The sequence below is a fragment of the Aquila chrysaetos genome, chromosome 7 (genome assembly GCF_900496995.4).
Source record: "Aquila chrysaetos chrysaetos chromosome 7, bAquChr1.4, whole genome shotgun sequence".
NCBI lineage: Eukaryota > Metazoa > Chordata > Aves > Accipitriformes > Accipitridae > Aquila > Aquila chrysaetos.
Genome location: NC_044010.1, coordinates 26,997,818 through 27,069,906, shown reverse-complemented (window position 1 = coordinate 27,069,906; position 72,089 = coordinate 26,997,818). Strand labels below are relative to the sequence as shown.

Genomic DNA, 72,089 nt, shown 5'->3' with positions numbered 1-72,089 from the left:
AGGGTTACGTGCTTAGCTGCTCTCAGGTAGTGTATGTAGATTAGGCCTATTTTCGTTAATAAATCTGTTTACACTAAGTGGGAATTTCAGAAACATGAATTAACTCCACCTATTGATTATGACTTTTTTCACTAAAATGATTGTTTTGAAACTCTAAGTACGTTGGACTAATATTGTCCTCAATATTTCATATATAGCACAAGTTTTGTCAAGATGGCACGAATGTTACTAGAATTAAACTTTTCATATCCTCTCTGTCCTCACCTTTATCAGAAAAGGCCCCATCATTTTTTACTTCTAGACATAGCTGATTATTAGTTTTGTAGCTGCAGGCTTGGATTACATTTGCTAATTTAAATCCACAGACTGGATGAGTCTTTAAGAGTCTCTGTCAGCTCTTGAGCCATCTGATACTGTCACAAAACAGGTATCAGACTTGTTACCTGCTCTAGTAAACATGATGGACAGATAACTTCTTGAAACATGTATATAAATGAAGGTGAACTTATGATATCTTCATTTAGGAAGAACCACATGTAGGTCAGTGCTAACAAATATCCTGAATCTTTTCAGAAAAGTATCTTGATAAGAAATCTCTCTTTTAATCCTTTGTAAGATTGACTATGGAGCAAAGGTGAAAATGTGGAATGCATTATCAAAATAAACAACAGGTGTTCTGGATCCTTTTCCATAAGAAATTTATTTAGAAAATTGGATGATGTAAAGAATGAAAGAATAATGATTGTTGTCCAGTTAGGTACAAATGAAATGACGTAATGTGATTTACTACTTAGTATTTTAAAAACCTTCCTTTTTAAGTAGATGAAGACTTACTAACTTGGCATTTTCTTGAAAAAGTAGTCAGATGGGAACTGTCTTTGAAATTTGCAACATATCTGAAGAGTCAAATGTAACTGGACTCCATTATAACATGTAGCGCCTGCTGTGTGAGTCATTAGCATTCTTGTAGTTCAAGTATATGCACTGATAAAATTATGATGAGCTGGCAAAAGCACCAACTCAATATTAATCCAACCTTTAGACAAACATTGTAATAGGATTTGCACATTTAAGGGGCAAATTATCCTCTCACTGTATGCTCTGTATATCTAGGGTATTAATATTGATGTACATTGAAAGAAAAATAGATCTATAATCACAATTATATTTAAGATTCAAATCCATATAGGACATGAAATTATAAAAATATTCATCATTTTTTCCATAGTTCTCAGAATGTGAAATGAAGATCCATTTTTTCTTCTGTACTTTTTCAGAGGACTGAATAATATTCCAGAAAGTTTTGTGGGGTTTTGTTTGGTTTTATTATTGCCTCTCTCTATCTGCATGGATAAATTCTATTCCTTTAATGTCAGTCCTGTTTTATGTTAATTACAGATCTTAATCTTTATGTAGTGGATAGATGGCTGAAATATACTACTAGTACACACAGCTGCTAAAAATATTTCTGTACTGGCAGTCACTGCGACTGAGCTAGGTATCCTAACAAAATGGTAACCTTAATTGGCCAACAAGCTAGCTCTTCTGCATTGCTAGCTATTCCTCTTTCTCTGTGGACTTTGTCATTTCCACCAAAGCTGGCTACCATGGTAAGAGGGAAAGCTAGTGAGTCTGACCATCTTAATTCTGAAATAATTATCTTACAGAAAGGCACCACTGGGTGAACAGCAGAATGGGCAAACCGTATTCTATTTTCATTTAGTGCTGCTGAGGTCATTCAGTAGGCCTGGCACCCAATCCATCAGGCAGGCTACTGAGCCAATTCAGGACTGCCTGAATATGTGGCCTCTATTTCTTTATCCATGCTAGCGGCTTTGCTATTGATCCCTGTAATAGTGAAGGGATTTAGTATTTGTCTTGCATCTCCTGAGAGAGTGAAAAATTTTAATTCCCTTAGGACCAAAGAAAAGAGAAGCTTAGGTGTCTCTTTCTCTAGATAGAAATCTCTATATCTTAAATCATGTTCTTGCCATTATGTGTGCACCTCTGCAAAAAATCCTCAGTAGCTTGATCACTGGCATAGTTTGTGCCTCAATGTGAAGTTGTCTTGCACAAAAAGAATGAACAGATTTTTATACACAGATATGTATTTAAATTTATAACTGATCTTTTCTGAGACAGAGATTTTTTGTAAATATGCTTCTACCTATGTTTGGAAGTTAAAAGCATCGTTTGATATGTAAGAAAAATTTCTTCTTTCACAAAATTTTCATACACAGATTATTGAAAAAAATTCCTCTGAAATTCAAGCCTTTAATTTGAGTTTTCTATCTCTGAATGAGGTGTCAATATTCTTACAGATGTTGTGAAAATGAAAATTTTATTATCTTTTGCTACTCTATGCTTGCAGAAGGTCTTTAGAGAGAAAAAACATTTCCAGTCACTTGTCTTCTTGAGAAAGCCTTCAGCCTAGATAAGCTGAAGTGGGCAAGTAACCAGAGTTTCTCTCTTCCCAGAAAGTGGAGATTGAAAGATTTAGGGAACATGGAATTTTCGCCCAGCTGTATGAGATCCTGCTGGTTTTGTTGCTAGGAAAATTATCTAATTTTACTTGTGTAAAAGCAGAATTCGTTGCTAAATCTCTAGCGATTTGTATTTGGCTGCTACGAGTATAGATACAGAGATGAGCTTGAGAACCTTGGAACCAGTGGCTTTACTGTAGTTAAACAAATCTGAGGGTTGAGCGACCTGCAGGAAGCTGTGAAGGGAAAAGTTGTGAAGTGGAAAAGGTATAAGAAAGATAGGCTGTGATGTGATTACTAGCTTGAGCAGCAGCTCCTCTTCAGTTAGCACTATTTATAATACAGAGAACTTCCAAAAATACTTTGTACTGTATTTTCTATCTAGAAAAAATTACTCTGCATCTTTTCATTAATGAAAATAGATGAGGAAAAAATGGTAATAAGTACATACTTTAAAATTTCAAACAGTAGAAGAAAAATCCGTAACCATTCCAGGTGCTGGCAGGGGTGGCTGCAGGGCGGCCTCTGTGAGGAGAGGACAGGGCTGCCCTGAGCCAGACACAGATGGTTCCAACTGGCTCCGACCGACCCACCGCAGGGCACGGCTGAGCCCCACAGCCGCACATGCCTGTGTAAGAAAGGGCAAAACGCTGCCCAGCTGTGAAGAGTCATGGAATGGTTGAGGTTGGAAGGAAGCTCTGGAGGTCTTCTAGTACAAGCCCCCTGCTGAAGCAAGACCACCTACAGCCAGTTGCCCAGGACCATGTCTAGATGGCTTTTGAATATATTCAGGGATGGAGACACTGCAAACTCCCTGGGCAACCTGTCCCAGTGCTCAGTCACCCATACAGTAAAAGTGTTTCCTATGTTCAAATGGAAACTCCCATGCTTCAGTTTGTGCTCATTGCCTCTTGTCCTGTCACTGGACACCACTGAAAATGCCTGGTTACATCCTTTTTGCACCCACCCTTCAGGTATTTATATACCTTGGTAAGATCCACACCCCCCCCTCCACTCCCAAGCCTTCTCTACTCAATGCTAAGGAGTCCCAGCTCTCTCAGACTTTCCTCACAAGAGAGATGCTCCAGTCCCTTACTTATTTTCATGGCCCTCCATTGGATTCTCTCCAGTATGCCCATGTCTGTCTTGCAATGAGGAGCCCAGAACTGGACACAGCACTCCAGGTGCGGGCTCAACAGTGCTGAGTAGACGAGGAGGATCACCCGCCTCGACCTGCTGGCAACACTCCTCCTAATGCAACCCAGGATAACCTTAGCCTTCTTTGCAGCAAGGACACATTTCTGGCTCATGTGCAACCTGGTGTCCACCAGGACCCCCAGCGCCTTTTCTGGCAAGCTGCTTTCCAGCTGGATGGCCCCCAGCATATGTTGGTGCATGAGGTTGTTCCTTCCCAGGTGCAGGACATTGACCTTCCCCTTGCTGAATTAATCCTCATTAAAGCTCATTATTCAATGTCCCCTATACCTTCTCATTGGGAGAGGAGATGCAGAAATGCTGCCATTGATTTAAACTTTCTACTTCTCCTGAATTCTGCTTGGAGGCAGCCATAGTATGGATCCAAAGATAGCAGGGTTTAAAGCAGCATATGTTCCTGCTCACACACTGGAAGAGTAACAGGAGGATCACCACTGAAATAGAGCTATTTTCCTTCTCCATACCAAAGTCTGTAACCATCTGCTTTCTGAGCTTCAGTAAATTATTTTCATAGTATCCTGAAGAGAAATTGTCTTACTTGTCACGTTGTCTTACTGTGACCCCCTGCCTGGCTTACCAGTTTGCAGAAGCAGAAGGAGTCTGTCTCCTAGGACTCATGGAAAAATCATTAAGTGGCATGATGAGACACCAACTAAAAACACTATCCTTTTTCTTCCTAAGGAAACAAGGCTTATGTGAACAGTGGAAACTGAGGACTGGCAAAACACAGTCATGGATTATGCTTGGCAGCAGCCAACCTGCAAGCTTGCAGGTGCACAGGTCCATACCCTCCCCAGCACCAACCTTCTGTCACACTGCTGGGGCTCTGGGGTCCCTTCTATTTTAGCAGATGCTCTGTGCTGAACATGCCATCTTCCTTTGCATGGCTTCTGCCACACCTGTGAGATGCGTCTTCTTATCCCACCTGGTCAGGGTAACTGATTTCAGTCAGATTCCCCATAAAAGGGTCCTTCTAGAAAACCAGTATGCCATATTCAGGGTATATAACAAAAATACATTGATCTCTTACTGGAGAGTATTTTTTAATGAGAATTGACTATGCTTCTTTCTACAAATATGCCAAACCCAGATATTTCAAGGAATGATTTATCTCAATATCTTAACAAAGAAGTAACCCTGCTTTATGATCGCTAGGTAATATGAAAAATTTTTGATGTAAAATAAAAGAGTTGATCAAGCTGTGGAGAATGAAAATCAAATTCTAGAAAATTTATCTTTAATTTGTTTTTATTATTCTGTTTGCATTTCAGATTCCTTCAGTGGGATTAGTATTACTTTAAAATAAAGAGGTTTACAAACTTCCTGCAAGTTTGAGGTAATTAATACCTAGAATAAAATGATTTATTTTCCCCTTTGAAAATATTTTTTTTTTAATACAAAACAAGACAATCTTTGTCCATGAGCTGGAATAAAAAAGTCATTCTTGTAAATTTTGCAGATAAAAATGTTTGTTAGTTTTCATTTCATACCTCTAGAGAGCATTTTTAGCTGCTGAGAGAACAAAGATGACAGTAGTAATCTTAAATTAACTGTAGCAATATTAAAAATGAACCTTTCCACCTCTTTAACTCTGTATCCAAACATACTAGATGCTATTTTGAAATAAACTAATAGATGCTTTGAACATTTAATTAACCATTAAAATGTAAGTGTTTAAATTTTATAATATTCCTGAATATTGTCAATATGCTAATCATTTAGTTAAATATATAATTCTTATTTTCAAATGCCTGTTTAAATTATTTTTATGCAAAAAGTTTTCATTAGGTGATTTCATACTATTTTCTGGTATGTTTGGATATGGAGTTAAAGATCTAAAAACGTCTCCTCTAAAATCCCTTCACTATCTAAGTATGCAATAGTTGTAAATTGAAAATATGACAAGTTCTAAGTGAGACTCCCATCAAGTGATATTGTACAGGAGCAAGATATTGTAAACGTAAAAGCTTGTTACCTGTGGGATCACTTGACTCAGTGACCACCTGTGGAAACAATGATATTATTGCTCTGGTTGGCAGAAAGCCATGGGAACAGTGAAGTTCCCAGAGAAATAATCATGCTGGAAGGACACGGAGCAAAGAATAGCGTAGCAATAAGATAGTTGCTGCCGAGTGGAAACTTTTGGAAAGCTTCTGCCCATGATTGCTGGCTGCTGCATCGGACACAGCTAGCAGATATAAGGACTCGTTTTGTTCAATAAAGGGTCGTCTCCGTTTGCAACCAGCTTCAGAGTGTGTTTTTCAATTGCAACAGTTACCCTGTTGGCAAAGTGCAAAAATACAGGTTTAAATCTTTGTGATGTAGACTCCCTGTGCCTCAAGCTATGCATTTCAAAGACAGACTACAATGGGAGAATCAAAAGGACAGAATAAATTTTGTTTGAACTTAATCTAAATGCAGTAATAATTATATCCTTTGGAAAAGGGATGGTTTTAGCTGTTGTTGACCAGAATGGGAAACAAAAGCATCTAAGAAGCATTTAAGCAATTTGATGAATATATGGTTCTAAAGTCATTGTGATTATGTAACAAAGATAAAATAGTGAAAAAAAAAATAGATTAGCATCATACAAACGAAATGTCTCTTCTGAAACTTTTGCCACATTTGGAGACTTATGTTTGTTTCCACCGTGTTCATTGTGTTGAAATGCCATTTATAAGAGCTGAAAATGTAAAAAATTCCCTTAATTCTGGAAGCTTGAGAGCTTCATTTATGGATCAGAACTTCACTTTCTATAACAAAATGGACTTGTGCTGCAACTAGAAATATAACTACCATACACTAGGAGTGAGTTCAGTGGAGTGAAGACAGAGAAAAAGTATTAAATAGTATAAGTCATTCTCTATAACAATTAGAAGAATAAAATATCTTTCTTATATTCTCATTTGTCTAATATAAGGAGTGATACTTCCAGTTTCTGAGGTATTTAGGAGAGAAAACTTATCATAAATAGCACAGTTTTCTTTCTTGTGCTTTGTTTCTGATAAGATAGCCAATTAAATCACACAGGAAATGGAAATGTTACGTAAATAATAGATAAGAGTAGAGCAAAACTAGTAAGAAAAAATAAAATGTTCCAAAATATGATCCATGTAAAAGCACAAAGTTGTGTTGATGGTGAGATATTTTAAATAAGCAGTATGGAGCAACTATTACACTTTCTACAATATTTAGAAAATGCATAACTGCAGAGACACTGTAAACTGTATCATTAACCCAGCATAAGCCTGATAAAATAATTAGAAAAAAAAAGCAGTTGTTATGCAATTCCAATAAATGTATTTATGGTCTAACATGATTTGCATCCTGCTGGAGTTCAGGCTTTCTTTCTAAGTAGGATCACAAAGAAAATCAGCCTGAATTTTCTGTATACTAAAACAGTTTTTTATCCATCACTGTTATCTTTCTGGTTTTGAATAAAGCATTGTCTGTGTTTTGTGGTAAAATACCAGGCTTCAAGAATTGATTGTTCTTTGGTTGCTTTTTATTGCCTTGATACTGCAGGACTTTTTATCTCTGAATCTATTTTAAGTGCTAAAATAATATTGAAACTTTGCTTATTTTTTGAGAAGACTTCTTTACAAAAATAGGATTGATTTGAGGGCATAGCAGTTGAACACATTGGAGTATTTCTACAAAGAGTTTGCCTGACTGAGAGATTAAGGGTATTATATTCTTAGAGTGCTTCCCCCCCCCGCCCCACCCAACACAGCCCCCAGGTCTTCCCCCAAAACTAAAACTCAAAGAAAGTATACAAAAGTGGATATACATAAATACTTTAAAATATGCATGTAAATATTTGAAGAGTTCCTACAGATAAGTATTTATTTCTGTCACTTCAAAGAAGTAACTTTTAAAAGTACTTAGTTTACAGTAAAGGATTAAGACTTTTGTGTTTTAAATGACATTTATATATTATTAGACAAATATAAATAAAATATTCAATAATTTATGTACTAAAAAATATTTTTAATAGAACAAAATATGTCAAGTTCAAATCCAGCTGGTATTGTCTGACAAAAAAAAACCAAAACAAGGAAAAGATTTCTTTTTGAGTTTTACTGTTTCATAGATGAATACGTGGGCTTTTAATTTCAGAATAACATTTGGTCTTTGAAATTCAAATAAAAAAAATGAAAATTAAATGTATTAGAAACAAGACCTAGAAAAATATTCCTTTCCATGTCAAAATATTCCATTTTCACCAATTGAAACTCTTATATCTCTTTTCTGAATCAGACACTGAATCCAAAATTAGGTGTTTATATAGTTCCTTTGCTCATAAGCATTTGATAACATGATCATTTACTTAGATTTTTGACTGGCAGGATTTCTGTCTTAAAGATTGTATGAAAGTGTCTGTCACTGTGGACTATGTCAATGACAAATCTCAATTTTCTGTTTTAAACCATGAAGAAATACTTTAAGTCTCAATGTGGTGTAATAAAGAACGAAAAGATGTTTTAAACCATCTACAATTATCTCATTCCAGTTCAACAATTTGCTTTCAATTGTAACTTCCCCTATGTGTTTTCATGATACTTTTGAAAGAAAGAAGTATATAGCCAACTCTCTGAATGGTGGTAATTTAAAAAAAAACCACAGTGATTTAGATGCCTTTGATGATGTGTACAAAGCTCATGGTTCCAGAAAGGGCTGTCCTGCATTTCCTTAAGTGTTCATTTGGTCTAACTTGGTCAAAGAATTAGGGGCAATAAAGGGGCCTTGGGCCAAGTCATTCCTTTCTCCATGGTGCCCTTAAATCATGGGGATTGCTGGGTGCCTTAAGGTGGAGGGAGCCTTTCCACATCTTTCACAGTGAAAGACCTAAAACTGTTCTAAAAGTGAGCTGGAAATGTTACATTCTTTTTAGAGTTGAAGTTCTAAGAAATATCGTCTGGGAGAACTGCACCTGCAATCTTCCACTTCAAGTTCCTTGCGTTTTTTCAAGGGACAGAGCCCCCTAGGCTATGAAAAGCTTTCTGAGGAAGGTGCACACCAACAGGTTCTCACAAGTAGGTGTGCTGTGCTATATTAAGTAAAAAACTTAACAGTTTTTAGTTGTACCAAACTAATATTGGAAGAAATGCAAAACAGGGTGACTAGATTGCTCTCTTGGCAGCTGGGTAGTTGTGAGACAATCCCAGTGTGTTTTGTTAAAGCTGTACCAGGGGAAAGCACACGAGTTTTATTGGGCCAAGATAGCTGAGAAGTTGATAAGGGAGCCACAATGGTACTGCTCAGGCTGTGACCCCCCAAACCTCGCTGTTCACCCTGGCTCCCATGAGGAGGGGGAACTGGTGAGTGAGGGTGCTGGGATCCTCCTCTGCACTCCTGGGTTCAGTGACAGGGCAGGAGAGCAGCAGTGCCCTCAGGGGATCTGCTCTTCCTTCAATCCCTGCAGGCAGGATAATTTGTACATTTAAGGTGAAGGCCCTGCGCAGGATGGAAACTGTGTAAACCGCTTTTAATAGAGATATCATAAGTGCTCTCCTTCTCTAAATGCATACACTTTCCTCTTTGTTGGTACTTCAAAACGGGAACAACAGTTTAATAGAAAGCGTGAGTCCGTGAGTATGTGTTAGTTATACCACATGGGCAACTATTCTATCCAGGGCTTTCTGTGTGTTTAGGCACACAAATCCCTACACCTTTGATTTGTGGTCACATGAACAAAATGCATTTGGTTTTTGTGGGGTGTTTATTTCCATTTTAGATTATTTTTTTAAGTATTAATCAAGATGTGTATCTATAAAGTTTTATAAAAGATTTGCCTGAATTTTGCTGAAATACTGTGCACTCTATATAAGGTTGGTAACTCATCCTTAACTGGATTAATTAGCTAAAAGAAATGTTTTAAAGATCTGAGAGAATATATACGGAACTTATAACGAAACTTGAGCTTGGCAACCATTTTTAATGTTGCATCATTTTACTTCTTTGAGGGCACTCTGAAACTAAGAATGAATGAGGAAATTATAGCCTGTAACTAAGTTTTCAAACTTCCAGTGCATATATATCTATATAAATCTGGTAAATGTGACACTGTATAAGAAAGCAATTATTTTGGTTTAATATCACACTCTGCATATGTACTAATGAGCACTTGCTGAGGTAAGCAGGTGATTGATTAATATAATTGCTCAACCCTTAGCTCAATTTTAAATAAGTGATAAATTCAGATTTAAATTCCTATTAGTACATTAATGCTTTTAACAAATGGTTCAGACACTTAATTAGAATACATTAAACAAGCAACAGCAATTATTAAGTAATTGTCAGTACACACTCCTAAAGTGTGCAGTTGTTTATCTTGAAACCTTACTAATATGTAGCATACTTTCCTTTTCTTTATGATAATTGTATTACTAAAATCATAATCTCATATATATTCAGAAAAATACAAAAGCGGTGTGTTAATGAGAATGCTATTACATATTTACAGCATCCTAGGTTAGCTATATAAGTGAAAGTCTTTGTTAAAGCATATATCCAAATAATGATTGGTCATTTTGTAATGGAAAAGGTCTCTGTGGGCAATGCTTTTCCTTTCTCATTTTCCTTAATTACTTTTTTGCTTTATAAGCTTTGGTGTTTGAATCATTCAAGGAACTACATTTACAATGCAGATATTTTAGATTTGCTTTTGTTCCCACATGAACGCTGAGCATTTCCTTCAGTATTGGACATTTTCCGTAAGTTTCCTTGAGAGAAGGCATACAAATGAACAAATTATGAGTCATTAAAGTTTGAAGCTGTAACAATGAGCAAGGCTATAGACCTGTTGAATCAGAGAAATGTTGGTTGGAAGGAATTTCTGGAGACCATCCAGTCTTGCCTCCTCCCTGAAGCAGGACTATCATCAATATTACAACAGGGTACCCTCTTCCAGGATTACACTTATCTCTTCCATTATAAATGTTTTTCGTAATTTCCAGTCTGAACCTCTCCAGCCACAACTTGTGGCCATTTCCCCTTGTTGTATTATTTTTCGCTGCTGAGAAGAGTTCGTCTCCATCTTCTTTGTAATACCAGTAGCAGTAGGCTACTACTAAATTGCCCCTTAGTCCAAGCCCAGCTTTCTCAGTAGGATATATACTGAATCCCTCTGGCAATCCCAATAGTCCTCTGAAGGACCCCTGTTAGTTTCTCAACATTCATTTTGAAGTGGTGTTGACCCAAAGCAGTATTCTAGATGCAGATTCACCAGTACCTAGTAGAACACGATAATATTTTCCCTAGATCTGCTGGTGGTGTAGTGTAGCCCAGGATTCAGCCTGCTCTACTTGTGACAGGAGCACACAGCTGGCTCATATTCAGCCTAGCATTCACTGTAATCTCCAGGTCCCTTTTATCAGGGCTGCTGCTCAGCCAGTAAGTTCCCAGGCACTGGGTTATTCTGTCCCAGGTGTAGCCTTTTGCACTTCTCACTACTGAGCTTCATCATATTAGTTCAGCCCTCAAATTTACCAAGGTCCATGTGAATTGAAGTTCTGCTGTTTATTCTCAATCATTCCCCATAACTTAGTGTCTCAGGGTGCACTGCCATCATCCAGGGCATTGATGAAGATATTGAACAAGGTAGGTCCCAGTACCATCCTCTGCTCATTGCCATCTGCAAGATGAACATTAAGGTTTTGGTTAAGACTATTGAGCCCAGGCGTCCAGCTGGATTCCAGTGCAACTGCTAGTCTGTACTTCTTCGTATTCCAAAGGAGAACACTACAGGACATGAAGCCTTACTAAATTCAAGGTATATCATATGCACTATACATTCCTCATCCACAGCTAGTCAGTAACTGCTGCTCTCTCCATGTCCACAGAGGTAGACACAAGTATTTCTGGCCACTCCTGTTTGCAAGGTCATGTGGTAACTCTATCACTGAACTAATCCAGAGTAAAACTGCAAAAAAGTAGGTGTCTTTTAGGCTAGATCAGTTCACTACTCTCTTTCCCATACAGTACTTCAGTTGTGTTACCAAAACTGAAAGACTGGTGGAAGGTCAAGGCTGTGGCCCAGTATTTCATGACTAGAAGAATGAAAAATAAAACTATTCCACAAATTACTCATTTTTCAGATGAATCATAGATGGAATGATCCACTTGCCCAGTTGGCTACTATTTTGACCTATCTTTTCGTGTGGTTTCCTTGCAAATTGCAGATGGGTGGGAATGAGCTCCATATATCCTTTGCACTCATGCAAGAACACAGACTGTCAGCTGAGTAAAAGTCATTAAAATTACTGATTACACTATAAATTATTGTGGAATACCAGAGTTTTGAAATTGTAATTTATCATCATAAAATGCCTGACTATTAGCCAGATCTGACTGAGCTGGGATCTCTGTCCAAACTGCAGCAGGAGTCACATTCCCTTTCCTGAAGGAGCTTATTATTAAAAGGAAAGATCAAAGAAAGAGAAGTCACAGAAAAGGAAGTACATTATTTGGAAGGTAATAGGAAAAGGTCTTATGCCACAGTCTTAATGTCTGAGACAAATGGCATACCCTTTGTCTTGGAATATATGTAGCTTCACAGATGACATTTTGGCTTCTATTGACACACATGCACATGCACAAAGGAAAAAAAGGTGTGGAGGGGAAAGGTTTAATTCACTCAAGCAGGTTTAACCTAAAAGCTTTAAAATAGTTAAGTGTATTTCTGAGTGTTGTGGCTTCCTGCCAAGCCTGTAAAAAAGGTTGTGATATTTTCTTTCTGTCCATAAAAAAAAATGAGGTATTGAATATTTGACCTTGCTTGTTCTCATTTTGTTAGCAATTTTTGATTTTGAAAAAAGAGCTATGACCAAAAAACCCACCCCAATCTCAAAATCACAAGAAGCAGCATTTTAAAGCAGCACACTTGTAAATATTTTTTTATTTACACATGTATTGGTTTTGTGTGGCAAGGTTTTGGTAGCGGGGGGGTTACAGGGGTGGCTTCTGTAAGAAGCTGCTGGAAGCTTCCCCTGTGTTCGAGAGAGAGCCAATACCAGCCAGCTCTAAGACGGACCCGCTGCCGGCCAAGGCCGAGCCAATCAGTGATAGTGGTAACACCTCTGTGATAACATTTTTAAGAAGGAAAAAGTTGGGACAGGGGGAATTCGGCAGCCAGAGAGAGGAGTGAGAACATGTAAGAGAAACAACCCTGCAGACACCAAGGTCAGTGAAGAAGGAGGGGGAGGAGATGCTCCAGGAGCCGGACCAGAGATTCCCCTGCAGCCCGTGGTGAAGACCGTGGTGAATACCATGGTGAGGCAGGCTGTCCCCCTGCAGTCCATGGAGGTCCATGGTGGAGCAGATATCCACCTGTAGCCCGTGGAGGACCCCACGCCGGAGCAGGTGGGTTCCCGAAGGAGGCTGTGACCCCGTGGGAACCCCGCGCTGGAGCGGGCTCCTGGCAGGGCCTGCGGCTCTGTGGAGAGAGGAGCCCACGGAGCGGGTTTTCTGGCAGGACTTGTGACCCCGTGGGGGACCCACGCTGGAGCAGTGTGCTCCTGAAGGACTGCACACCGTGGAAAGGACCCATGCTGGAGCAGTTCGTGGAGAACTGCGGCCCGTGGGAGGGGCCCACGTTGGAGAAGTTTGTGGAGGACTGTCTCCCGTGGGTGGGGCCCCACGCTGGAGCAGGGGAAGAGTGTGATGAGTCCTCCCCCTGAGGAGAATGAAGCGGCAGAAAACAACGTGTGATGAACTGACCGTAAACCCCATCCCCGTCCCCCTGTGCCGCTGGGGGGGTTGGTAGAGAAGCCGGGAGTGAAGTTGTACCTGGGAAGAAGGGAGGGGTGGAGGGAAGGTGTTCTGAGATTTGGTTTTATTTCTCATTACTCTGCTCTGGTTGATTTGTAATAAATTGAGTTAATTTTCCCCAAGTTGAGTCTGTTTTGCCCGTGACGGTAATTGGTGAGTAATCTCTCTCCTGTCCTTATCTCGACCCACAAGCTCTTTGTTATATTTTCTCTCCCCTGTCCAGCTGAGGAGGGGGAGTGATAGAGCAGCTTTGGTGGGCACCTGGCAACCAGCCAGGGTCAACCCATCACAACACATTTCCTCAGTCTAGTGTATAATTCTTACTGTTTTGGAGTGTTAAACATTAAAACCATTTACAGTGAAAGACGAGGGAATAAAAAAATCAAGGGAATTGAAATACTTTTATGCCTTCTGCAAAAGCAAAATTTTAAAGGAAACAGTATTTCACTACCTTCTCCATACACGCATCTTCCTTTCTAGAGATTTTTAAATGAGTGGTCAGGCAGTCAGCTTGACACTTTTCACATGCATTTTACAATATATCGTCAACTGTTCTTAAATACATAATTGATTTCTTTGAGATGTGTTTTAGCTCATATTAATTGCTTTTTATTTTACTATATATAGTCAGTGGCTTTATGATATGTACTGAATTGTTTATTAATCATTCGATAGCTTTGTTTGTCTGATCTTGTATCATTTACATAAGGTTCCTGTAGCTCTGCTCAAAATCCTTGTATCACGAGTTGAAGAGCCTTGACTTGGTCTTCAAAACTGAGATAAATTCTTCTAGGTGCTGAGTGAGCAGTGAGTTCTGAGTGGGAAAATTCAAAATCTATTGTCCTTGGTCTGTATTCACATGACAACTCTCTTTATTGACCATACATTTTTCAAAGACATAAGTGCTCTCCCATTTTTCAAAGTTCCAAGTCCCATGAACCTTAAACCAGGCACAGACATTTAAGTGCTTTGAGAGCTTTTGAAAATTTGAACTTAAGGTCCTCTGTTTTATCCACATACCATACAAATATTAATAACAGATTTACAGATTTCTGTACTCTAACTTACAACCTTCACCTGAAAGTAAGTGTTATAAATGGATCCATCATTGTTCAAATGAATGCTTAGACTTTATAGAAAAGCTGTAGAGAAGTTTTTTTTAAACTATATAATAGGTTAAGGAAATCCTGTTTTGTACAAGGAAGAGCATAAGACTGTTCAGTGGGTGAGTATATGCTCTGTATGCATGTGTGAGAGAGACTCATCAAAGCCATATCTTGAAATCAAGTTTCCTCTATTACAAATGAATTTTAAATCACATTGTGAGCTACCCAATCTGAGGACCAGTTAATATTACATTATTTCAACAAAATAGAACAGTTCAAGAATAAAAGAGAAGCTTACTCACAAGTATTCATCTGATGGCTTACTGGGATATGGGAAATATGACTTAATATTTTAAAAATTATTTTCAAAATATAATTTTAAAAATTATTTTGGTAAGTATAGGTGATTGTCATAACTGTCTAGATAACATAAAGACTTTTTCTATTCTGAAATTTTATATGGCACCTGAAAAATGTTTCTGATTAAAACTACACTTTTGGTCAGGAAAAATGTTAAGTTTTGTGAACCAGAAATTGGAGGGGGTTTATTGTAATGTCTAAACAAAATTTCATAGTTTCAAGCAGCCAATAAAGGTTTTAAAGATTTTTTCCTTATTTTATTTAACAACAACATATCTTTTAAACTATAAGGCAAATTTAAACTGTATACTATTAATCAACTAAAAATTGAATTGTCAATGTAGATTCATTAGCTAGAGTAAATATAAACTCTTTTGTGTAATCAGCTTTTTCAGTTCATCTTTTGCTTATTGTACCATTCTTTTTTAGTTCTCATGGACTAACAAACCTATTTTGTGTTCTAATCTTAACTTGTCATGAGTAATTTAAAAAAAATGTTTTATTTAATAAAAAAAAAATCTTTTGGTATTAGATCCAGCTGAGCTGTTGATGTATATAATCCACATACTGTTAAGAAGATTTTCCTTTGCTATAAACAGAAGTTAATCAGTTACCAAGTTACATCTGTCTGTGGCTCAGTGTAGGGGCAGATGATGCTTTGATGTATTCCCTAGCCTAGAGTTTTTTGATGTTATCGGATATTTGGGCCTAAAACTACAGAATGAGATCTATGGAACAGAGCAGAAACTGAAGACCTATCTGAATCTATGATGAGACCATACTTCTAATTCTCTTGTAGTGGAAAAAAAAAACCCCAAACATTATAAAACGAGTTAGTCTTACCATTAATTATTTGGTCTTTTCCCCCCTTTTTAATTACTTAGTTTCTAATATGTCTAGCCTAGACATATTTGTGTTCAACCTGTGCAGTCAGTATGATTACAGTACTAATACATAGATCAGGAGTAACTGTAGCTGCATTACTTTAGTTTTTTCTCCTCAATATTATTTATAATTTTCTTACCCACCATTGGGGTGAGGATGGTGTTATTACTGATGGCACATTTATACTTTTGAACTTAGTGTCTAGATAAAAGGTGAATAAGAAGCTGGAACTTCAACTACTTAGAGACTGAGCTAAATGGTCTAGTATAAATATCCCATGGAATGTAATACACATTGGAGTTTTAAGATGAAAACAACAGACATACTGGAACATCTGAGTATGTGAAAAAGTACTATTTTTTTCAATAATGTAAACTTAAATCCCACTTCTATGAACACCTGTTCTGGCTGTTGTTTTCAATTTAATGAGTTTAGGGAGGCTTGTATCTCTGAACTGAGAGTATCTCTATCATTTTGACACTTAATTTTGTTTGTCTCTTATAAATGTCTTATAAAAAAAGAGAATCATTTAGCATCTGTTATGTTATCTACAAACATCTGTTTCCATTAGCCGTTGTTAAATATATACACAATACATTAATTCAGTTGCTTTTTTTCTCTTAAATCACAAATTGATTTAATTATTGATGCAAAGTTCTTACCATAACAATTGATCATTGAAGATTTAATGAGTTCTCACATTTAGACTGGATTTACCAAGGGATCTGTCCTTTTATTCCATGAATATGAGGGAATATCTAACAGCTTGTTCTTTGCTTTGCTGTGCCAATTTAAACCCGTCTTTTTTGCTTCCCAATATTTCCATATAGCCATTCCAGTAAATGAAAAATACAATACGGTACATTGATGTATTATCAAAAAAAAAAAAGGGGGGGGGGGTGGCAGCCTTTTTATGAAATGTTGAGAAAATGTTAGGATAACTAACAAAAGTGAGTGTAAATGCTATCCTAGTGCAACATAAAAGAATATAAAGCTGCACAAGTGCATTCTGCCTAAGTAACTTCAGGATTAAATAGCTACACACATGCATGAGCATGCTGAATTCATGAGTACAATAGTTGCATTGTGAATTGTCGAAGCTGGAGTCAGTGAAGTTCTTGGGAATAAGATTACACTCCTTATGCTTAGTTGATTGAACATAAAGATACTCATAAACATTTTTTTATCCACTTGTCACTGGGAGAATGTTGGGTGGAAATATGTCACATCAGTGATGAAAGAACATCTGAATAAGTGTTCAGATCTACAGCAATCTGAACTACACAACTTGTCAAAAAGACTTAGAGAAAAAAATTGAGGGAAAAACATTAATTTAACATTAATACAATCCTAGTTTTACATTAGTCAAATGTTTTGAAAATTAATATATGCTTACTGTATGTATTATATAATAAGATCATACATCAGCTCATTGCCAAAAATTATCTGTTCCTAAATGGAATAAAAACACACTGCAGTGCTGGAGAGTATTAATCTGTTAGTCCAAGGAAATCCATGTGAAATATTCCCAGCAAGTACATAGTCAAGTGACATTTTCAATTTTTTTTAATATAATCTATGAAATTTTGTTTAATTTTCTTTCTATGAATCATTATTATGTTTACTTTGTTACATATTGTGGTGGGTTAACCCTGGATGGAGGCCAGGTGCCCACCAAAGCCGCTCTATCACTCACCTCCTCAGCTGGACAGGGGAGAGAATATATAAGGAAAGGGTTGTAGGTTGAGATAAGGACAGGGAGAGAACACTCAGCAATTACCATCATGGGCAAAATAGACTTGACTTGGGGAAATTAATATAATTTATTACCAATGAAATCAGAGTAGGGTAATGAGAAATAAAAACTAAATTATAAAAAACATTCGCTCCACCTGTCCCTTCTTCCTGGGTGTTACGGATGCACGACTAACCAAATCCAACAGGTGTTAAAACTCAGATTTAGTCTTCAGCAAAAGTTAGAAGTCCAGTAACATTTTATAAACCCACAGGCTCAATGATGTAAAAAGAATTAATACTACACGGCCGACTTAAGAATCTCCAAGATTTAAAGTGATGGCTCAAAATGCGCGTATCACTCACCTAAAAGCTGACGGCTCTCTCCCTTGAGGAGTTACCTCGGGCGGTGCCCCGACCCAAGGGGGAGTCCCCGACTGCAGACCTGCTGCTCCGAGGAGGACTGCCAACGTGTCCTCCGGTGGGACCCCGTTTATACCCCTGTCGAATCTGACCTGTGGTCATTTAATTCTATTGGCTAGGAGGGTCACCTCGTTGTACCTGGCGCATCTCAATTGGCCAGTTCAAATTTCAACCCACAGCCTCCAGGGTTTCCTTCCCCTTCTCCCTTCCTGGAGAAGTTTCATTTCCTGCTGGCAGGATGGGGGGGTGGGATGTACTGCCACACTGGGCTCAGCTTCACTCCCAATTTTTCTACTTTCTCCCCCTCCAGCAGTGCAGGGGGATGGGGAATGGGGGTTGTGGTCAGTTCATCACATGTTTCTGCCACTCCTTCCTCCTTGGGGGAGTGTGAGAGACTGAACAGTACGTGTGTGCATGCATCATTGGACTATGCCCTATAAAAAAACGTGGAGACAAGCTGTGGTGTGCACCCGTCACCGAAGAATTGAAGACTGAGGACCAACAGGACGCTGCTGGATCCATGGTGGTGACTTCCTTGCAACTCCATCCCGACTGCTTGCTTGATTTCTGCCTTTTTCTTCCATTCTATCCTATTGCTACTATTTTCTAGTTTCGATAATAACAGCTCTTTTGGGTATATGGCATTTGACCTCGTTTGTGTCTTAATCTCGCTCTTGGGATCATATCGAAACCTTCCCTGACATTGGATCGGGACAGGAAGGACTCCTCACACTCTTCCCCTGCTCCAGTGTGGGGTCCCTCCCACGGGAGACAGTCCTCCACGAACTTCTCCGATATAAGTAAGTCCTTCCCATGGGCTGCAGTTCTTCACAAACTGCTCCGGCGTGGGTCCTTCCATGGGGTGCAGTCCTTCAGGAATGAACTGCTCCAGTGTCAGTCCCCCATGGAGTCACAAGTCCTGCCAGCAAACCTGCTCTAGCATGGGCTTCTCTCTTCAGGGGTCCACAGGTCCTGCCAGGAGCCTGCTCCAGCGTGGGCTTCCCATGGGGTCACAGCCTCCTTTGGGCATCCACCTGCTCCGGCATGGGGTCCTTCACGTGGGTATCTGCTCCACCATGGACCTCCATGGGCTGCAGGGGGACAGCCTGCCTCACCATGGTCTTCCCCATGGGCTGCTGCAGGGGAATCTCTGCTCAGGTGCCTGGAGCACCTCTTCCCCCTCCTTCTTCACTGACCTTGGTGTCTGTAGGGTTGTTTCTCTCACATATTCTCATTCCTCTCTCCAGCTGCAGTTTCTGTTGCGCAGGGGTTTTTCCCCCCTTCTTAAATCTGTTCTCCCAGAGGCACTATCACCATCACTGATGGGCTCGGCCTTGGCCAGTGGCAGGTCTGTCTTGGAGCTCTGTTGGACATAGGGGAAGCTTCTAGCAGCTTCTTACAGAAGCCACCCCTGTAGCCTCCCAGCTACTAAAACCTTGCCACACAAACCCAATACACATATTTAACATATTAACTGTTCCGTATGTCATCATTCAATCAACAGATGTTGTTGCTTAGGAAAGTTAATGATTTTCACAGTAATTTTCTAAAAAGAGGTACTCAAATATTATACATTCAACATTTTAGCTGCAGATAAGTCTGTTATTTTTAATGAATTGTTTGTTATACAAGTGTATTTGTTTGATAGTTTATGCAGGTGTTTTGTACTGGTAGGTGTTCAGCATAGTATTTGATGGGTCTGTTTTTTAAAATGCATTTGCTAATTCTACTGTTGTGTCCATATTTCAGCACTCCTAACATTCAAGCTTCTCTTTGATGTTTCTGAAAATATAATTAAAGGTATAGACTTGAGATCCTGGCTTGAGAGTTGTGGCCTATCAGAAGTGTTTTAAAAATTTATATTTCTAATTTGTTATGTACATTATGCGATTGTTTAATTCAGGCATTTAACTTGTCTGGTTTGGAAAGAACTCTGTCTCTGAAAACACCTGACTGGAAAAAAGTTTGGAAATATAATTTTTTGCTGTCTTTATATTTTTAATATATTTTGATCCCTTCATCTGATGTCCCTGATCTATCCAAAATTCTTCCCTCCTGATGAGCTGATGTGCTCCCTTTAAAGCTTACCTTAAAAGTTGGTCTCTTTCCCATCTTTTGTCTTCTTGCTTCTCTGTATCACCTTATTGCCTTGTAGTTACATTCCGCTATAAATGACTAATGTTTCCATGTAGCTGTATTACTCAAGGAATACATCTAGTTAAGGACAAAGTATATGCTCACCTGAGTACCTTGCTTCTAAGGTCACTAAGGGCCATTGCCTATTCCCATGTTTATTGTTGCCTTGTCATATAATGGATGGCCTTTACACACTCAGAAGGAAAACCACACATATTACAGTCTTTGGGAATGTGTGCTACTTGTTTGTCAACTCCAGGAATATTACAGGTAAGCTTAAATTAAGCAGAAGAGTCCTACCTAGATTAGGTTACTGTAGATTTTGGATCACATGCAATACACTGTTTATTTAAGTGTTTGACTTTTAAATTTAAAAACTGGTGGAGTTCCCTTCTGTGCACCAGGATGCATGGTTTTCTAAATTTGGCTGTTCATCAAAACCAGTGTATTTACCCCAGCACATGTAATACTTACCTCTGGTTTTGTTTTGTCTTTAGTAATTTACCAGGCACCTAAAATACAGCAGTATTTTTTTTACTAATATGAGATTAATTGCAATGTTTACTCAGGTCTTTTCAAAGCCCTGTTTTCTTGTGCTGATCCAAAGAAAAAGCAACTGACAGTGTAGTAAACTTAAGCTAACTGAAGTGGTGCCTTCACTTCCAGTGATTTGGAGCCAATTTTTTCCTCATAAAGGATTATATCAGATGCTTATTTAAAAAGTATACAGCAATTCAGTGCTTTTGTTTAGACAGGAAAGATGTCAGTGTTTCATTATAAATCATCAACAGAATGTTAAAATCTTACCACTTGTTCGAGCCTCTCACAGTGTTTCACATGAATGTGGTGGAAGCATAACCAGAGACAGAGACTGCTTTTTCCCCTACCGCTCTCTCAGCTGTCCATTTTCAGAAGATGTTGTCTGGATGGGTGGGCTGGCGAGCACAGTGACAATCACTCTTTCCTGGGATCCCTGTTATGATACCTTTTCCAGTTATGATACCAGTTGTACAATGCAACCACTCATGCAGTGCTTCTCATAAAAATAGGCAACATGTAAACCAATTTATGATTCTTTGTACACTTAATCTTGTGACTTTCATTAATTGTTTCTAAGGGTTCTTTTAGTTTAACACAGCATGATATTACCTATTACAATATTGATCTAAATAATTTTTTTCTCTGTTGTTTTGAGTTGAACTTACAAGGTACATAGCTCGCCTGAATCTTCTTTGGGGCAGGAAAATTGCGGCAAAATGCTCAAATGTAAAATCAAACAACTGCTCATTTAAGAATTCACCCAACAATCTTGCTGGCTAGCACAAAGGAGTGAATGTAAATGAGGGTGTGTATGGAAGGGTTAAAAGATGGAATTTTGGTCCATGGATGAACACTGAGTAAGAAGCAGATAACTAAAAAACGCAGTCAGCACAGGGAACAGATAGTCTACTGTCTATTGTTTGAAATGCTGACCATCGGGATAAGAAAGTAGAGCAAGGTTAGGGGAGGTAGTACGTGCAATAATGGAGGAATACAAGGCACCACACATAATTTTGCTTACCTTGCAGAAGTCCTGCTGTTGGTTAGAGCACAGTGGATATGACTGATGGATTATGGTAATTTGCCGCGTACACAGAGCCCATGAACCAATAGAAGGGATGGCTATGGCACATGCAGCGCACCTGGCCAGCAGGCGTATGTGCCATAGGCTTTCTAGGTTGCAATCGAGGCGTGTTTCGGCACTCATTGGCCGCGAGTGTTGACACCTGTTCTTCCACAAATGTATAAAATACCGGGGTTTTCCGAAGAGCAGTGGGCTGGTGTACGGCAAGGTCACTGTTGTCTCCGTGGGGACACCCACATAAAGCTGGCACCTACTGACTGCTGGACTGGGCTCGTGGCGCAAGATGGCACAAGAAAGTATGGAATGTACAGATGGTTAATCTTCTTCTTCACAATCCTTGAGTCGGTATGTTAATAGGTTTTTTTGCTTTGTAAAATACCCTTAGCATAACGCATGTGTGTAGTTAATAAAATGCTTGCTTTTTCCCTTATAGTCAGTGTGTGTGTGTTTACCTTCTCGGGAATCCTCAAAACCACCCTAAAACAGAGGGAAAGAAGTAAACTGTTGATGAAAAGTATATAGGTGAAGAAAATTGAGACCAAGTTAGATTTTCAGAGAAATAACATTGTATTATGGAAAAGCAAAATTCCACCTTTTATCAGAAGCAGCTCTCTGTTCCTATGTTGAAAAGGTGCCACTTTATACCAGATAATGAAATAGCTACATAACAAAATTTCCTTAAAAAGTGGCCTTATGCCATTAAAAATAGAGGGATAAGATGTGGGCAGTAGAAGAGGCATTTTCTAAGATTTTGAATTTTTATTTTCTCTGAAGAAAGGTACTGATATGTAGTCAGGGTTATCACAACAGTTGATATAATAACCAGCTGTGGTTTCCTCTGTAAGTTTTCAGTGCTGTGATGTCTGTTTTAGTCCCCTTATATCTTAAACACATGCATGTTTTGCTTGGATAAAGCCTTCTTTGTTTTGTAAATGTTCTTTCTTTCCTTTTAAGGTTTGGGTTCTTGATTCAGCATTTTTAGTTGCAGAAAAAACAGACTTCCTGAAAAAAGACTCAGAACAGCCTGTGATAATACCAAAGTCAAACGAAAGGCAATGCAATGCTATCTTTGGCTCACATTTTGAATTTTGTAAAATTCAAAGGTTTGCTGAGAATTCAGACCCTTGTGTTTGGAAATGTTGAACCTCAGTCATTCCCTGATACTGCTCTTAGTTTGCACTGATTCCTTGCTAGACTCCTAATACTTATAATGGAAAATTAGGCCAGAGTTTGTGAAAGTTGAGTTGCTATGACAACTAGTCATTTTCAAATAACCTTGAAGAACAAGAACAGCAGTAAAATGCATGTAATACAGTTTTTAATTAAAAACATCCCTCAAAAACATAATTTATGCAACATATTTGACTCTACCATTCTTTTATTTATTAGTAAGTAGCTATATAATATTTAAGGTGCTCTTTTAAGACAACAACTTCATTTTTATTTTTCTCTTTAAGCATGGAACCAGACATGTTTATTTGCAAATGAGAGGAAAAGGTGCTAAAGGAGTAACACAAAGAAATTTTTTCAAGGTCTGAACCTCTACTCCAGGATCTTCTCTGTAAAAGCAGTTCTTTCTGTCTGCAAAACACGTGGCAGACCGTTCAATAACAAAGTAGAAAAACAAATGTTATGTGCATTATTTGCCACTATGCTGTCCTGATTTTTCAGAGTGAGGAAAGCAGTTTCAAATGGGGAATAAATGGAGAACCAAGCTCCAAAGTCACATGTCTTTGAGATTATTTGGTGCTCAACACTAAATAGGGCTAAGTGCCAATTTTAAGTATATGAATAAGGTTCACATAGATCATTCTTGAAAATAATATTTTCTGAAAGTAAACTTAAAAACCAGTCATATACGCTTAGTACTGAAAGGTCATACTCAGAAGGAAGAACAGTTATATAAAAAAACCCTGTTATGTATTTGGCATGTTCCACACAGAGGACTGAATTTACTTTAAGCATTGGAATTAAAAGTTGTCCATTTGATTGCAATGAATTTAGCCACCCTGGGACAATCAAAACTAAACTTAGCAATATTACATTTCTTTCTGAAAGTAGATTCAGTTAAAAGTCTTCCTTTTATTTTTCTTCAGTTTTCTTAGGAGCCATGAGGTATGAGTTATGTATGATTTTAATTGACTACACAAAACAATAGCCATCGAGTTAAACTTAGAAAAGTCCATATTTGCATACATGTTTTCTTAAAAATCAGTCTCTTTAATGAGAAAAAGGCCTTTCTCAGTGTCCATTTTGATTTCAGTTTTCACAGTTGTGGAGAAATGTGTCAATTCTTCTTCCTGCAAAATTTATTGAAATACCTAAATTACAGAGCTACTAAAGAAAACACCTCAGATTATTCTTGTTCATTTTGCCCCATTTCTAGATATATGTAATCTAGCATAAGCTAGACATTGGGGCCCAAAGTTCAATGATTCAGAGTTCAATGATCCAAGAATCTGAAAGTTGTTCAGAAAAAGTATTGACCCATTAAAGTCAACATTAAAATCAGTTACAGACAAATGCAGAGCAAAATCAATTCTCTTTGTGACACATTGGGAAAACAAAAAAGGCTTATTGACTTCAGAAACTCAGTCAATAAGGTTGTCTTCTTTCAGATTTGAAAAAGAACAGCTTAACTTAAACTGGATGGAGTTAAATTGAGAAAGCTATACACAGTTTTCTGCTGTTTTGGAAAAAAATACTTTGATGAGGTGCTGTTAGAGTGATGGTTGAATATGTGATGTTGAGGCTTCTGATGAAGTATGGAAGCACATGCTTCAGGTAATAGACATGTTGTTCAAGATGAAAAACTGGGAAAGATCTCGTACAGTAACCAAACATTTATTGTAAAATAAATTTTTAACACTGCTCCTATGTTTGGATTAATGAGATAACAATAAAAATCTAATAAACAGGTGTTTAGAAAGCATCTGTTGTCTCTGCAATATTATAATCCTCCTGCAATTTTAAATATTAATACTCTTAAGCATATTTCTGTTAACAAATTTTAAATCATCCCTCACTTTTATAGGTGATAACTTAAACCTGGAAAATGAGTACTTTCAAATTCATAAATAAGATTGACTTTATGCATTTTAACTACAAAAATGGAAGTCATTAATAATTGTCTTCTGCATGAATAAGATAGCAAATTATTATACTAGCGTAACTTTAACCTGTAGTTGTTAGACATTTGTAAATAATTTGCAAAGAAATTTCAAACCAATGTAAGTTTGCCTAACTTATTTAATCTCTTTAAAATAATTCTACACTTAATCAATCTTGGTGGCAAAGTAATGTAGAAAGAGCTAGTATTTACTTGTAATATGTAGTTTTACTACAACTTCACCTTATTTAGAATTATTTGAATTATGTTGTTAAAGGAATATTATCACCTGGTTTGTATTATTGCCTGATATGTCAGAAGCACAACTCTGACATAAAATTACTTTTTCTGTGTTCCATGAAATTAAAAATCAGCTAACCTGAGTTCAGTGCATTCAAAAATGCTCTCTTGTTTCACTCCAGGGAAAAAGACACTGAAGTTGCCAAAATAATATGTTCATTCTTAGACTCAGTGGGCTTTTGCTGAAAAGTAAAATAAATTGCTTGAGAAGTTTTGCATTTCAGTATATGTTGTGCAGCACTGGAAGGAAGTGCTGCCTTGAAAAAGCTATGTCATTTGCTGTAGGAGAACTGAGGAAAACTCAGCTTGGGCTTCTCTTCACAACTTCCACTTTAGCCATGATTTCCTTCTGTAACCCCCCCCCCCCCCCCTTTTTTTTTTTTCTGTGCTGGGACTAGTAAATCGCCTTTTATTCTACTTCATTGACCAAACAGGACCACATCCTTATAATCACCCTATATATCTTAAAATGTAGCATCTCTTGATCTAACCCATTGCTTGCTATGGCAAAGTCTTTCCCTGCCTCTGATAGCCATTTTTGTAGCTAAAGAATGGACATTTGTGATCCAGTGGAGAAATGGGTCATCTTTTTATTGTTGTGAAAAGTGTTATGCTGAAAATAAGTTACATTTTTCCATAATGAAATAATGGAAGAGTTAGTATAGGAAGCCTTCATTCAATGTTTATAATGAGAGTTGCAAACTGAAACACTTGAAACTTAGAAAATTGCAGGTTTTGCATTGACTGAGCAACTCCGTGTGTGTGTGCATGGTCATCTTCACATCACAATGTTGAATTATGTGGAAAACTTAGCGACTATAATGTTTGATTCCTCATTGTATAGGAAGGGATGTAAAAGAGGAGCCAAATTAGATAAAAACTGTGGATCAGCATTTCTTTATTTTCTCATGCATGATTTTACAGACTAAAGGTATTTTTATGTACTGAGTCTGTAGATGAATGTCTTAAGGTAATGATTAATTCAGATTAATTTTGTGAGTACTTAGGCATTAAGTATATCCAAAAAGTGCTATCAGTTAAACTTTTAATTTTAAACTGTACATTTTTTGTCATGGTTTAAGCCCAGTCGGCAACAAAGCACCATGAGGCCACTCGCTCTCTCTTCCACCCTGGTGGGATGGGGAGGAGAAAATATAAAGAAGAGCTCATGGGTTGCCACAAGGACAGGGAGGGATCACTCACCAATTATGGTCACAAGCAAAAACCAGACTCAACTTGGGGAAAAAACAAAATCAATTTAATTTACTATCAATAAAATCAAAACAGGACAGTAAGAAGTAAAACCAAATCTTAAAACACCTTCCCCCCACCCCTCCTCCCTTCCCGGCTCAACTCCCCTCCCAATTTTCACTACCTCCTCCCCCCAGTGGTACAGGGGAACAGGGAATGGGGGTTACAATCAGTTCATGACACGTTGTCCCTGCCACTCCTTCCTCCTCAGGGGGAGGACTCCTCACACTCTTCCCCTGCTCCAGCGTGGGGTCCCTCCTTGTGGTGGGTTGACCCTGGCTGGGTGCCAGGTGCCCACCAAAGCCGCTCTATCACTCCCCCTTCTTAGCTGGACAGGGGGGAGAAAATATAACAAAAGGCTCGTGGGTCAAGATAAGGACAGTTTAATAAAATGAAAGCAAAGGTCGCGCGCGAAAGCAAAGAAAAACAAATGATATTATTCTCTACTTCCCATCAGCAGGCGATGTCTGGCCACTTCCTGGGAAGCAGGGCTTCAGTAGGTGTGGTGGTTGCTCCGGAAGACAAAAAATGCCTTCCCTTCCGCCTCCCTTTACTTAGCTTTTATATCTGAGCTGATGTCATATGGTATGGAATATCTGTTTGGTTAGTTTAGGTCAGCTGTCCTGGTTATGTCCCCTCCCAAGATCTTGCCCTGCCCCAACCTGCCATTGAGGGAGGGGGCAAAAATGTTGGGGAGACAGCCTTGATGCTGTGCCAGCGCTGCTCAGCAGTAGCCAAAACACTGGTGTGTTATCAACACCTCTCTAGCTACTAATGCAGAGCACAGTTCTATGAGGGCTGCTATGGGGACTATTAACTCCATCTCAGCCAGACCCAATACAATCTCCACCCCTTATTCCATACCATTTGCGTCAAGCTCAGGTCCCACATAATTTAATACAGATGTCTTCTAACCATGCCATTGTATTTAATTCTCATTACTGAAATCCCTTCTTACCAACACTTACAACTGTAACTACATACTTAAACCACTTTTATACCCAACATACAGATTTATACATTCTTATTAATTACTATCCCCTGTCCTTTAAGACATAGATATTCCATGGGCTTCTTCCACTCCTCCAGATGTTCACACACAGGTTATGACTTGGGCCCCATCCATCAAGATGAGTGGTCAGGGCAGGAGAAGCAGTATGTTCGATCGTTGGGCACCAACACCGGCTTGGTTTGGGTCACCGATGCACTTGTCTGGTTCCTTGCGAAGTTCACTCCTTTGCAGTTCAGGTCATTCCTGCTACATTACTTCCTACAACATACAACTCACATCACAGATTATTTTTCCCTCAAGGTTAAATGTCCTTGAGGCACACATTGGGTCTCCCCATCCTTCCGCATTACCCACCAAGTACACCCAGGTCCCTGAGCAAAGACGATCCCACGAATGGGTTTGCCTTTTCCCATGGGAGGAGAAATCCACACTGCCTTCCCCAGCCACTTCCCCATGTGCACTACGGGGACCTTATCTCCTCCCACAGTATGTAGGGGTTTTGTTTGGGCAGGACCAGGACGGTTAGCAGATCCTCTGGTGTTAACTAGCCAAGTGGACCCACGCTGGAGCAGTGTGCTCCTGAAGGACTGCACACCGTGGAAAGGACCCATGCTGGAGCAGTTCGTGAAGAACTGCAGCCCGTGGGAAGGGCCCACGTTGGAGAAGTTCGTGGAGGACTGTCTCCCGTGGGTGGGACCCCACGTTGGAGCAGGGGAAGAGTGTGATGAGTCCTCCCCCTGAGGAGGATGAAGCGGCAGAAAACAACGTGTGATGAACTGACCGTAAACCCCATCCCCGTTCCCACTGTGCCGCTGGGGGGGGGTTGGTAGAGAAGCCGGGAGTGAAGTTGTGCCCGGGAAGAAGGGAGGGGTGGAGGGAAGGTGTTCTGAGATTTGGTTTTTTTTCTCATTACCCTACTCTGGTTGATTTGTAATAAAGTGAGTTGATTTCCCCAAGTTTAGTCTGTTTTGCCCGTGACGGTAAGTGATGAGTGATATCTCTCCTGTCCTTATCTCGACCCACAAGCTCTTTGTTATATTTTCTCTCCCCTGTCCAGCTGAGGAGGGGGAGTGATAGAACGGCTTTGGTGGGCACCTGGCAACCAGCCAGGGTCAACCCATCACACTCCTACAGGAGACAGTTCTCCACGAACTGCTGCAGCGTGGGTCCCTTCCATGGGCTGCAGTCCTTCAGGCACAGACTGCTCCACTGCGGGCTTTCCCATGGAGTCATGGCCATCTTCGGGGGCCTCCGCTCCACTGTTTGCCACCATGGGCTGGGGCCAGACAGTCTGCCATCTCACCACGGGCTGCAGGGGCATCCCCTCCTCCGGCGCACCTCCTCCCCCGCCTTCTTCACTGACCTCAGTAACTGTATAGGGGTTTCTCTCACATTCCAATCTCCTCCCCTGCTGCAGGTTTCACCTCTTAAATCTGTTCTCCCAGAGACGTTACTACCATCACTGATGGGCTTGGCCTTGGCCAGAGGCGGGTCTGACTTGTAGCCAGGGAAGCTTCTAGCAGCTTCTTACAGGAGCCAGCCCTGCGGCCCCTCCCCCACTACCAAAACACCGCCACACAAACCCAATACAATTTTCTAGGAGCAAGATAACAGTGTTTGGCATATTTCTTTACAAAATTAATTAGAAGAAAGGAAATAGAAGAAAAAGAGTAGAATTAATGTTAAACAATAAGTAGATAAAATACTGTATAAAAGTCTGTTCCTTATTAAGGAAGTGTATCTTTAAAATTAAATTATAAAGGAACATACAATATCTACCACCCTAAAAAAAAAAAAAAAAAAAAAAAAAAATTTGTAGTCAGTGAAATACTTGCTTTCAGAATAATTAAAAAAAAATGAGTTCCAAAGTATGTCATTAGTTTATCTTCAGATGAAAATGTCCTGTAAATTAATATTTAGTAATTTGTCTGGGTTTAGTGTTACTTTGTTAGGTTTTCCAAGAAAATTCTACAGACTATAATTTTTATTTTTTTTTTTTCATCAAAGCAATTCTTGTGGGACTGTGTACATATTTTCAAGGTAGTCAGAAGTCATGCCCCTTTTTCTTAAAGTAGAGTTCCTCTGTGTGGATAAGTCCTTAATTTTTCTCTATCTACAAGCTCCTTTCAGTACTGAAATAGTTGGTCTTTCGTTTCTGGACTACAATAGTAATTTCAGTTTTCAAACCATTACGGTCTTCAACAAAGGGTCCAGAAGCAGTGTCCTCAGGTATAAAAAGGAGAAAGTTATATATTTTCTTTATAAATAAAAGAGAGATTTTACAAGATTTTCATTAGAAGTCCTCCATTTGATAACTATAATAGTATAATAATAACTATAACAATAATGAAATCACATTTAACTCTTTTTATTGAATTAGAAGAAACTATGTTACATGCTTCATAAGATGCTATCTAAATAAAGCCAAACTGTCTAATTATGAATTACTATCTTTACCTGTTAATGGAAACTTTTTGCTTAATTTTGCTGGAGATACTTTTGCTAGAGATAATTTTTCTATTTAGGATTTTATTTTTTTCCAGTGACAATTGCTGAGCATATGTGATGGTAACATTAAAGCCAATGCAAATTCAAATATCCTTGTCATCCACCTTAATCTTTGTTTAAAATTTAATGTGATTTCTATTGCAGAAGCTAGTACAACAGCAATAATTCTTGGCAGCTAAAATTAAGAAAGAAGTACCACTCTATTGAAAATTCATACTTTAAAGCACATAGCCTTGAAGTGGGGATAAAACTAACATTTTTCTACAATCATTACACAATGAAATCTGAGATTATTATAGCATATATACAAATTCATTGACAATAGTTGGAAAATGAAACTTTAATTTGGTTTCACTGCATAGAGAGTAATTTCAAAAGACAGTTTATCTCAGTGGTCACATTCAGTGACTGATAGCAACAACACCAAGACACCATATGCTCTGGAGGGAATTTAATAATTATTCACCCTGACAGCCTCAGTTTTACAGAAAAAGGAATTTTAAGTAAACTGACTGTCTAAAAATTCAGTGTGTGTATATGTATGCGTGCTAGCATACATAGTGCTTTATATGTTGCATTACCTCGAACTTCATGAGCATTCTCCCTTTTCTTGCAGTCCTATTTATATATCCTGTAATTGCATTTGTTGTTGCAGCACACACTTTTGCTTTCAAACTCAGTATTTGCATCTTTTAAAGACATTTGAAAGTTAATCAGCAGAATCAATTTCTTGTAGTGACATAACCGGCAAAAGAAATCCAGAATTCTGGAATTTTGTGAAGGTGTGTTTGCCTTTTTATGTATTTTATTTCCAACTCATAATAGTGGAAAAATGATTGGGCATGAGTGCTATTTAGTCTACTGAAGTTTATCCATTTTGCTACATTGTTTCCTTCTAATTTCTACTTGATGGCATTGCTGCATTTCTCTCAACAAACTTGCCCTTTAGGCAATCCAAAAGAATATTAGCTAACTGCGTTTAGAAGTGCTTCTTGACGCTTACTCTTTATTTGTTCTTTTTCTTTTTCACACTTCTATCATCTCTTCTGTATCAGATTTCTTACTGATTTTAAACTGTGCTGTTTAAGATTTTTGTATGTCTTTAATTCTGTCTCAATCAATTTACAGGTTTAAGGTGGTACGCAGATTAGAGTCTTATGCTTATTACTGTTCTACCAGTTAGACTAAAAGTTACCTTGCATGTTCAGAATTTTTTGTTCTTGATTTTAAAATAATTTTTCTGCTTATCTCTTTTAAGACTTTTTCTGCTTATGAGTAGTTTAAACAGTAGGACTAAGCATTTTGCAGTCAGGATTTTTGCTATTGGCTTCCCTGTAATCAGAAGGCAACTTTAAATGGGACAGGAAAAGGGAGCAAACAACCAAGAACATTCTGTTGCTTCAGGAAAAAAAGCTGCCTGAGACTTTCTAGAAATAATAAAAACTTTGGTAATGGCTTAGTAATCATCTTTTGTGCCAAGATGGTTTACGGAATCTATAATCTCTGCTAAGACTGATTCTTCAGAATTATATGCATCATGATTGTTTTGTTTTGTTGTTTAGGGTTTTTTTTTATGAAACAACACTTGCCATAGAAAGTTTCAAAACACTTTGACAATGTATGGAGATAGGCTTACCAGTATAATCAGAAAACATAGCTTATTGCTAAAATAGAAATGAACATTGAAACTTTACTAAGCTGAGGTTTACAAGGTCATCTATACTAATTTCCAGTATTTTCAGTTTAAAACCTTAATGTGAAAGTGTTCAATTCAATTCCTATTCATAACTTTATCAAAGAAAAATCTGAACTGAATCTCACTTAGCTGTGAGAGACTGAATTGCCATCTCAAGCCATTTGTCTCAAAGATTGTTTGCTGTGAGAGACTGAACTGTGATATCGAGCCATTTGTCTCTAGGATGGCTTGTTTAAGAAGGGCACTCCTCTATCCAAAAGGACGATTACCAGGCCACTGAGGCATCCAGGGGAGGAAACAGGAGCCGACGAAGCATGCAGGAATGTGGAGACTACCATTGTCAAGGAAACTGTAGTCTTTGAGATAATATAGTGGTTTCTGGTGTTGATCACGCAAAGGTCATGTGATAGATGAAACCTGCAGTGCGTGAGCAGTGTGTGAACAGGACGTGTGTGCATGCATCATCGGACTATGCCCTATAAAAAAATGTGGAGACAAGCCATGGTGTGCACCCACCACCGAAGAATTGAAGATGGAGGACCAACGGGACGCCACTGGATCCATGGTGTTGACTATTCTTGCAACTCTTTCCTGACTGCTTGCTTGATTTCTGCCTTTTGCTTCCATTCTATCCTATCACTACTATTTTCTATTTTTGATAATTTTGATAATAAAAGCTCTTTTGGGTATTCAGCATTTGAACTTGTTTCTGTCTTAATCTCGCTCTTGGGATCATATCGAAACCTTCCCCAACATTGGATTGGGACATTAGCCAAGACTTAGATTACTAGTGTGGGGTTCTCCAACAATTCCAAAGCAGAAGAGAAGGTGTCTTAGAATAATGAAAGACATTGAGAAGCTGACGCGGCATGGACATTGCCAGTGGCAACCACGGGAGATTTAAACGATGCGCAACGGTCAGCAGCATTCAGTCAGCGGTGAGGCCAGCAGAGGCAACGGTAAGTCAGCGGCTAAGTGCTAGATTGAGGTGGACTGGGAGGTTCCCGAGGCCCAGGAGTGCCGGGGAAGAGCAGAGGAACCCATCCAGAGCCAGCGGCTCTCGTGAGAGAGGCTGATGGGGCATGGGAGTTGCCAGGGGCAACTGCGGGAGATTTAATCGGCCCTGAGGAGCGCCAGCGACCAGAAGTGCGGTGAACAGGGTGGGCAAACAGGGCGTGGCACATCAGAAAGGGCGTGGTGTGGCAGTTTGCATGGCAGTTTGCACAGGCAGGGAGTGCAGGTAGGGCGCAGCCCCCCTCTTCCTCTTCCAAGCTCAAGAAGGCTACTCAAGCGGTGGGCACAAGCCTAGAGGGAGACCTAGGTATGGTTGTCACTTGGGTGAAATCCATTGTTAGGAAAGATGTGGCAGCACAGACAGAGGTCCCATGTAAACATGCAGCTGTCCTGGTCTCTGGCTGCAGGGAGTGCCCGAGTCTATCACTGATGAGGGAGAGCAGCGGGGACACCTCTTGTGTGAGGTGTGACCAGGTGAATGACCTGCTCAGCCTGGTGGTAGAGCTGAAGGAGGAAGTGGAGAGGTTGAGGAGTATCAGGGAATGTGAGAGGGAGATAGATTGGTGGGCCCACACCCTACCATCCCTGAGGCAGAGGCAGCAGATGGAGGCTCCGCAAGAAGGGGAGGTTCCCCTGCCCTCTTGCCTGGTGGCAGGAGGGGACCTAAGAGGTGGAGGGGAATGGATACAGGTCCCTGCTCGGGAAGGCACGTGAATCCACTCCTGGTCATCCTCACCTTCCCAGTTGCCCCTACACAAGAGGTATGGGGCTCTGGAACTTGAGGACCAGGTCAATGAAGATCAGGGTGTAGATGAAGCCCTACCTAGCGAGGTGCCTAGGCCCAGTCGGGCAGCCCCACGCATTCTCACATCCTCTGAAAAAAGAAAAGGGAGGGTAATTGCCATAGGTGACGCCCTTCTGAGGGGGACAGAGGGCCCAATATGCAGACCTGACCCATCCCACAGGGAAGTCTGCTGCCTCCCTGGGGCCCGGGTAAAAGACATTACCAGGGAACTCCCTGGTCTGGTTTGGAACTCTGATTATTACCCATTGCTGGTTGTGCAGGTTGGCAGTGATGAGATTGCAGAGAGAAATCCAAAGGCAATCAAAAGGGACTTCAGGGCACTGGGACGATTAGTGGAAGGATCGGGAGCACAGGTAACGTTTTCCTGAATCCCTTCAGTGGCAGGGAAATACACTGAAAGGAACAGGAAAACACACCTGGTTAATACGTGGCTCAGAGGCTGGTGCCACAGGTGGAATTTTGGGGTTTTTGATCATGGGGAGGTTTACACGGCACGGGGCTTGCTAGCGACAGATGGTTTCCAGCTATCTCAAAGGGGTAAAAGAATCCTCGCTCATGAGATGGCGGGGCTCACAGAGAGGGCTTTAAACTAGGTTTGAAGGGGATAAGAGATAAAACTAGGTGCACCAGAGATGAGCCTGGCGGCAGCGCGCCAATGTTAGGGGTGGATTCGATAACCCAGCTCAAATGCATCTATGCCAATGCACGCAGCACGGGCAATAAACAGGAGGAGCTGGAAGCCATCGTGCAGCAGGATAGATACGATTTAGTCGCCATCACGGAAACATGGTGGGACGACTCCCGTGACTGGAGTGCTGCAATGGATGGCTATAAGCTCTTCAGAAGGGATAGGCAAGGTAGAGGAAGTGGTGGGGTGGCTCTCTATGTTAGGGAATATTTTGACTGTACAGAGCTAGATGATTCTAATGACAAGGTGGAGTGCTTATGGGTGAGGATGAGAGGGAAAGCCAATAAGGCAGATATTGTGCTGGGAGTCTGTTATAGACCACCTGACCAGGTTGAAGAGATGGATGAATCATTCTACAAGTGGCTGGCAGTAGTCTCAGAATCGTGTGCCCTTGTCCTCATGGGGGACTTCAACTTTCCAGACGTCTGCTGGAAATACAACACAGCAGTGAGTAAACAGTCTAGGAGGTTCCTGGAGTGTGTGGAAGATAACTTCCTGACACAGCTGGTAGGTGAGCCAACCAGGGGAGGAGCCTTGCTAGATCTATTGTTTACAAACAGAGAAGGACTGGTGGGAGGTGTGATGGTCAGAGGCCATCTTGGGCTTAGAGACCATGAAATGGTAGAATTTTCAATTCTTGGTGAGGCAAGGAAGGTGGTCAGCAAAACCACCACTATGGACTTCTGGAGGGCAAACCTTGGCCTCTTGAAGGCACTGGTTGAGAGAGTCCCTTGGGAGACCGTCCTGAAGGGCAAAGGGGTCCAGGAGGAATGGACATTCTTTAAGAAGGAAATCTTAATGGCTCAGGACCAGGCTATTCCCATGTGCTGCAAGTTGAACCGCCAAGGAAAACGACCGGCCTGGCTGAACGGGGAGCTTTTGCTAGGACTCAAGAAAAAAAGGAGAGTTTATCATCTCTGGAAGAAAGGGCAGGCAACTTGGGAGGAGTACAGAGATCATGTTAGATCATACAGAGAGGAAATTAGAAAGGCAAAAGCTCAGCTAGAACTCAATCTGGCCACTATTGTAAGGGACAACAAAAAATGTTTTTACAAATATGTTAACAGTAAAAAGAATCCCAAGGAGACAATCTATCCTTTAATGGATACAGAAGGGAACGTAGCCACCAGAGATGAGGAAAAGGCCAAGGTACTTAATGCCTTCTTTGCCTCAGTCTTTAATAGGGAGACCAGTCATCCTCAGGGTACCCCGCCCCCTGAGCTGGAAGGTAAGGATGAAGAGCAGAACATACCTCCCTTAATCCAGGCGGAAATAGTTAGTGACCTACTACACCATCTGGACACTCACAAATCTATGGGACCTGATGGGATCCATCCAAGAGTACTGAGGGAACTGGCGGAGGTCCTTTCCAAGCCACTCTCTATCATCTATCAGCGATCCTGGTCAACAGGGGAGGTCCCAGAGGACTGGAAGATTGCCAATGTGACTCCCATTTACAAGAAGGGTCAGAGGGAGGATCCGGGGAACTACAGGCCTGTCAGCCTGACCTCGGTACCGGGGAAGATTATGGAACGGTTTGTCTTGAGAGCACTCACATGGCAAGTCCAGGACAAGCAGGGGATCGGGCCCAGTCAGCACAATTTCATGAAAGGCAGGTCCTGCTTGATCAAGCTGATCTCCTTCTATGACCAGGTGACCTGCCTAATGGATGAGGGAAAGGCTCTGGATGTTGTCTACCTTGACTTCAGCAAGGCCTTTGACACTTTCTGTCACGGCATACTCCTTGAGAAGCTGGCGTCTCATGGCTTGGACAAGTGTACTCTTCGCTGGGTGAAAAACTGGCTGGATGGACGAGCCCAGAGGGTTGTGGTGAATGGGGTGAAATCCAGTTGGCGGTGGGTCAGAAATGGTGTTCCCCAGGGCTAGGTGTTGGGCCCCGTTCTGTTTAATATCTTTATCAATGATTTGGATGAGGAGATTCAGTGCACCCTCAGCAAGTTTGCAGGCGACACCAAGTTGGGAGGCAGGGTCGATCTGCTTGAGGGTAGGGAGGCTCTACAAAGAGATCTGGACAGGCTGGATCGATGGGTTGAGGCCAATTGTGTGATGTTCAACAAGGCCAAGTGCTGGGTCCTGCACTTGGGTCACAGCAACCCCATGCAGCGCTACAGGCTTGGGGAAGAATGGCTGGAAAGCTGCCTGGCAGAGAAAGACCTGGGGGTGCTGGTTGACAGCTGGCTGAATGTGAGCCAACAGTGTGCCCAGGTGGCCAAGAAGGCCAACGGCATCCTGGCCTGTATCAGAAATAGTGTGGCCAGCAGGAGCAGGGAGGTGATTGTTCCCCTGTACTCGGCATTGGTGAGGCCGCACCTCGAGTACTGTGTTCGGTTTTGGGCCCCTCACTACAGGACAGACATTGAGGTGCTGGACCATGTCCAGAGAAGAGCAACCAAGTTGGTGAGGGGCCTGGAGCATAAGTCTTATGAGGAGTGGCTGAGGGAGCTGGGGCTGTTTAGTCTAGAGAAGAGGAGGCTGAGGGGAGACCTTAACGCTCTCTACAACTACCTGAAAGGAGGTTATAGTGAGGTGGGGGTTGTAGTGAGGTTGGTGCTGGTCTCTTCTGTCAGGTGGCTGGAGATAGGACGGGAGGAAATGGCTTCAAGTTGAGGCAGGGAAGGTTTAGATTGGGTATGAGGAAAAATTTCTTTACTGAAAGGTTTGTCAGACATTGGAACAGGCTGCCCAGGGAAGTGGTTGAGTCACCATCCTTGGAGGTATTCAAAAAGCACGTAGACAAGGCACTTCAGGACTTGGTTTAGTGGGCATGGTTGATGGTTGGACTCGATGATCTTAAAGGTCTTTTCCAACCTAGATGATTCTATGATTCTATGATTCTATGATCTGAAAACTTTTATTTTTTTAAGTTCTCAGCAGAGCCTCTAGTTGAGTAATTCTGGATTGACATGCTCAGGGTGGCTGAGATTTACAGTGACAAAAGGGAGGTTTTCCTTTTTGATTTCCTTTTTAAGGGTAGAATTTATACTAGAACTGTGTGGTTTAATAAGATCATACATGAATCGTGTTACCTTTTGAAATATAAAATATTAAGGAACACCTCTCCAAAAATGTGCAATAACCATATAGGCTGTTGAATCACCACATCTGACACTTCTAGTGCCTGGCAATATATTAGATGTCCATATATCTTCAGTCTTCTATAATTCAAAATCTTTTCCTCTGTGTTACCTTATTTTATATTCTCAGTTTAGTTGCATATTTTGATATTACCTGGGCTGTGTTGCACCGTCCCATTCACCTAATCTCATAAAAACAAAAGACGAATGTGTGTTCCAGGCATCTGTACATTTTTTTAGCAAAATCCCTCATCCAAACTGTATTACATGGCCAACTGTTAACTATTTAACTGTTAGCATCTACAAATATCTTATTGTTATCCAAATTCTGGTGAAATTTTTTTCTGAGTGCAAGGTGCTCTAGTTCCACTTTATTTCCCTTCCTTTCTTAACTACTAAAAAAGCAGATTTGTACAAAATACACAACCTATACAGTGTTTTTTAAATACCCTTACCACTTCTTTTTTTTTTTTTTTTTTTTTTTTTTTTTACTGTACACAGCTATAATCTTTGTACCCCAGTCTAAAAGCATCATGGTTTCCTATGGTGACTTGAAACCTATTCCATCAGCTAATGCACAACTAATCTTTCTGCAACTGCTGTTGGTATTTACAGTTTTAAGAAAACCTGAGCATCAGAAGACAGTATAAGCTGCCACAGGTCATGGATGAAATAGTTTCTGATGGACTGGAATATGGACTATATAATCACACATACATTCTCATAAATTTTTAATGTACTAAACATCAAACAGCTGAAATTCATACAGTCTTCAATCTAGGTAAATAATATTCATATGGTGTTGGCCACGTTGGCTGCCATCACTGTGATCCTTTCCCGGGATTTGTAGGGAAAAGCGTGAATGCTTTTGTGCTGCAATATTTTAACTTTGTGGAAATCAGGCAATGATTCACTATGTAATAAAATCACATGGAATAAATATTTTTAAGTTACAAAACCGATGCACGTTCTATAATCTGATAGTCAATAGTTGATGTTAGTGTCGGTTCCATATGTGCTTTTCTATATGTCCTTCATAAGAAGCATTATATAGCTTGTGTGAGTGAATTTCCTGTTCAGAAATGACTGAAAATTATCGGGTTTGTGTCTCCCTAGGAAGTTACATTATGGATAGAAATGACTAGTGATTTTCCATGCTGATTGATTTTTCTTTTTGTTCACATAAGGATCGCCTTGTGACAGTAAAGTATTAAGAACAAGTAGATATAGACGTTTTAGTAGCTGATGTAGCATCAATTGTTTCATACTAGATCGATCAGGGATGAAGCCATGTTAATCACAGTGACATGGGAATTTTAAAGGAAAAACTATCTGCTGCAGCTAAAAGCCTCCAGCATCAGTGTATTTCATTCTTAGCTAATGTCTGTTTTGGAATATCCATAGAAATGGCAATTGTGATGATGACTTTTGTTATACAGATACTTGTAACACAGCTACTGGGAACTGATATTTTCTATCAGCACCATATCATTCATCAGCCTTCAGATTATAATAACTTGCAATTTCTACCTACCAGTACTGGACTTTAATGTACAGTTCAGATATTGATGCCGCAAGGCAATGAATATCATAGGCACTGGTTCCTTTCTGCTGAATCCTTTCTACTCTGATTGGTCATTGATCAGTACCATTCTGAACATAAGTCATTGGAATCAGTGTTTCATCTTTTAAATCTTCAATTTATTTCAAAAGCTTTATGAGACAATGTCCAAGTCATAAGCATATGTAAATTTGGGGTACAATGGGCCTGACTTCCATGTCTTAATCATTGTAAGAGTCGGTCAGAAAATCAGCATTGTCTCAACATTGTCATCAGGAACATGAACAGTACATTACCTGACAACGGCCTGTTTGGAGCGCAGCGGCCAATCCCAAGGACAGAATGTGCGGTACAAGGCTCCTGGAAGGTACCTGGCTAGAGCTGTTAGAGATAACCGCATAGCTGCTGTCAAAAAGGATGGATTGCAACCGTTGCCATAACATCGATGAAGAAATCATGAACTCTAGACGAACTTTGCTTCATTATAATACCAAAACACACCTCCTGGTCGAAGGCTACCCGCCTCCAAGACTTACCACGCCTCAGACACTGACCCTGTGCCTGTGTGATAGCCTCGCTCAAGAAGGGCGGAGATATGATAATTGTATTCTGAGAAGGGTGGAGACTCCTGAGGCAGAGGTGGAGCAAGGTGTGTTACTAAACATAAAAGATGACTTCTGAACAATGGGAATTTGAAGCTTCCCCACCAAGGACCACGACGATCGACGACGCAGCATTAGCTGGACCCGGGACCGTTAGGACATCTTGAGATCAGCGGTGGTAGCTATAACCTCTTTTCTCCTCTCTCTAAACTTAACTTTACTTTTCTCCTTTCTCTCACCCATCTCTAACTATCGCGTGCCTCTTCACAGGCAATACAATAAAGTTTTACTGTGTGATTACTGCTATCCCCTTTGGTGTTGGTCACCTTAATTTTGCACTTTCGAGATCGTAGCAAACGAACCATCACGAGTCCACCGAGTGGACCGTGACAATCATGCAAAGATAAGTTTGCCCGAATGGGACAGAATTAGATTAAGTAACATTATTTGAACAACATGTGAAAATATTTAAATACTGATTAAAATGAGGAGTTATAGAGAATGAGGTAGGTACCTATTCTAAGTAAACGGACCCCCCCCGCCCTTATTTCCATTGAATATCTGAAATACAGATACCAGAGTGCTAAAAATGAGGAAAGTGATAAACACTAGATTTCTGATCAAGTGATTTTTTTATGCACACTTAACATGAAGCTGGCATTTCAAATCGAAGTTTTCAGAAATATATATGTGATTGGTGTTCAATATATATTTTATGTCACTGATACCATAAACAATATATAAATACTGGACATAAACAATATATAAACAATACTGAAAATACTTAACCAATGATTGGATTTCAGAAAACAGAAAAATATAGTAAAAAGTTTGCAGTTACAACATTATTTTCTGTTTCAATAAGGAAAGGTGCTGGAATTCCTCAGCAATCTTCTTCTCCTGTATATATCTTTTTCTATGGAGAACAAACAGAAATATTTGATTCCTTACTTCAATGATTTGTGCAAAACATTGTAATTGTTCTTTGCTAATGTCTTCCTGCCACATGAAGAGTCAAAAAGATGGCAGAGGTCAATCTCCCTCGTCCTTACTTCTGTTAAGAGAGTGACAGCTGAGGGAAAAATAAACTGACAGTGACCGTTGTTGCATCAATAATTGAATAACTCAATTTGGAAATTATAAGTGAACTTTGGCTATGCTATCACTTTATTGCCATGTCCCTAAATGCTATCATAGATTTGTCTCTTGACAGCCTGCTATTTTACATGATGTCTGTTTCAAGGCAACTATTTCTGTGCTTGCTTGATAGTTTTTAATTTAATGACCTAGTTCTCCTTCAGTTAATATTACATAAATACTATTTATGGCCCATAGCTGACTATTATTAGGATTATATATGCATTTTTTTTTAATTTTTCAACCTGTAAAATAGTATATAATCACTTTTGCATAGTTCCAGAGCATGCAATCAGTTTTAAAAAGTAATTTCACTACTAATTTGCATAACTTGAGATTATTTCTTGAGGCTTCATTTAGCTGTTTTATCTACTAATATTTTCTACAGCTTCTGCTTCAGAGCAGCTTCAAGAACCTCTTATGCTTCTGTGGCAGCAAATACCTCTGGTATTAAATATGCCTGCTTCTGAATATGTGTGATAAAACAGTTAAAGCAGGTCAGCAGCAAAATTTGTTCTCCATTTGTGTTTAAAGATCTTTGCAAAGAGCAGAGAGAACTTCTACCTGTACATTCAGATAAAACCTGCCTCATGTATGCTTTCATCAAAGACGCATTGTTTATATACTTTGTACTTTTAGAACCTGTGTCAAACGATACTGGATTTCCATTTCTAAAAGGCTAGTTATCATGCTTCAGATCTATACAGGTACATGGTAATTCAATAACCACCAGGAATATTTTTTAAATAAGCTAAAGCTCTAAGATCATATGGGAGGAGATAGGTTTCAGAAACAATTCTCCATGTGTCTGTAGTTGGTGGACTAATAGTTTCCCAAGACAAGACTAGAGAGAGAGACGGGTTCTTTCATCAGACTCCAACTGGTATAACTAGAAATAGCACAGAACTTCTCAGGCCTGTATGCTTCTTTTTTCAATTATACCAGCTGGTCTAATAAAAGCTATTACCTCTTCTGATAAAGCTTGTCTTGCGTGTGGTGCTAGACTGTCATGGCCAAAGCAATGCTATCCTAGTTTACTGCAATATAATCTGTAACATTGCTAATATCTGTAGCCAAGCCTTTCACATATCTTTTTTTCACTTCTTTTGTGTTTGCTACAAATCGTACCTCACAGCTGAGCAGTGTTTTGTTCTTGTTTCTGTCAGTGGATATTAGATGGAGGAATATCTTTCATTCACTCCTCTAATCTTCTATTGTTAGTAGGAAAAGGTTAAGATGGTGACGATCGTATTTTCAATTCTCTGGTGTATGTTGTGACTTGCTTTTTATATTTAGGATGTACTGCTTCAGGTGTATCCAGTTTCATTTTATATGTTGTTGTCTTGCTTGTAATAGAAAGGACAAAAGGATTGATTTTCCATTAACTACCAGTGATCCCACACCTATGCTTTAGCCAGATTATTTCCCTGACCTGTGCCTTTTGTGTCAGGGTTCTGTAACGTGTGCTATATGATACCAACCTGCCCCAGAATTCAGCAGTTCACCCTCTGAAAATATGGCATTATTAAGAAATACTCTTCTTATCTTCCCCTTTTTAACTCTTATGCTAAATCCTTGGTATGTTCATGTATACCTGCTACATTTAGCAGCATCAAATAACTTTCTTGATAGAGATACTGGGGATTAAAGAGTAATCAGGTCATTAATCCTTCATTCTTTTAGCACTAGAAAGGATTAAAAAATATAGTCAGAGTATTTTCAGAATTACCAAGCTTTCATTCAGCTAGAACAAAAACACTGAGAAATAATACTTTAAATTAAAGGGGAGAAATAGCCATTTATTGCTAATCTCCTTCCTGATTAAAATTTTATATGTGAACTTTCATTCAATTTCTTATTCATAGAATCATAGAATAATTTAGGTTGGTAAAGACCTTTAAGATCATCGAGTCCAACTGTTAACCTAACACTGCCAAGTCCACCACTAAACCATGTCCCTAAGCACCATATCTACACATCTTTTAAATACCTCCAGGGATGGTGACTCAACCACTTCCCTGGGCAGCCTGTTCCAATGATTGACAACCCTTTTGGTGAAGAAATTTTTCCTAATATCCAATCTAAACCTTCCCTGGTGCAACCTGCGTCCATTTCCTCTTGTCCTATCACTTGTTACTTGGGAGAAGAGACTGACACTCACCTTGCAAACAACCTCCTTTCAGGTAGTTGTAGAGAGCAATAAGGTCTCCCCTCAGCCTTCTTTTCTCCAGGCTAAACAACCCCAGTTCCCTTAGGTGCTCCTCATAGGACTTGTGCTCTAGACCCTTCACCTCTTCTTTGCACATGCTCCAGCACCTCAATGTCTGTGTTGTAGTGAGGGGCCAAGAACTGAACACAGTATTAGAGGTGCAGCCCCACCAGAGCCAGGTACAGGGGGACAATCATTTCCTCTTAAACACTGACAGACTTGGGGCATTGACCACCTCTCCAGGAAGCCTGTTCCAGTGTTTGACCACTCTTTTTGGTAAAGAAATGATTCCTAATGTCCAGTTTAAACCTCCTCTGGCACAGCTTTGAACCATTCCCATGCATCCTGTCACTGGATACCACGGAGAAGGGGTCAGCACTTCCCTCTCCACTTCCCCTCCTCAGGAAGCTGTAGAGAGCAATGCAGTCACCCCTCAGCCTTCTTTTCTCCAAACTAGACAAGTCCAAAGTCCTTAGCTGCTCCTCATAGGACATGCCTTCCAGCTCTTTCACCAGCTTTGTTGCCCTCCTCTGGACGCATTCAAGGACCTTGACATCCTTCTTAAATTGTAGGGCTCAGAACTGTACACAGTTTTCTAGGTGAGGCCGCACCAACGCTGAAAACAGCAGAAAAATCACCTCTTTTGCCTGGCTGATTTTACAGGGTTTGATGTACCCCAGGATGCGGTTTGCCCTCTTGGCTGCCAGTGCACACTGCTGACTCCTGTTGAGCCTGCTGTCAACCAGCACCCCCAGATCCCTTTCTGCAGGGCTGCTCTCCAGCCACTCCTCTGCCAATTTGTACTTGTGCCCAGCATTACTCTGCGCTAGGTGAAGAATCCGGCATTTGGACCTGTTAAATTTCATCCCATTAATCATAGCCCAATGCTCCAATCTATCTAGATCCCTCTGCAAGGCCTCTTGTCCCTCGAGAGAGAGACAACAGCACCTCCCAGTTTGGTATCATCAGCAAACTTGCTAATGGTGCATTCAACTCCTGCATCCAGATCATTGATAAATGTATTGAACAGAACTGGCCCTAGAATTGAGCCCTGAGGAACATCGCTGGTGACCAGTCGCCAGCCAAATGTAGCCCCATTCACTACAACCCTTTGAGCTCTGCCCTTCAGTCAGTTCTTCACCCAGCAAGCATTATGTCACATTAGTCAGTCCTCCAGCCCTGTCATGGTATTCCAGGAAAACACTATGATTCATTTGTTTTTGTCTTTACAAAGGAGTAATGCTAAATGCTATCTCTTCCCCATTTATACTAGGGAAGTGAAGGTATTTTATCAGTCCTCCCTTCTTGTACACATGAATGAACTCTTTCAAAAGGCATTTTCTTAAAAGATTGTGAGTTGCAACAGTAGTTAGCTAACTGCAAACATAACATGAATGCAACATTAGACAGTTTACATTTCTGTACCTGAAGCATGGAATATTTAGCAAGAGAATCACTAGGAGCAAAGATGTTCATTCTTTGTGTTGAGCTTCTTTACTCAGGTAGTAGTATTTTGAAGCTTGTGGTGGTAGGTAACCAAATTCCCAACTCAGTGAGGATCTCTCTTCTGTAGCAGGAGTGGTCTGGACATTTTAGCTATCAATGTCCTGGTAAGTGAAAAATGACTAGTCTTAAACACATGTTTTTGCTGGTTTTGGAGTCTGGCAGTATTATTTCTAGTTCCTTGCCCCAGTGCTTGTATTTCAGTGTGATATTAAGACTTGGTTACATTTTCTATTTGTATTTCAGTCTTGGAATCCTGTTTATGTATGGTGGGGTGGTGGGTAGTTGGATTTTCTTTGCTATCTTTCTTGTGTGTGTGTTTCGTCTATTACACTGGAATAACACTTAGACATTTCCAGGAAACTGAGAGTCTATTGCACAGTATTTTTAATGTTTTCAAACTTTCTTTTTACTGAATTTGGGAAGGAACAGCAAAATCTTAAATCTTTGACAGCTGAACCTATACAGTATTTTGAGCACTTCCAAAATGAAACATTCTCTCTAGGACTACTTAGTGGCTTCTATGGAGACTCGTTTGGTTCTGCCCTCCCATTGCTGCCTAGTACTGAAAAGACTTGTGAACAGTCACAATTAGCTCATTAGCTGAAGTGAAACAAGGGCAACTCTGAGGCAGTCAAACTATACATCTGGGGTGACTGTTGAACTGGACTTTATTTATTTATCTACGTATCAGTCAAGAGCCTATATATGACTGTTGGCCTAGAGCTGACTTCAGTATGTGGTTGACTCAAGTCATGGACTTGTGAAGACCCAGGGCTCCTAATTCAGCAGCAGTCGTATAGGCAGAAGTGTAAGGGATGGGAGCTGGGAGGTAAGCAAGAGAGTTTGGGGCAGAAATCTAATAAGCAGTGTTGTCTCAAAATGCTCTTTGTTCTGTCAGAAGATAATTTAAGCCAATACATTATGGTGAAAGACTTCTTTAGAGAATAGAGGCACTTTGAGGGAGAAAACTGTTTCATTAGAGAATTCCCAGCCAACAATGCTCATGCTTTATTAAAGTCAGGCTAAATTTGAACTGAGCGATATTTTATTTTTCTGTTTTCTGCAGTAGGACATTCCCACTTGAAGAGAATGCCATGATATTCTGGTGATGAACACCAGTATTCTGCTTCTGCACAACCTCTTCTAAGAGCCAACAAGAGCCTGTTGGTTGTGGTGATCTTAAACCCTTTTGTAATGCCTTTCTGTTTGTTCACCACCTTCATCTCCTTAGCCTCTATTTGTAAATTCCTACTGTCTCAGCACATATGGAAACTTCTATCTGTTATTTTTCAATACTGAATGACTTGGATTCTTCTTCACGGCTAGACTCTGTTGGCCACAGAAATTATAAGTCTGATTAACCTTACTTGAGTGTTGATAGCAAGATCCCTGTTTATTTCAGTATGAGATAAGGAAATTATGCTTTCCATTGACTAACTGTAACATGGCTAAAGCCTTACAGAGTAATCTTATGCCATCCCTTCTTGGAGTCCTATTGCAGGGTCACATTTTGTAGTCCTCTGACTCAAGACAATACAAGGAAGATACAAATCAAAGATCAGATATGAATGAAAGATTTTATTATTAATCTCTAACAATTAAATCAGTCAGAAAAATCAGAAAAAGAACATTTCTTTAGAAGGCAATTATTGCCAACTGCTAATTTCATTTTCAGGCTATGTTAGGAAATGTATTTGACATAATCCATTAAGTTGACTTATTTAAAGTAGGCCATATATGTTTTTTGCTTAAGTCTTACTAGTGAATTGACTGAAGTTGTTAATGAATCACATAGAAACAAGGGTTCTTGAAATGATAAATGAGCGTGGGGGGACTGCAGTGGCAATTTAAATTAAGCTACAAAGCTGTGATCTTAACTGAAATATTGCATAGAGTGAAGGAACAGAAGTTGACGTCATGCTTGGTGACTTGATTATTTGGTACAGCTAATTACTTGTGAGTCCTTCAAGACTATGCATTAGTAGACTTGATATGCATTAGTAGATGAACTGGCAGCACCAAAAAACTTTTCTGTTTCTGGATTAGTGTCTCTGGACAATTTCTTGCAGTGAATTTCTGTTCACTCCTGTTGCACATTGGATTTTTTCTTTGCTAGTATATTGCATCACTTGTAAGTTTCCTTGTTGCTTCAATGATGATTTTTTTTCTTTCTTGCAGTTTTAAATCTTTCACGGCACCATTTGTACTACTCCCTACAGGTGTTATTTGTATGCTTTTCAATACATCTGTAATACTTTTCCTGACCTGTCCTTGCTTCTCCTATGCAGAAAGCGGTGAAGTGTGGTGACAACTTGTTAAAATGCTAAAAGACAAGTTTTCAATTGTTTGTTTTTCTGTAAGCATACCACCCAGTGCTCTAATATCTTTAAAAGTACTCAAAATTTTGTTTTCTGCATACTGTGTATCCCCATGCATATGGAGTATGTTGTTATTATCTTTTTGGCTTTGCATCACCATAAAAATCCATTAGTTATATAAAAAAATGTATGTTATACACATAGGATCTGGCTCACTAGTCTGTTACTCTACAGTTGCTCCCTATCAAAGTCATTGCAAGTGTGGCACATAAAATTTAAATATGAAATTAAACCACCTTCTTTTGATGCAGTTAGAGGCTGAGCACATTATCAAATATGAACTATCTCTAATAGCTTCATTAATTATTATCTATCTGCTAAGCTTCTGTAATGTCTATGTTCATGCTTACTTAACCCATTTGCAAAGTGTGGAAATCCTAATGATTTCTGTTATGCTTACGTGAGATATCTGTATTATTAAATAAACTTACAGAAATTAATGTTACAATATCATAAAAAGAAGACTATATTATCAGGAGTAGATTTAAGCATATGTCTTGGAAATCTCACAGTATAAATACAAAAATATAAATATCAAGAAATAAACATTAGGCATATGCATAAATATTTGCAAAACCTGGGCTCAATTTACTTAAATCCAGTTGGAGGACAGTAGGTAAATATACTATACTTTTGCCATTATGTGGTCTTTTAGCTTTAATCAACTCATTTCTTGGTAAGATGAGTGCATGACAAGAAATACTGGAAATTCAGAGAAGGGTCTTCTCTGATTTTCATCATGCTATTTTCTTAATCAGTTTCAGAAAAGAGATCAATGACTTGATTATTTGATGTTTTCTTGTTCTTGCAATGAACACATTCTTTTCCAATTTAAAAACTTTCATGACAGTATTTGTACCTTGTCATGGTTTAATCCCAGCCAGCAACCAAACACCACGCAGACGCTCACTCACTCCCCCCCATCCAGTGGGATAGGGGAGAGAATCGGGAAAAAAAGTAAAACACATAGGTTGAGATAAGAACGGTTTAATAGAACAGAAAAGAAGAAACTAATCATGATAATGATAACACTAATAAAATGACAACAGCAATAATAAAAGGATTGGAATATGTAAGTGATGCACAATGCAATTGCTCACTACCCACCAACCAACGTCCAGTTAGTCCCTGAGTGGCAATCCCCCTGCTCCCACTCCCCCCAGTTCCTATACTAGATGTGATGTCACATGGTATGGAGTACCCCGCTGGCCACTTTGGGTCAGCTGCCCTGGCTGTGTCCTGTATCAACTTGTGTCCTGTACCAACTTCTTGTGTCCCTCCAGCTTTCTTGCTGGCTGGGCATGAGAAGCTGAAAAATCCTTGACTTTAGACTAAACATTACTTAGCAACAAATGAAAACATGAGTGTGTTATCAACATTCTTCACATACTGAACTCAAAACATAGCACTAGTACCAGCTACTAGGAAGACAATTAACTCTATCCCAGCTGAAACCAGGACATACCTATAGACATTGCTGTTACTTTTACTGTATAGGATATATTACCATGATAATTTTGGTCATATTTTTCACCCTCTTCTGGTTTGTTATGAAAAGATTCAATTGACTACAGGAGATGCAAGTGGATAGAGAATTTGCATTATGTGATAATAAGCTCTATGCTTTCCAACTATATATTCAGTTCCTTTTAAAGGTTTGAAGTAGTAGATTTTCATACTTAGTATCACTGTATATGTGCTTAGAACATCAGTACATAATTAGTTTCAATGAAATTTTCACAGAATTAAACAGTGTGCCTGACCATATATTTATATATCTTCATAACAGAGCATATGACTGCAAGAAGACTCTGTCTAGAAGAACTTGCTGTAGAGTAATAGTAAGTGTAGTAGTTTCATGTTTACCAAATTAACCATGAATTCAGCTAATATAATGTTTGGCTTATACTAAGGTACTTTGGAAAGAAATGCTTAATTTGAGAAACTTTGGGTAGGATCCTTTCACTTTCTCAATGCTTTCTTAAGGCCATTTTTATTTTGCAGATTTATTTATTTCTTTTCTTTCAGTAAAGCTTAGTCACTCTTTGTCTGTTTCCATAATTCATGAAATTATCTGTAATTGTGTAATTAGTGTAAATACATGCAATCACATTTATAAGATATAATTACAAAGTGCAATGCAATAACTGTGATGGGTAATGTCATAAAGGAATATCTATTAAACTTCTTAAATGTATAGTCTGTGAATATTCAGAAGCTAGTATTTAAAGCTGAATATCAAACTTGTTTAAATGTCAACAGCGGATGGGCAAATTTTACAAGAATAACGGGAGCTGGTCAAGAATACTGTGACAAAACAAAAGCTGAAATCATTCATAGAAACACATGAGTTTTCCAAAGTGCCAGTGAACTTTCATTGCTTGGCAGGGACTCAGAGCATCTGCAATCTAAAACTGGGTGTACACTGGAACTTTATTACTAAGGCTAGCTTGCAATCTGGCTACTTTGGGAGTACACTGGAACTTTATTACTAAGGCTAGCTTGCAATCTGGCTACTTTGGGACTAAAGTCTGGCTTCCAACCTGGACACCTGAGAACCTGTATGGCAGCCCCACACTCTCCAGGTTTCTAAAGCAGACATTACAGATTACCTAAAGGCCAGGTAGGTACTTTTATCTCAGCGTAAGTGTTGAGGAGCTCATGGTCTTGTGCTGCAGATGGGACTTCTCTTCCCCCAGGGTCTTCTCCAACTCTAAGGATTTCCAGTCGTGTTCTTCAGTCCTCAGGAGCTGGAAGAAGGCGTTCATTTCCTCATCACTGCAACTGCTGTCTCTTTTGATCCTGATAGTTTCAGATCTGCAGGCTATGGCCAGGTTAGCTAATACTTTCTCTGACAGAACTGAAGAGGTTCACTCACCAATATATGCTAGGGGTCACCCAGATAGAAAGCAGCTTGGCAGAAAAGGACCTGGGCGTCCTGGTGGACACCAAGTTGAGCATGAGCCAGCGATGTGCCCTTGCTGCAAAGAAGGCTAGTGGTATTCTAGGCTGCATTAGGAGTGTTGCCAGCAGGTGGAGGGAGGTGGTTCTTCCCCTCTGCTCTGGACCGGTGAGCCCACACCTGGTGTGCTGTTTCCAGTTCTGGGCTTCCCAGTACAAGACAAACATGGACATACTGGCAACAATCCAACCAAGGGCCATTGAGATGATGAAGGAACTAGAGAATCTCACTTGTGATGAAAGGCTGACAGAGCTCAGACTGTTCAGCCTGGAGAAGAGGAGGCTCAGAGGGGATCTTATAGATGTATATAAACACCTGAAGGGAGGGTCCAAAGAGGACACAGCCAGGGTCTTTTCAGTGGTGCTCAGTGACAAGAGAGAATGGGCACAAACTGAAGAATGAGAGTTTCCATCTGAACATCATAAAATATTTCTTCACTGTGAGGGTGACTGAACACTGGCACAGCTTGCCCAAGATGGTTGCAGACTCTCCCTTCTTAGAGGTATTCAAAAACTCTCTAGACATGGTCCTAGGCAACTGGCTGTCAGTGGTCCTGCTTCAGCAGGGGACTTGTACCAGAAGACCTCCAGAGGTCCCTTCCAACCTCAAACATTCTGTGACTCTGTGAAAAACCTGTAACCACAGGTGATAAACCAGCAACTACGTAAGCCAGGTTTCCTCTTCAGGAATAGTTTATATAATAACTGTGTTCAGATAGAATGAATTTTCACAGCTGAAATCTTACCTCAGAGAAAATCAATGGAAATGTGATTTGTATTTTATTGACATTAGGACTTTGATGATTGTACCAACACACAAACAGATTATGGCAAGGTTTTGACACATAAAGTGGCTATGTCAGCTTTGTATGTCCCTTTACAAACTTCAGATAAAAAAGCTGGAGAAAGCTATCTGCAAATGGCATATTTCCATGTAATTAGATTCTCTTTTATTTGCTTAACAACACTGTGTTATTAATGCAAGTTCTGTACTTGTTCCATACATAAATTACTTTTATTATGCTTGCTTTTTTAAAAGTTATTTATAGTCTGATTTACATTTTCCACATTAGACGCTAACTTTGTATTCCATACTCTGCTAGATGGCAGAGCTGAAACAAATTATATATATTTGACTTCTGCTTTGCTTGACAGTAATAAGCAACATTCAGTTAGATGCAGCTTAGGCATCAGGGGCATATTACTCTAATAGTATTACTCTGTCAGAAGAGAAGAATGATTTGCTCAGAACCAAAAGCACATTTAACATTAGTATGTCCCTTTAGCCTTAAAATAAGAACTAGGGCCATTTGACAGTTATTATTGAGTATATAATTTGCTAGTCACTCTTATTTTGTAAAACATATGCATTGTAAAATATGTGTATGATCAAAAATGTATATTCCTTCAAGAATTTCGTAAACTCTTGCTTACTTTTTTTGCATAAGATACTATTTCTAGGCAGGAAAAATTAATAAGATTTTCTGAATTAATGGTGATTTAGAGAAAGAATGACATTGCACTAAGGTGTTCATTATGGCTATAGAAATCATAGGTGAATATCATTCCGTGTGGTAATCAGATTCTCTCCAACACCGGTAAAATATACTTGAATATAAACACAGCAAAGGAGGATAACTTTAATACAGCAGTTTTTTACTGAATTTCCCTGTACCGTGATCCATTTGACTGTGATCCTGCAATTAATGAAAAACCTTCTTTCTATCTATGTTTGTTAATCATACTCATTTGCATCATACCTATATTATACCAGTTCTATGCTTCAGAAAGTTTTTTCTTCCTCCTTGATATATAACTTCAAGAGGAAGGAGGGTGGGATAGCAATCATTATCCTCTGAAGCACTGAAAATTCGGCTCAGCTATAGGATGTAACTCTCCTAGGTGCTCAGCTGGTGAGAACCTGGTAATTCTCATGGGGCATATGAATATCACCAGGTAGACTGTGGAGAAGGAATGTTCCCTCAGTTCAAACTGTTAATTGCACTGTCTCATCTTTTGGCTTACCTTCACCACCCCCTGTAGTTTCTTAGTCTTCTCTGTTAATTTCAGTGAACAATCCAGGCCTCTTTCTGATGCATTCAGAGTTGCTGCACCGTGTCCCTTACACTAGGTCTGCAGGATATTCATACCGTCTAAAGAAAAATTCTACAATGTGTGCTGAACGGGGTTCTTTAGTTCCAGGTATCATTCAGACAAAGAATAGATGGCAAATTCCTCAGTACTGAGTTAATAACTAATGACAGTTGTTACTTCTGTAACCACTCTCTGTAATCAAAACACATTGTTTCATTAAAAAATGCTTGGAGGAAGAAAATAAAAAAAATACTGAGGCCTTGATTCAAAAAAAACTACAGTCAGCTCTGGCATTCCAGAAACATAATTTAAAAAAATCTATGCACATGTCCTTTTGTTGTAAAGCTGGAATTATCCCATGTAGCGTAAGATCACACACCAAATTTTTCAGCCCAAGTGAGTCACTGAAGCCTCCTTACTTCCCTTGGAAACATATATCAATCTATTAGAAATGTATAGAAATATATAATATTTTTGTTTTCTTGTCTTAGAACAACAGTTCAGCTTTTAAAAATAATTTTAGTCCTTAAAACATTCAGATTAACATGTTAATCATGTAGTAATTTCTGTATTCATCACTCTTTCTACATGTAGTTCTATGTGATGATAGATTGCTTCAGTGGCAGCTTGACTTTTTTAACCAGAAAGCTTCTGTAAGTTATGAAGCCAAATAATGCCTGAGGTAGAGTAGGACTAAATTTCTATAATTTTCACATCTGAGTTATTTGTTTAACTAAAGAATTAGCTCTGGGAATCATTATTGTACACACTTCAGCTCTGACTGAAGCTTCAAAAGTTGTATCTAACTGTAAATAGAGCTTAAGGGGAAAATGCATGGTATAAGTTTTGAGAAGTAATTAGGAGATCATTCTCAGAGATGTTTTGGTAGGGAAAAACCCCGATAATTAATGATTTGCATTCACTGAGGTATGTTCATCATTATAATTTGAGGATCTGGTCTTTAGATCTAGCTATGGCTGATCAGAATTAATAGGCTGGGGCTTCCATAGCAGACCTCAAGAAAACAAGCAAACACAAACAATAGTTTTCATCAAATGGAAAATGAGAATTCAAACCTGTATACTTTGAAAACACACATTTTTGATTCAGGAAAGTCATTGTGATGCCATCATACTTATGTAGTAAATTATAGTTTAGATGTGTCATGATTTTCTTTTTTGCTCATAGACAATGCACTCTCTTTGAATAAAACATTTCTTAAGACACTCTAGTATGACCCTGTAAGTGAACAGACATGACACATAATGGACATTCATGTTCAACATCTTCAATAATTTCTCTGTCCTAACACTATAGTGTGGCTTCAATGATCGTGTTGTATATTCAAAGTAGGTAATTAGAAGGTCATTGAAAAATTATGGTGGTTTTTTTTTTTTTTTTTACTTTATTATTTCTAAACAAACAGCTTCATAATATATGTATCCACATTTTTCAGAAAGGCATACAAACTAAAATAAAATGCAGATCCATGTATTTGGAGAAAATGTACTTCTTAATAATTATATTTTGCAAACTACTGAACATTACTTTCTAACATAAGGATGTGATTCTATATGGAGTAGACTATTACTATACTTAATATCTTAAAGAAATACTATCAACTGTAGAGGAAATAATTGCAGCCTGGAACAGGCTTCCTAGAGAGTTGGTCGATGCCCCATGCCTGCCAGTGTTTAAGAGGCATTTGAACAATGACCTTGATAACATGCTTTAACTTTTGGCTATCCCTGAAGTGGTCAAGCATTTGAACTAGATGATTGTTGTAGGTCCCTTTCAGCTGAACTACTCTATTCTATTCTGTTCTGTTCTGTTCTAGACTAAACATAGTTGCTGTTTGTAGCCAATTTTCCTACTTGTTATGAGTCTGTATCAAATAAGTATAATTTTATCTCTAAATACTTTTTAATGGGTTACTGTTCCTATTAGAAAAAGACATATTTAATCTCTTTCCAAGTTGCATAGATGACTAAGATAGAGATTTTTATGTATATATCAAGTAAATGAGATAAGCAAAGAGAGAACACCTGTCAGCGGTATGCTATTCAGTATTGCTTGAGTTACATGACACTGAACCATTACTTTTGGACTAGAAAATGTACATTCTGTAAGATGTTATTGATGATTAATAGTTATTTCTATTCAGGAGGAGTCTAACATCCGTTTGCAACACAGACATAAACACAAAAGCAACTCGACTTTTAGAAACTTATCAATAAACTTGCATGTTGTAAGTCCATTAACTCTATTTCCATGGAATCTCAGATGCTCAAAACAAATTGCTATTAATTGGTATTAAAGCTTTCTCTGCCTATTGAGAATATTCGTCTTTTTAACTGTAAAGGCAAAAATTGCCTTTTCTCTTCATCTGAAAAAAAAAGTACATTAGTTTTATGAGCTTCTAAAATGCTACAGCAAATAAATGGTACTTACCTCTACTAGTGTCATCTTTCAGTTCAGAAATTCAGATCATATGCAATTTTGTCTAAAATAATTACACTTCTCTACAAATAGATAAAGAGGTTCTGCTCAGGTGTTACTCATCCTAATTCTGCCTCTTCCAGCAACATATATCTGTAAGAGTATACATGAATCTCATGTATTATATACTAATAGGTGTTTGTGCATGTGTGTGTATTGCTATTACTTAGATAAGCAAAACTTTCTGAATTAAAAAATACCATTGATTCTAGGAAAACAGAAGAGTTTTATGTGTTTAGTCAGTTCATTCTTACAAACAGTTGTTTACTTTGCTTTTCTTTCAGTTCCAATGAATTTTCATTTATGTGGCAAATAATAATTTTTAAATATTACAGTTTGCTACAATGCATTTATAGCTCAGTAGATGCAAACACTTGTAAAGTAGTCTTCAGAGTATGGTTATTACCAGGAAAGTGGCTGTACTTATAGCGTATTCTTACACTGTAAATCTCTTTGTGTACGCTGACATATTTACTTGCATTACTTATTATTTGTCAACATGAAGGCAGATGAAATTCAGTACTAGTCAAGTACAAGGTAATCCACACTGCAAGACAATTTCAACAACTCATACAACATATTGAATGTAAATTAACAGTAACTGCTCAGGAAAAAGCACTCAGTGGCATAATAGGCTGTTCTATAAAAACAGGATTGTTCTTAATTCAGTAGGTTGTTCATGATCAAAGAATGAAGTTGCTAGTTTCTCTTCAGTGAAGAAGAAGGAGGAAATACTGTTATACTGTTACAGAAAAAAAAAAAGAAAATATTCTATTACATAATGTTATCTGAATTCTAAATGACCCTTTTCAAAACAAATAGAATTGGAACTGATGCAGGCAATTAACATTGGGGAGTGTGTGTGGGAAGCATGGAAAATACTCTGACAAAGTTATTTAGCTTTTTCTAAAAAAAATAATGCCATGAAAGAATGAGATAGCAAATGGCTGGTGCTCAGAAGAGTATAGTGAATTTCATTTGCCTACTCCTAGTAGCCTTTCTCACCTGTAGAACAAGAAGATCCAAGAAGATCCTTAGTAAAACTAAAAATCAAGACATTAAAAATTCAAAAAGGATTATTACAGTATTATCAATCTGTTAATTTCTTGACCACAAATTATTGTTAAAATTATAATTTTATAGAATTAAAAATTTTATATGAATACTAAAAAAATAATCTATTATTATTATGAATAAGAGAAATGTATTTAGCTTCTGTACAAAACATAGGTGAAGTCAAAACATGGAACTGGATGAAACAAATTCATACTAATGTCTGTTATGATTTGGTTTGCTATGGAATAAGTAATTTCCTTTAGATCATGTGTTATTTCTTCAGACATGATAAAGCAAATTAGAAGCCTATTTCATTGGTTCCAGCTTTTGTGTCTAGCTTGCTTGTTTAATGCATTGTTTCTGTCCTTTTCCTACTTCTTTGACTGACAAATCATTCAAGTTAAATCACCTTCATAGGTTTATTTTTCATTTGTCTATCTTTTTCCTTTCTTTTTGGGGCATAATGTTATTCATACTACACTTCTCGCCTTGAAAAAAATAGTACATTTCTGTTAGATCTACCTTTCATTCCTTTCGCGCTTCTTCTCCTTTTCCTCTCATCAGGGTCTTATGGTTTTAGAACTATTCAATTTTTCTTTCTTATTTTCTATTTTTACAAGGCTGTGAGTTGCATGGTTATATGTTTATATTGCAGTCTTCAAGAAAAGTGTGAATACTTTAACATTGGGAACTTTAGAAAATGTTGTAAAAAATTCCAGTAATGTAAAAAATAAAGTGCATTTCAAGCTTGTTTCTGTACTGTTTTTCTGTGAGGAGGCAACACAGATCTTGTGGCTACCTCTGCTCCTCTCTTATTTCAGGAATTTTTCTGCCAAATAGAGTTAGAAGAATTTCCTTTACCATTTATCACCATAAACTGTGTTGTCAGATTTTATTGTGATATAAAGCACTGGTAAAAGAGTTGAAAAAGTTTGAGCACAATCTAATTTATACATGTGGAAGCTTAATTTAGATGTGATTGACAGTTTGAGGAAGCAGAGGAAAATAAAGTGATCCTTCATGTGAATCACTACACTTAAGATGCAACTACTGAACTTTGGCAATGATTCGTATCATTTCTGGTATGAATGGACATGTTTGCAGAAGAATGTGTGTGTGAATTAAACTATGTTATTGTTATGTACATATAATATAATCATCATATGCATGGCAATATACTCACAAGTGGTCACTTGCAAATTCAGGCATTAGTGTTTCAATGACAACATTTTTGCTTTGTTGTTGTTTTCGTTTTTTTATAATCCTTTCTTTGTCACATTCATTCTCTTTGATATCTTATTTTGACAGAAGTTCAATTTTATAAAGAGATAACATTAAGCTAAGTGAAATGTTGTAATTTTCCAATTTTACTTTCTTCAGCCACTGTCTAGTTTTTACAATATATACAGAGACTACCCTTCGGAAGGGAGGGTTAAACCTCCCTCCATTTATCTTAAATAAAACTGATGCCAGTCTAGCTAGAAACGCTACAGACAGGTAAGAGAGGGAAAGACTGAAAAGACACTAGTAATTAAAAAACCTAGAATGTTAGAGAGAGATAGGAATCCAATATGAACTTTTAATATAACAAACTAATGCAAATAATGGATGTATTTGTATACACTCATTAAGCACTTTTCTTTGTAGAATTCAAGGTGAAAGCAGTTTTGTCAAAGAAGCAGCCAAAATAAGAAATCTCCTTAAAATATAGCTCTATTTCATGAATTAGCCATGGGCTTTGATCCTGTTGAGACCTGCATGTCTGTAACTGTACGTATGAGAAATTTAATGTTCAGATTAGAAAAATTGCTTGAAGATATAGTTAGTAAACTACAAAAATTAAACAGGATTAGGACTGTATCTGTAAGGAATCAATGAGTAATTGAAAATACTATTTTTAAACTATCCAACTTTCTTTTAGCACTAAGCCAGCACAGTAAAGTAAGCACATGGGAAATTCACTGATACATCATGCTGCCAGGGCCCTGTGGGCACTAGCAGGCCTTAATGGCCCCAGCCTATACATCATACCATTTATCATGTAATGCTGCGGTATAGACTGACTGTCTTTTCCAAAGGTCGTCTTGTCTTGTTCAGGACATGGAGTAAGAACCAATTCTTCAAAAGTCAATTCAGACATAAATGTAGAGAGTGAAAGGGAAACTCTGTTAATCCTGACTCAAATAAATTCCTCCTTTAAATGTTTGAATACATTTACTTTGATATTCTTGTCTTTCTAAATAAAGCATTACTGAATATACTAAGCTGTACAAATATATGTATGTGTGATTTTAAACATTTGATAAACAGACCACAGCAAACCAGTCTTTCCCCAGTAATTATCTCATTTAAGTGTAAAGACTGCTTTCCATGCACTATGGCTGCAGTACATACATGTGTATAAGCTTTAAGCCAGCTTCTGTAGAGATAAGTATGTAGTCATACAACACAGGTTTCTTGTAGGCTGCAAAAACAACCAGGGCAACTGGCTTCCTGGACTAAGCTCTGTGCTGCCATTGTTTCGTCGTCATCAGCTCTTCAGCCTTCTAAGTTACAACCTCATTTACAGCAATGAAACTGAAGCTACATTGTGCACCTTGTGTGTTTCTATACCATAGAATCCTTCTGCCAAAGAAAAGTATTTTGATGAAATTTCCCTCTCCTCAGTAGATCTGTGAGACAGAATAACTGAAAGCAACTGCTTTCCTCTGGTCAGACAACTATTTTGATGAGGTTAGCACTTGTAACAAAACAAATCAGCACCTTTCAGCTGCTCTTCTCTCCATATTTTGGTTGCTTTTTTTCACTTATACTAATAAAAAATAAGCTTTTTTCATTTTCAGTGAGAAATTTTGATCTTGCTGTTGTGAATAGTGTATAAGTCTGTCCTTAGTGGTCCTACTTATTATGCTCTTCAAGAAATATTTTAGGGTTTTGGCAAATAGAAGTCCCCCTGCTTATGAATTTTTCTCTTCAGCTGTATAGCATTTCAATACTACATACTGAAGTTGGCCTGTTGCATCAAGCTGTTATTAGATTCAAGTGAATAAAGCTATAGGTAACATTTGAGTGAGTATTACTATTAGATTGCAACACCTTAATGCTGTTTTGTGTTTTCCCTGCACTTTATTTATAATTGTCTTTCCTTTTTGACACCATGAATATAAATGCATATATACTCACCCCATTGGAAAACCTTCACTGTCCTTTACTTTTTAGAATATTTTAAGTTCTTTTCTCTACATGTTGAATTAGTCAGAGGTGGGACAGATAGAAAAGGCTCAATCATAATATCACGCTAATGTGACAACACAATTTAGAATAGACTATTTCAGTTGGAAGGGACCTACAAGAATCATCTAGTCCAACTGCCTGACCAATAGTGACTGTTTTTAACAGTAGCAATTCATGTGAATTAGGAGTAGGGTTGGAATAACTCGGACTTTATGCCTCTTCAAGGAGACATGATTTAGTACTAGCATCATTGTTCATTCCTGAATTAACTAAACTACACTAGGTAAAGAACAGTTCCATTCTGAATTCCAGTCATGCATATGTGAATTAATGTAGTTTTAATCATCCTTTTTATATGTTGCTTTGTTTTCTTTTCTCTTGAGTTACTTGTAAGGAGAATCATAGAATCATCTAGGTTGGAAAAGACCTTTAAGATCATCGAGTCCAACCATCAACCATGCCCACTAAACCAAGTCCTGAAGTGCCTTGTCTACATGCTTTTTGAATACCTCCAAGGATGGTGACTCAACCACTTCCCTGGGCAGCCTGTTCCAATGTCTGACAAACCTTTCAGTAAAGAAATTTTTCCTCATACCCAATCTAAACCTTCCCTGCCTCAACTTGAAGCCATTTCCTCCCGTCCTATCTCCAGCCACCTGACAGAAGAGACCAGCACCAACCTCACTACAACCCCCACCTCACTATAACCTCCTTTCAGGTAGTTGTAGAGAGCGTTAAGGTCTCCCCTCAGCCTCCTCTTCTCTAGACTAAACAGCCCCAGCTCCCTCAGCCACTCCTCATAAGACTTATGCTCCAGGCCCCTCACCAACTTGGTTGCTCTTCTCTGGACATGGTCCAGCACCTCAATGTCTGTCCTGTAGTGAGGGGCCCAAAACCGAACACAGTACTCGAGGTGCGGCCTCACCAATGCCGAGTACAGGGGAACAATCACCTCCCTGCTCCTGCTGGCCACACTATTTCTGATACAGGCCAGGATGCCGTTGGCCTTCTTGGCCACCTGGGCACACTGTTGGCTCACATTCAGCCAGCTGTCAACCAGCACCCCCAGGTCTTTCTCTGCCAGGCAGCTTTCCAGCCATTCTTCCCCAAGCCTGTAGCGCTGCATGGGGTTGCTGTGACCCAAGTGCAGGACCCAGCACTTGGCCTTGTTGAACATCACACAATTGGCCTCAACCCATCGATCCAGCCTGTCCAGATCTCTTTGTAGAGCCTCCCTACCCTCAAGCAGATCGACCCTGCCTCCCAACTTGGTGTCGCCTGCAAACTTGCTGAGGGTGCACTGAATCTCCTCATCCAAATCATTGATAAAGATATTAAACAGAACGGGGCCCAACACCTAGCCCTGGGGAACACCATTTCTGACCCACCGCCAACTGGATTTCACCCCATTCACCACAACCCTCTGGGCTCGTCCATCCAGCCAGTTTTTCACCCAGCGAAGAGTACACTTGTCCAAGCCATGAGACGCCAGCTTCTCAAGGAGTATGCCATGACAGAAAGTGTCAAAGGCCTTGCTGAAGTCAAGGTAGACAACATCCAGAGCCTTTCCCTCATCCATTAGGCAGGTCACCTGGTCATAGAAGGAGATCAGCTTGATCAAGCAGGACCTGCCTTTCATGAAATTGTGCTGACTGGGCCCGATCCCCTGCTTGTCCTGGACTTGCCATGTGAGTGCTCTCAAGACAAACCGTTCCATAATCTTCCCCGGTACCGAGGTCAGGCTGACAGGCCTGTAGTTCCCCGGATCCTCCCTCTGACCCTTCTTGTAAATGGGAGTCACATTGGCAATCTTCCAGTCCTCTGGGACCTCCCCTGTTGACCAGGATCGCTGATAGATGATAGAGAGTGGCTTGGAAAGGACCTCCGCCAGTTCCCTCAGTACTCTTGGATGGATCCCATCAGGTCCCATAGATTTGTGAGTGTCCAGATGGTGTAGTAGGTCACTAACTATTTCCGCCTGGATTAAGGGAGGTATGTTCTGCTCTTCATCCTTACCTTCCAGCTCAGGGGGCGGGGTACCCTGAGGATGACTGGTCTCCCTATTAAAGACTGAGGCAAAGAAGGCATTAAGTACCTTGGCCTTTTCCTCATCTCTGGTGGCTACGTTCCCTTCTGTATCCATTAAAGGATAGATTGTCTCCTTGGGATTCTTTTTACTGTTAACATATTTGTAAAAACATTTTTTGTTGTCCCTTACAATAGTGGCCAGATTGAGTTCTAGCTGAGCTTTTGCCTTTCTAATTTCCTCTCTGTATGATCTAACATGATCTCTGTACTCCTCCCAAGTTGCCTGCCCTTTCTTCCAGAGATGATAAACTCTCCTTTTTTTCTTGAGTCCTAGCAAAAGCTCCCCGTTCAGCCAGGCCGGTCGTTTTCCTTGGCGGTTCAACTTGCAGCACATGGGAATAGCCTGGTCCTGAGCCATTAAGATTTCCTTCTTAAAGAATGTCCATTCCTCCTGGACCCCTTTGCCCTTCAGGACGGTCTCCCAAGGGACTCTCTCAACCAGTGCCTTCAAGAGGCCAAGGTTTGCCCTCCAGAAGTCCATAGTGGTGGTTTTGCTGACCACCTTCCTTGCCTCACCAAGAATTGAAAATTCTACCATTTCATGGTCTCTAAGCCCAAGATGGCCTCTGACCATCACACCTCCCACCAGTCCTTCTCTGTTTGTAAACAATAGATCTAGCAAGGCTCCTCCCCTGGTTGGCTCACCTACCAGCTGTGTCAGGAAGTTATCTTCCACACACTCCAGGAACCTCCTAGACTGTTTACTCACTGCTGTGTTGTATTTCCAGCAGACGTCTGGAAAGTTGAAGTCCCCCATGAGGACAAGGGCACACGATTCTGAGACTACTGCCAGCCACTTGTAGAATGATTCATCCATCTCTTCAACCTGGTCAGGTGGTCTATAACAGACTCCCAGCACAATATCTGCCTTATTGGCTTTCCCTCTCATCCTCACCCATAAGCACTCCACCTTGTCATTAGAATCATCTAGCTCTGTACAGTCAAAATATTCCCTAACATAGAGAGCCACCCCACCACTTCCTCTACCTTGCCTATCCCTTCTGAAGAGCTTATAGCCATCCATTGCAGCACTCCAGTCACGGGAGTCGTCCCACCATGTTTCCGTGATGGCGACTAAATCGTATCTATCCTGCTGCACGATGGCTTCCAGCTCCTCCTGTTTATTGCCCGTGCTGCGTGCATTGGCATAGATGCATTTGAGCTGGGTTATCGAATCCACCCCTAACATTGGCGCGCTGCCGCCAGGCTCATCTCTGGTGCACCTAGTTTTATCTCTTATCCCCTTCAAACCTAGTTTAAAGCCCTCTCTGTGAGCCCCGCCATCTCATGAGCGAGGATTCTTTTACCCCTTTGAGATAGCTGGAAACCATCTGTCGCTAGCAAGCCCCGTGCCGTGTAAACCTCCCCATGATCAAAAACCCCAAAATTCCACCTGTGGCACCAGCCTCTGAGCCACGTATTAACCAGGTGTGTTTTCCTGTTCCTTTCAGTGTATTTCCCTGCCACTGAAGGGATTCAGGAAAACGTTACCTGTGCTCCCGATCCTTCCACTAATCGTCCCAGTGCCCTGAAGTCCCTTTTGATTGCCTTTGGATTTCTCTCTGCAATCTCATCACTGCCAACCTGCACAAGTGATAGCGGGTAATCATAAATCCTTGCAAAAATAATTCCTCATTAGGACAAAAATGTTCCCAGTTGTAGGATTAGGCTGAACAGATATTAATCTCCTGCCAAGGACAGGCTAGATCTTCTGCAATTTTTTTGTAATCCCAAAAGTCTTGCAGAGGTCTAAACTGATGCTTAATTTTATGAACATTGTCTTCAAAGGGTGTTGCTCACCATGGGTAAAATGAAACATAACTCCGACCATACCGGAGTAGGAAAGTGAACAGAAATGTTGAGCACTGGTTATGGATGGGAGTGAGCTGAATGGAGTAGAAATACAACAATAAAAACCTCAGGGAAAAATAGGAGGCAAAAGCAGATAATGAAAATGGGGAAAACAAATAGGGAAAAGCACAAATGGGAAGTATGTGACTAGTTTTCAAGGAGTATTTGATGCTCATTGATTCCAGTCTTTTGAGGGACGATTTCTGAAATACAGATTTCTAAAGCTGATACAAAATAACTGCCAACGCTTAATTTCTTTCTTTCTCACCAAATCCTTCAGTATTATCAAACACAACAAATACATAAACTAGCAGACATTTACCTTAAAATTCTAGGTACAAATTGTATTGTTTTAGTGAGTAAATAATGAATTCCTCCAAGAGATGAAGTCTAAGCACTCCATCTGTAACCTATTCTCAAATAAAAAGATAAGTAAGAATATGCTTATTTTTATTTATAGAGAGTTACCACATTATTTTCAGAAATGTGGCCATGTTGCTTATCACTTTCTGTCATCAGCCCCCATTTTTAATGGTCATATATTAAGTACATACAAAATAAGGCATCCAAAACAGCAACTTTAGAAAAAAAAAATGGGAAGTGTGTTTAAATGAGTATTTGGGTTTTGGTCTGATTCTGAAACCTGATCCTGAGTTGTCACTGAAGTTTAAATTTCAATGCCAACTGAAACAAGCCTAGCTCAGTACCTCCTTTAAGCTGAAACTATATGGAGCCTAGAGATATGAAGGGAAATTATGGCATATGTTCAGTCTCTTCTTAGCCTTCCTTTTATACCTGTTTATGGTTACTTTTAAAGAAAGGATACATTGTGAGATTATGGCTATTCTTATATTCATCTCTTCAGTTGCCTTTGTCCAAACTTAAGTCATTAAGAATAGTATATATAAAAAGAAAGCCCTAAAAATGGGAAAGTGATCTGCTTTAACAGACTAACTGATAGTGCTTATACCATCGTAGCTACAGCAATGAAACCACAAACAATATATACTTGCATGGAATTACTGATTTGAGGAAAATGTTCGGAAGTTGAAGTAACATACTTTTAAACATTTTTGTTACTTCTAAGGCTTACAGTAAAAACTGATTACTTCATGTGAACCAGTGTGTCCCCCCTCAGAACACAGACTACACAGCCAAGTAAACAAAGCAGAACCTGTGGAAGACACAAACACTGACACAGCTAATTAACATACATATGTACAATTATCCAGCTAGGCAGGAGGGAATGATGAACCCTTTAATCCTATTAAAAGTACATAAGATAGTACTTTGCATTTAAATTTAAAAAAAAAAAAAAGATTTCTAAATGCTACCACACTCCTGAAACAGCAAATTAATGGAGTGAAAACCTGAAAGCATGGTAGAGATCGGCTTCTTTTGTCCTCCAATGCAACAAAGTTTAAGTCCTTTCTCTTGGATTTGTGAAAACCAAAGAAAGAGCTGTTTTGTCTGGTAGGTTTTTTTCCCCCTAAAAGAAAGTTTAGAAAAATATTTTAATGTTATCTGCTTACTAAATAGCAGTTATTGCACTTATTTGGCAAATCAAATCTCTATAGCAAGTAAGACTGTTCTAACTGTTCCTATGCCTTAATGGAATGTCATGGTGGCTTTGTGTATTAAGTATTCATGACTGATTTACTTGCATCATGTACTTTGTCACTACTCCTAACCTACCTAAATCAGAGTTAATTAGTAAAAATCAGCTATGTCTTCATATCAGTTGATATGAAAACTTCAAAACCTAATTAAAAGAGAAGCTATTACAGAAATCCACAGCATTTTTCCAAGGCCAGTCGAAATTACAACTGATATCTGCCGATTCACAATTTAAGAAAAATAAGTAAGTGTTAAATCCATTTCTGTGTCTGATCTTCTGTCATCTTTATATGACGAATGATGTTTAGTCCAATTTGTAAGAGAAGCAAGACCTATCTTCCTTAAGATGTAAACTAGAATTATTAAACAATTTTTCTAAATGATGAAGTAGTATCTACACATATTTAAATTTTCCAAAGAAAGATTTTAATATTGTCCAAAATGGTCTATTTTCTGTTTGACAAGTATTAATCAGAGAGAGAGAAAGAGGTTTTTCCTTCTTAGAACTGCTATTCAGACTATTGATGTGTGGCTGGGTCTGATTTCCCAGGTGACTGGGACAAAAACATTTACTGTAAACAAAAAAAATAATTTGTGCTGACACAAAACCAAACCTACTAACTTTCATTCCTGTTTTGATTAATATTCTTTTAGTATTTATCAACCCATATTACATAATTGCTTCAGTGCTAAATAAAAATAAATATTATTTACTTGTCATGAAAAATGCATAAATATGTCAAAAGAAAAAATGGCCCAGATTGCAAGCAGATAAATACAAGCTGAAAACCTAAGCGGCTTCAGAAGCAAGAGTTCTGCTGAATTTTAATAACTAATACCTGAAATGAGGAAAAGCTTAACTGTTCTTGTTTCTTCTGAGCAAAGACAATATTTTTCTTTTTAAGAATTAAGGGTTCTAGTACTGCCTCATCTTCTTCCGCTCCTTCTTGTATGTTATCCTCTCTCTCTGATATTGCCTTTTAGATGTTCCTGACTTCAGTTTAACCTTAATAAAACCCTACCTTATATAGCCAATTCTTATCCTCCCTCATTGCACTGCTTAAAACCTCACCTTCTTCCTGTCACTCTGGATCACGCTACACAGCTCTTCTTATTTCTTGACAAACACATTCAGACTATGTAAAGTTCTCCTTGCCTCAGACATTTATTTGAATATGAGTATATCCAAGCTTCTATCTTTAGTTACAGAACAGCTCTCCCATGGAGCTCTGTGCCCAGATACAAAAAACTTGCTTTTACTATATACCTTATACTCAGGAGATCCCCTGTAAATGATTCATAAGACCTCTCCTGCTACCAGGGAAGTTTTGACCTATAAGTATAGTTTTAGCTGCTAGCATAAAACTGTCCTTATGCCTCTGAGATTCAGTGGATAAACAACCGCTAAGACCAGATTGAATCTCACGTCTTCTCGCCCTGCCCTCTGCATGGTCTGACCTTGAGATGTTTGTATCATTTTTATATTACTGACTTATTCTGATTGATAGTGTTGTCGTGGTTTAACCCCAGCCAGCAACTAAGCACCACGCAGCCGCTCACTCACTCCCCCCCCACCCAGTGGGATGGGGGAGAAAATCGGGAAAAGAAGCAAATCCACGGGTTGAGATAAGAACAGTTTAATAGAACAGAAAAGAAGAAACTAATAATGATAATGATAACACTAATAAAATGACAACAGCAATAATGAAAGGATTGGAATGTACAAATGATGCGCAGTGTAATTGCTCACCACCCACCGACCGGCACCCAGCTAGTCCCCGAGCGGCGATTCCCCGCCCCCACTTCCCAGTTCCCACACTGGATGGGACGTCACATGGCATGGAATACCCTGTTGGCCAGTCCGGGTCAGGTGCCCTGGCTGTGTCCTGTGCCAACTTCCTGTGCCCCTCTAGCTTTCTCGCTGGCTGGGCATGAGAAGCTGAAAAATCCCTGACATTAGTCTAAACACTACTAGCAGCAACTGAAAACATCGGTGTTATCAACATTCCTCTCATACTGAACTCAAAACATAGCACCGTACCAGCTACTAGGAAGACAGTTAACTCTATTCCAGCTGAAACCAGGACAGTGTTCATATCAGAAATCTATGGGAGGATAACATTTTCAATTAAAAACACTCTCAAGCCATACTAGTGAGAAATAGATGAATGCATAGGAAGTTATCTTGCTAGAGATAGAGATTCTTCACCATACGCTCACAACTCACAGACAGTTAAAAAGAAACGTATCTCCTGCTGAAGTTGGGAAGGTATGATTGGAAACTTAAGAAAAATTAATAAATCTTAGCAGATATAATTTTTTTTAAATGATTGGACATTTACTTTGCTATATTTTCTATTGTATATCAGGAGAATTTCTCTGTGTGTGTGTGTGTGTATTACACACATCTGTGTATCTTAGAATAATAATTATTTCTATCCACATTGATTTTACAGTGTAGTACTATGGTGCATTGGGAGCCTTGCAGAACACATTGTATTCAAGGAGTCAGTTATCTCGAACACGTCATGCCTGCTCTTTTGGGCCTTGTATTCAGGGCTTGAGAAGCCAGTATGTTATTAATATAACCTGTAGCTTATCATATTTTAAGGAAAGGTAAACTGTATGTGGATGGAGGGGTGGAATGTAGTGATCCTCATCAGGAGACCACTGTACATCAATAAGTCAGTGACCCACACAACAGTTAACCTGAGCAGGCGCAGGCGTGTGGTGTGCTGCATTGTGCTGCATGTCCAGTGTGACCTTCAGGCTGCATTGTGCTGCACAGACTCCTTGGCCGCAGGATAAACTCAGTCAGCTCACCCTACCAGAGGAGCCTGCAGGCAGCTTCCGCTTGTGCATGGAGCTGCAACAAAAAGTTCTCACGTGAACATAATTTTTGAATAGAGCTGTGTTTTTTTAAGAAATTGTATATAATAGCTTGAATGAACAAAACAGAGGAACCTCTCTCCATGGACAGAATCTGTGCCTCACACCTTGGGAAAAAACCATCTGGACACCATCTGATGCTGCATGAATGCAAGGTTCCCAGGAACAGAAGACAAAAGATTTACTATCTATATTCCTCATATTCTGTCTTATTAAACCAACTATTTTATTAAGCTATTTGTTTTCAGGCCTTTCTCACTGAGATTGAGAAAGAACCCTGCAGTGTCTCTCTCTCACCTCACTCCCCGCCCATCCCCCAGTGCAGCAGATATGGTCAGGAAAATATTACTGTGTTATGTCTACAGGAGAATCAAAATGTTGTGGAACTACAATTGCATCAGTCAGAGATGGCTTCCTGAGCGTGAGTCATTTTAGACCTGACAGTGACATCAGAGTGACTACAAACATAAAGAAAGCACCCTTAAAGCAATTCTTCTTCCTCTTCTCCCACAAGTAAAGAAATTGATGTGGTGAGGCAAGGATTTAAGAATATTATTTGGGAGTTTTATTTGGGTTTAAAAGAGAGAACTCTGATCAGACCGTGTTCTGTGGTACTTCCCTTTCTCAGAATAATCTAGGGTGTCTGTCTTCTTAAAATATGACATGAATGTGAGAAAGCCAAGATGTTCTTCACTTTGCTTTGCTGTTACTTGTAAATTTACAAGCCATAACTCCTCCTCTTCATATTATTTTGAGTGTACATAGGACTGATATCTACATCTCATATGTCTTTTTATGCAGACCTATTCTGTGCAGTTTAAAAATGAATTTAAACAGTGCAGAGTCTAGAAGCAAAAATAAAGGAAATGTTCTTCTCTATATTCCATATCCCACAATTCTACACCCCTGCTAATACCATACCATGTCAAAAAAATGAGACTATCAATTCTGGAAGTGGAATAAGGATGTGGAAGGAAAGTAATCTAGCAAGAATATGAAAGAGGGCATATATTCCACTGTCATGGTTTTATGACTATGGCCTTGGAAGAGTGCTTTAATAGAGTTGGTGTCTCAGACCAACCTACTTACATAAGGCAGAGGTGGAGATGAAAGAGGGAACTTTTTTTGTGTATATAAAATATGAAGTGTGTCATTTTTCAGAATTGCTTAGGATTTGTTCCCTTATTTTAAAAGTTCTCCATTCTGAAGACTTTAATAAATTCAGTGTTTAAATTTCAAAGGCTAAGTCTTACCATTGCTGAATTTAATAGATCACTGAAGATACAAAAGATTCAAAGACAGTATTATAGAAGGGATTATGTGAAAAAAATGTGAAAATTTCGATCAATTGTTTGCTTTCATGCTTGATTATACAGCAGTAGAAAAACTATAGGTTTACATTCTAAAGAAAAAAAAAACCAAAAGAGTATTTGTTTGGTAGTTTGAGGAAAGGGGAAATGCTGGCAGGAATTATATTTTGTGATTTCAAATCTTGTAGACCAGCTGAATTGCCCATGTTTTTGGTAGAAAGTTCATATGTAAATGAGGCTTTGCTATATATTTCCCTTAATATTTCCTGGGAAGTATCCCCATATATGACTTTCATTTTCCATTTTTGTCTGTGATGTCCTGTGATCATCAACTCAAAACTAGCCTGCACAAAAGTAAGAATTTAGTGATGACGATAATAAAAAAGTCATCTATGGAGATACTCAATATCAGTGTAATGATGTGAATTTTTCTGGAAGTTGAATATGAACAAAATTAAAACTCTTCCAGGATTTTCTTTCTTTAATTTAAAAAAACCTCAAACCCCAACATCTATATATTTGCTATTCTAGTATTCTCTTTATTGTTCTATGGCTTTTCAGCCCTATTTGATAACTCAGTGTGTGCCCCGGATGCTTTATACCTTTTTCTTATATTTCTTTATCATATCTATATTATTCTTAGTTCAATCATCCATTTCTATTTTTCTCTGGATTATTATTTTGTTTCTTCTGAACTGTGTACTACCATTGTTGGACTAATTGACCCATTATACTGAAACTGAATAAAATTATTTTCCAGTTCCAGAGCCAGTATCGAATGAGTTTTTAAAAACAGAAAATAAGAAGGCTGTAAGGAAAAGCTACACACTCTTGCCTTTTAAGTCTGAGTGTTCCAACTTCTTGCTACAAAGTGAGAACAAAACTGTCTTTTCAGCATGACTTGAAGTCATCTTAGTTCATCACTGTAAGTAACTGGTGCTGACCATTATGACTCTACACCATAATCGTATTTTACCCTTCAAATATTCTATTGAAAGTTTTTATTTAAGTTCCTCACCTCAATTGTCAGAGAAATCCATTTTGCTTAAATATAGCCATGTTTGCAAATTGAACAAATTGAATCCAAGTGATTTTTCCCATTGAGCTGCATAAAATGGGTTACTTAAAGTGATATGGGGGAAAAAAGGAAAATAAAAGCTGTTTTGTTCTGATGTCCTTGTGGCAAAATCTAGATCAACAATATAGAATAGGTTATTTGTCCTGTAGATTCATTTGAAATTTTAATTCCTTAAGTTTTCAAGTGCATTTTTTGTTTATTTTCTTTTTGGAGAAGAAAAAAAGATCTCTAAATAGTTACAGGGAAATTATTCTAACTTAATTTTACGAAACTACATCTTACACTCCTAGACCTAAGACAGATTTTGGCCATCTCATCTAATCAACAGAGGGAAGTTGGCACTTTTTGCTTTGTTCCATCAGATGTATTTTAGACTTCTACCTTAGGATAAATTTAATTGTACCATAGGCAGGTTAAGGGAATTCCACTCATCCCTTACTCACTACAAATTTCTCTTTTGTTTCAATTGCTTAAATTTTCTTCTTTTTTTTTTTCTTAGTTCATTGATATGTTGTCAATTACTTTTGGTAATATTGCTTCTTGTTTTTCAGAGCAATTAAAACATCCCGTAGGCACATGATACATAGTTTCAAAATATATTAAGTTACATTTTTACAGCTACTATATATCTGGCCAAAAAAGTTGAAGAAAAGTGTCTTCTGAGATTACTGATATTACTGGCTAATTATAAAGTAGTCACTGCTTAATGATCAAGACAAAATTATCTTTTTGTTTATGTCATCAAAACTTATCTTGTCAGTGTCTCAAATGGCTTCTTTCCGTGCAGGCTTCTAAGACTATAATCAATTCTAATTTTCTCTATTTTTGATAAAATCACTGCTTTTTCCTCACTCATATCCTGTACTCTCTGGAATTTTATTATTCTGTCTTTCTCTAGTTCTCTTTTTTATATCATTTATTTACTGTCTCCTTTCATTCTGCAAGTCCTCCCTGAATGAGCCCACTTGCTTATATGGATTTAAACTCCACTTCTAACCAAATTAATCTTAAATTTATCAATCTTTCATATTGCTTATGTCCAATCTCATATTTTATTGGTCTTCAGTATCTCTCTCACAGTCCCAGAAAGCCAACATGTTGAAAACAGACCTAATTTTCTTTCTGAAACCTTATTGACTACCTTTGTTCTTTGCTGTGATGTTTAATCATTCTTCTTGTCTTTAAAACACAAACCACTCAGGATATTGTTTTGTCTCTTCCTCTTCTCACTGCAGAGAGACAGTAAGCAAAGCCTATTGCATCCTTCTAAAATTTGCTGCTTCTTTTCCCCTGCTAACAAATTGTAGATCCACGCATTTCAGTTTTGATCCTTTAGATGCATATCTCAATAATATTAGTGGTATTCTCATCAAGTCTACAGGCAATGATGTTAATGGCACTCTTTTTTTTGCCTACCATTTTGATTGTGGTGTTGTTTGGGGTTTTTTAAGTTATAGCACTGTTTTTCCTAATTCTTTATGGCTTTATTTGATATTCTTGCAAGCCCTTGAATGCAAACATGACACAGAGTATGATAGCTTTCTTGGTCACATTCTGTTTTCCTTCTACATTTCTTCCCTTCTCTTCAAATATCGATAACATCAGTCATACTTGCTTCTGTAAAGAGCTGCCAAAGGAAGTAATTTCCTGTGTACTACAAAAAATTATATTGGTCTGTGAAGCTCAAAAGCTGTTCCACATGTTCCTGGACCCTCTCTTCTACCTGCCTTTCAGATGTCCCTGTCTTCAGTAGCTTTCCTTTAATTTTTAAAACTTTCTGAGTAACGTATCTTCAGTCTCACTTATGAGACAAAAATTAATATTAATACAAGCACATATACATGTGCATCACCAAGATGAGCTGATCTTTAAAATGTCGCCTTTTTTAATGCATGACTGATTATATTATCGCCACTTTCTTCTGTAGTTGTCACTCGTGACATTCCACTGTGTTGAAATTAAATTAAACTAGAATATTCTCTGTGAACAGGCTGTGGTTTTGTTTGTTTAATTTATGAGCATCTTGTGAAAATCTAAAATAAACCAGTATTTTGTTTGCCTTTCAGAATCATTCTTACTTCTGTAATTCAAATTCGTACTCTTGAGAAGGCCAGTATTTTTTTATTAATATAGTAGACACGCTTTATTACCACCTGGTGTGCTTAACTGGAATGCCACTGGATAACATTGGCTTGCCAGCCTGCTGTGGAAAAGGACACAGTGCAAAGAGATTAATCTAGAGGAGCTGTGAGATGAAGCATAAGGGAAACCTTATCTTCTTAATCTTATGCATGAAAGCCTGGAGGGATTGATCCTCCTGGCTGAAGAGAGTGAAATCTTCAACATCCCCAATTGTTATACATATATAATCATTGGCCATCAATGTGCATTGTAACCATCTGCTTAGATCGCATTATTCCTGCTCACAAGGTGATATGACAGTTAACTAGGCTGCAAATGTCAGTTCAGTTACTTGGCAGCCTTCAACTCCACGAGAGTCTTTTTTTCTGTTGGAAAGATTATCACCTTAACCTCCAAACTTTATCACATCAGTCACACCTGTTCATACCAGTATGCCAAAAATTCAACATGAAAGAACTACTAGTAAACACTTCTGTAACCAAAAGGGGGCTCGTGCAAGATGTCAAAATGTGTAATAGGTTACATTAAATAAATATTTACAATACCTTTACAATGAAACCTTCTTGGTAAAAAAGGATGCCAGAAGATCATGTTAAACAAAATGGAGACAAGCTCATAAACTATATAATGAGGTCTGATTTATGCTTACCTTCTCACATAGA

At 38.9% G+C, this 72,089-nt stretch overlaps 1 long non-coding RNA gene across 1 annotated transcript; it reads left to right on the top strand.

Moving 5' to 3' along the window:
- Positions 1 to 16,919: 16,919 nt before the first annotated feature.
- LOC121233437 lies at positions 16,920 to 39,067 on the top strand. The gene is made up of 3 exons (XR_005932851.1): positions 16,920 to 16,934; positions 31,934 to 32,035; positions 39,053 to 39,067. It is a non-coding gene; the product is annotated as an uncharacterized LOC121233437 (long non-coding RNA).
- Positions 39,068 to 72,089: the final 33,022 nt, after the last annotated feature.